The 69,418-nt window shown below is 35.9% G+C and overlaps 9 protein-coding genes and 2 pseudogenes across 13 annotated transcripts in view; 4 read left to right on the top strand and 7 right to left on the bottom strand.

Annotated features, from left to right (window-relative positions):
* LOC18013982 (serine/threonine-protein phosphatase PP1 isozyme 2) overlaps positions 1-1,184 on the bottom strand; it is a 1,990-nt gene extending 806 nt beyond the window's left edge. The window contains exons 1-2 of the mRNA XM_006418791.2: positions 785-1,184; positions 1-203 (exon numbers count right to left, since the gene is read on the bottom strand). The exon at positions 1-203 is cut by the window's left edge and continues 357 nt beyond it. Coding sequence (XP_006418854.1) covers positions 1-203; positions 785-992 — 411 coding nt within the window. The 5' untranslated portion in view covers positions 993-1,184. The remainder of the gene's footprint in view (positions 204-784) is intronic.
* A 1,810-nt stretch (positions 1,185-2,994) lies between these two features.
* LOC18013897 (ras-related protein RABA2c) lies at positions 2,995-5,222 on the bottom strand. Its single transcript, XM_006418790.2, has 3 exons — positions 4,979-5,222; positions 4,643-4,836; positions 2,995-3,722 (listed from the first exon to the last, which is right to left on the bottom strand). Exons 2-3 carry the CDS (start codon positions 4,805-4,807, stop codon positions 3,234-3,236), a joined length of 654 nt encoding a protein of 217 aa, XP_006418853.1. The 5' UTR covers positions 4,808-4,836; positions 4,979-5,222; the 3' UTR covers positions 2,995-3,233.
* Positions 5,223-8,771: 3,549 nt separating this feature from the next.
* On the top strand, positions 8,772-10,670 carry LOC112084433. The gene has a single exon (XM_024153568.1). The coding sequence runs from the start codon at positions 8,772-8,774 to the stop codon at positions 10,668-10,670; it is 1,899 nt and encodes a 632-aa protein (XP_024009336.1).
* Positions 10,671-26,165: 15,495 nt separating this feature from the next.
* Positions 26,166-32,461, top strand: LOC18013882 (kinesin-like protein KIN-12B). The gene is made up of 16 exons (XM_006418789.2): positions 26,166-26,573; positions 26,894-27,028; positions 27,124-27,207; positions 27,317-27,442; positions 27,526-27,585; positions 27,684-27,737; positions 27,824-27,916; positions 28,201-28,296; positions 28,453-28,598; positions 28,865-29,014; positions 29,101-29,230; positions 29,313-30,599; positions 30,680-30,778; positions 30,872-31,024; positions 31,107-31,910; positions 31,987-32,461. The coding sequence occupies exons 1-16, from the start codon at positions 26,283-26,285 to the stop codon at positions 32,305-32,307; spliced, it is 4,029 nt and encodes a 1,342-aa protein (XP_006418852.1). The 5' UTR covers positions 26,166-26,282; the 3' UTR covers positions 32,308-32,461.
* Positions 32,462-34,399: 1,938 nt separating this feature from the next.
* LOC18013881 (transcription factor bHLH77) lies at positions 34,400-36,932 on the bottom strand. The gene is made up of 7 exons (XM_006418788.2): positions 36,004-36,932; positions 35,629-35,817; positions 35,399-35,533; positions 35,252-35,323; positions 35,013-35,165; positions 34,841-34,922; positions 34,400-34,752 (listed from the first exon to the last, which is right to left on the bottom strand). Exons 1-7 carry the CDS (start codon positions 36,424-36,426, stop codon positions 34,715-34,717), a joined length of 1,092 nt encoding a protein of 363 aa, XP_006418851.1. The 5' UTR covers positions 36,427-36,932; the 3' UTR covers positions 34,400-34,714.
* Positions 36,933-37,478: 546 nt separating this feature from the next.
* Positions 37,479-39,887, bottom strand: LOC18013880 (30S ribosomal protein S1). The gene is made up of 10 exons (XM_006418787.2): positions 39,548-39,887; positions 39,282-39,441; positions 39,140-39,201; positions 38,909-39,068; positions 38,707-38,827; positions 38,543-38,624; positions 38,352-38,455; positions 38,038-38,116; positions 37,885-37,935; positions 37,479-37,783 (listed from the first exon to the last, which is right to left on the bottom strand). Exons 1-10 carry the CDS (start codon positions 39,869-39,871, stop codon positions 37,700-37,702), a joined length of 1,227 nt encoding a protein of 408 aa, XP_006418850.1. The 5' UTR covers positions 39,872-39,887; the 3' UTR covers positions 37,479-37,699.
* A 222-nt stretch (positions 39,888-40,109) lies between these two features.
* LOC18013885 (protein TIC 22-like, chloroplastic) lies at positions 40,110-42,356 on the top strand. Its single transcript, XM_006418786.2, has 7 exons — positions 40,110-40,687; positions 40,795-40,869; positions 41,358-41,414; positions 41,513-41,572; positions 41,667-41,747; positions 41,846-41,881; positions 41,989-42,356. Exons 1-7 carry the CDS (start codon positions 40,142-40,144, stop codon positions 42,064-42,066), a joined length of 933 nt encoding a protein of 310 aa, XP_006418849.1. The 5' UTR covers positions 40,110-40,141; the 3' UTR covers positions 42,067-42,356.
* Positions 42,357-42,493: 137 nt separating this feature from the next.
* Positions 42,494-44,008, bottom strand: LOC18013884 (annotated as a pseudogene).
* A 6,743-nt stretch (positions 44,009-50,751) lies between these two features.
* Positions 50,752-52,709, top strand: LOC18013883 (pentatricopeptide repeat-containing protein At3g22470, mitochondrial). 2 transcript variants are annotated; one of them, XM_024153457.1, is made up of 2 exons: positions 51,241-51,362; positions 51,454-52,709. In XM_024153457.1, exon 2 carries the CDS (start codon positions 51,455-51,457, stop codon positions 52,655-52,657), a length of 1,203 nt encoding a protein of 400 aa, XP_024009225.1. In that variant the 5' UTR covers positions 51,241-51,362; position 51,454; the 3' UTR covers positions 52,658-52,709. The 2 variants fall into 2 exon arrangements, with proteins under 2 accessions (XP_006418847.2, XP_024009225.1); XM_006418784.2 differs by having other exon boundaries at positions 50,752-52,709.
* A 10,168-nt stretch (positions 52,710-62,877) lies between these two features.
* On the bottom strand, positions 62,878-65,150 carry LOC18013891 (annotated as a pseudogene).
* A 426-nt stretch (positions 65,151-65,576) lies between these two features.
* On the bottom strand, positions 65,577-67,163 carry LOC18013890 (stress-response A/B barrel domain-containing protein UP3). 4 transcript variants are annotated; one of them, XM_024153941.1, is made up of 2 exons: positions 66,353-67,162; positions 65,577-65,641 (listed from the first exon to the last, which is right to left on the bottom strand). In XM_024153941.1, the coding sequence occupies exons 1-2, from the start codon at positions 67,097-67,099 to the stop codon at positions 65,633-65,635; spliced, it is 756 nt and encodes a 251-aa protein (XP_024009709.1). In that variant the 5' UTR covers positions 67,100-67,162; the 3' UTR covers positions 65,577-65,632. The 4 variants fall into 4 exon arrangements, with proteins under 4 accessions (XP_024009709.1, XP_024009707.1, XP_024009708.1 ...); XM_024153939.1 differs by lacking the exon at positions 65,577-65,641 and adding an exon at positions 65,766-65,911 and having other exon boundaries at positions 66,353-67,163; XM_024153940.1 differs by lacking the exon at positions 65,577-65,641 and adding an exon at positions 65,844-65,902.
* Between the last annotated feature and the right edge of the window lie 2,255 nt (positions 67,164-69,418).

The following is a 69,418-nucleotide window of genomic DNA, read 5'->3' as shown; positions in this document are numbered from 1 at the left end:
GATAGATGCACACTCGTGGTTTCCCCTTAAGAGGAAAAAGTTCTCAGGGTATTTGATCTTGTAGGCAAGCAGAAGACAGATAGTCTCCAAGCTCTGCTTCCCTCGGTCGACATAGTCTCCTAAGAATAAGTAGTTTGCTGCAGGAGGGAAACCTCCATACTCGAAAAGCCTCAATAAATCGGAGTATTGACCGTGAATATCACCTGAAACAACACATATGACAAAGAAAAAATGTTACACATCAACCTAGGAATCCACAGGAACCATTATCAACAATGCTAAAAGAATACAAAGAAAGCAGTACAGATATGGAGTTGCTAATTCGTAGAATATCAACTTGCTACTTCTCACATAACAGTACAAGCTTTATTACAATTAGGATCCTTTATGACTAGCAAGATTCTCTTGGGCAGATTCCAAGACTCCAAGAACAGGCTAACCCCAACAAAACTTATCAATCTTTTTAGCTACTTTACTTTCCTTTTTTCAACTCTCTCTTATCCATTCTACATTCCAACAAAAACTTCAATTATATCCATTTCTACCCAATAATCTTTCTCCTAAACCATTTACATTTCCACAAAATTAAACTCTCCTTCAAGAGAAAACGCTAGCAAGCTAAAAAATGCAAACTTTCTTTTAGCTAAAAACTAAAGAAGAGAAAGGCAAAAGGTAACATAATCATGAAGAATCTCAGATCCCAAAAGCAAGCAAACCCATGAATCAAACAGACAAAAAACGAAGCAGGAAGCTGAGAAATCGGAGGGAGAGAGATTATATATACCGCAGATCTTGACGGGGGCATCAAGCTCAAGGAGAGTGGGCTGTTGAAGGAATATCTCTTTGGAGACGACGCAAAGCAATCGGATCTCAGACTCGTTGAGCATCATAGCCTGCTTCGTCCCTGGCTTAGGGTTTTTGTAATCAAGCAAACGTCGAATGATGTCGTCGAGAGCTTCAGGTTCCATGCTTCCCTGCCCTTGTTGCGCCATTCAATTTCACTAACCTATACACCTCCCGTTTTATATATATCTTCTAAAAGTCTCAACCTTTTGGACAAGCTTGGATCGCCCAGAAAACATTTGTCAAAATCTGAAACAAAAAAGTTGTCGCCTTTCTCTGTTTCTCTTCCAGTTTTATTGAATTTGTTTTTCTCACAAGTAGTTTTCTCTGATTGATGGGTGCGTTTACCGAATATGATTTGCCAATTTGGCAATCTCCCTTGAGACAAAATAACCATTGCTTTATTTTCTTATTTCCTTGTCTCCTTCTGTTTTCGTCCCATTATCATAAAAAAGTTTTTTTTTATGATCTACTGTTACCTAAGCAAATTATTTTAATTTTAATTTTAAAATTATTTTAACTATTTAAAATTTTCTTTCATTGTCGACTGTAAAAGAAAAAATATTTTATTTTATTATTTTAAATCATAAAATCACGAAATGACTAAACAATCAAAAATGTATGTTATGTTATTCTGCAAATCATATTGTATTGCGTTTCTATGTAAAAAACTATTTAGAATTTTTTTTTTTGGTTTTAGCCCAAAGTTGAGAAAAAAAAAACAAACAAAAAAAACTCACACGTTGACTATGTAAAATTTTCATGATTATTTATTATGAACACACTCACTTTCGTGCATGCAATCGGGTATTTTTTGGCAAGTTGGCTGATATGACGTTTCTTTCTCCACCACTGCTTTTTTAGTTCTTAATGTATCGTCATTTTGAAGATGATAATATTCGAAAATCATTTTGGTCGGCTCTAGAATTTAGACTCGCCATTATTTCATCTGAACCTAAGTGGGGGTCCAAAACAACTCTTGCATTATTATTTGTGTTAATTGATCAACATTTTTCTGAGGTCCTCTCCTATAATGTTCGGAAAAATAACTTTAGAAGATTGCGTTGTTTTTAACTACGTTGCACGGAATCGTTGGAGAAGCTCCAATTCCGATAAAAAATTGCTTTGTTTTTAATTACGTTGCACGGAATCACTGGAGAAGTTCCGATTCCACATTGAAATCAGAATCAGAGTCAGAATCGCACGGAATCGATCAAATTGGAATTGTGATTCCGGAATTTTGATGTTTAGAAACGCCTAGGAATCGTACGATTCTAAGATGGAATCGTACGATTCTAAGATGGAATCGTGTTTCTTCATACTTGGAAGCGTGCTGCAAATTTGGTTGGTTTAAAGAAAAAGATGACGTGTCGTTGTTGTGTAACTTGTCTCACATTAATATTTGTTGGGTTTAATATTTTCAAGCCTAAATTATAGCACTCAATTTTTTAAAGAAAAATAATATAACTATTTGTTTATTTAAGAGAAAAAAATACTATAAGTCTAATTACCTTATCAATCCGTGATTTTAAGTTTTATTTTTAATTATCTTTAGTTAAATTACAATATTTATATTATGTATTATATTTTTTAATTTAAATTCAAAACATTTTTAAAATAATTTTATATTAGATGTTATATAAATATATATATGCTTTTAACACGTAATCGCTTTCTAATTTTTTTTTAAAACCCGCTTCTCCGCTTCCAAATGCTTCCGCGTACCCGCTTCTGATTTTATGCAGCTTAGGTTTTTAACATAGCAAGTAAAAACATTGCTTTTGTATTACGTATTTCGACATTCTTGGTTACCATAAATTTTTGAATCTTAATTTTTAGATGACGATTTTTAAAACTTCTAACAGTTCTCTTATTCGAATAAAATAATTATTTATTAGCTCAGTCTCAATGTGTAACATAAAGAAATGATTTTGGTAGTGGCTATATTAATCAGAAATGAACCAATGATTCGATTGAACCAAGCAAAGACAAACCGACCTAACCCGGAGATGGAAAAGAGGGAGGATATATTTTTCTTTTGTCGAGAGACTTTTTCTGTGTTTTTCGTAGAGAGAGGATACTTTATAAACCAGATATGATGAAAACACACCAACGCAAAGAAGAGATAAAAAAAAAAAAAGCAACAGCAGATTTTAAGTATACTAATAACAAGCTTTACTGACTAATGAATCTCACAAGCTTTAACTGAACACAAACCCGAATCGAAGAGCATAATAAAAACAGAGTGAATCGACAGTTGTATTCTACATAGTTTTGCTTAGTTATACGTTTCATCAGCCAAAACTTGAAAAAGAAGAGAAGCCAGTGAAAACAAAAGTTTGAATCTTTGAATAGTGAACAAGCGGAAAAAAAAACAGATTACCTTTAGTTTAAGTAGAGCAACATGCTCGTTTCGCGCCTCCAGATGTGTCATCAACGTTAATCGTAGTTCCTTGTCCCGGAATTGCGGAATTAGCGGCCGCTGCTTCTTGTGCAGCCAGTGCCTTTTTGCTTATGATATGGTAAATCTCTCCTAAGATGGTCTGAAATGCTTTCTCAACATTTGTTGCTTCAAGCGCAGATGTCTCCAGGAAAGAGAGACCTTCCTTCTCAGCCAAACTCTGACCATCTTCCTCAGCAACGGATCTCAAGTGGTTCAGGTCGGATTTGTTCCCAGCCATCATGATCACAATGTTGGAATCCGCATGGTCTCTCAGTTCGCGCAACCACCTCAAGACATTGTCAAAAGTCTGTCTCTTGGTGATGTCGTACACAAGAAGTGCACCAACTGCGCCTCTGTAATAAGCGCTGGTGATGGCCCTGTACCTCTCCTGTCCTGCAGTGTCCCAGATCTGAGCCTTGATCGTCTTTCCTTCCACCTGTGAATACAATCACAGAGATTGACAATAACAAACAGTTAGATCTCAAGAGGTGAAGCAGCCCTATATTAAGGACAAGATTGCTAATATTTCAACTTTCAAAAATCAAAAGTTAAGAGTCTATATCTATGCATTGACAAAATAGACTCCCGAGTTGTGAATATCATATTTGTAACATCGATAATCAAACATTTTCAATGAATCTCTCCATATCCAACTACACAAGTGTATAATCTATGTTTATTTGTAAAATAATTGGTTGACTTCAAGAGGGTTTAAAAGTGGACTAGGTCGTGCATGACAAATGAAAATAATAATCAGGAAATACAACGTATTATTGAAGACAAGGCGACAAGCTGTTAGAATCTTGTTCTTTCTTTTGTTTTCTCTTATATTGGCCCTCACGACCATCCAATCATAGTCTTAAATTGAGCAAAAGCATCGGTCATGATTTATGGCCAGCACATAAACAGTTGTGATAATTGTGTGACAGCACACAGTGTATTCATTAGACTGACCTAAACTCCAAAATCAACAGACTAAAGAGGATGCAACTTCAAGGAAACTAAACAGACTAAAGTTCAAGAGCCATCGCTTGAAATGAACTAAAAGATACCTGAAATTCTACACTAGAATAATGAGATCATGAAGCTGGACGTAAACCGAAAGGCATAATCGAAGAACAACGAGCAAATGCAGCTAGGAGTTGTATGTCAATAAGCTGACTGAATTTATAGGACTAAATCTGTGTATAGCAAAGAAAGCAGAAACTTCATGGATATAGCTTAAGATAAAAACAGAAACAGAAACAAGCAAATAAAAGAAATAAGCTCATAGGTCACAGCTTCTATTCTTTGTTCAACATTTCTCTGATTCTAACAGCAAAAGGTTCCGAATTTAAGAGAAAATTTTTGAATCACCTGAGTAGTTCTGGTGGCGAATTCGACACCGATAGTGGATTTGGATTCCAAACAAAACTCATTCCTGGTGAATCTCGACAAGATATTCGATTTCCCAACGCCGGAATCGCCGATCAACACGATCTTAAACAAATAATCGTATTCCTGATCAACCCTATGCGCCATTTTCACCTTTCTCCGATCTCGCAATCAACCTATATACACAAATGAGAAACGTCTCGGAATCAGAACCCTCGTCTCCATAATCAAACACACATCGTTGAAAAAAACTTCAACAGATCCAACGAAATTAAGACGAGACCAAGTAAAATCAGAAGACGAAAAACGATCGTGTACCCCTTTCGTTTGAGAAGAAAAAAAATGGCGGATGAATCGAGAAATCGATTTTTTGAAGGGTTTGCTTCAGATCTGAAAAGGAAGAAACTTCTACTGGGAGGAGAGATTTCGTTTCTTTTCAAACAATCTACGAATGTTTTTCTCTCCTAATCAATGGTGGAAAAATGGAAAATTCTGACGAACTGTTTTAATTTGTTTTGGGCTTCTTCTTCTTCGAGAGGAAGCAATAAAGTAAAGTATATATACCGTATATATACGCGTGGTAAACGTATCTATACAGGTGTTTGTGGCAGGGGAGAAAGAAAACGACGTCGTGGTTTCAAAAAAGACAAAGTCTCTAATTACGGTGGTGATGTGGCAAATAATGATTCGTAAGCAGGCTGGCAAAAAGTAAGAGCATGTTCCAAAGGGTATAATAGAAGTTTTCAATACTTATATGAGATTTATGCATAGATCAATCATTGTCTTTGTGGGTGTGGCTATGATGATGAGAAACCTTTTTTCTCATTTTTGTTAAAGGAGAAACTTTTTTTTCCTTCTCTTTTATATATAAGAATCTTTATATACAGTATATATATATAAGTAATCTTCATGACTGAGAACATTAGATATTTACCGAATTATTTTATGATCAGATTGATTTTATTATACTTAAATACAAAAACCAAAATCGAGATCAATAAAATCGACTTTAGTATATATATATATATATATATATATATATTTAGAGTCGTGCCCAGAGTTATAAAGATTTAAAGTGGTATAGAGAAAAAAATATTTATGTTAAAATAAGGATCATCGTTTTTCCAAATAAATGTATAACAACACTAAAAAATTAATGTAAGTTTTTGGCAAAAAAAAATTAGTGTAAATATAATGTTTTGTTGTCAAAAAGGTTCCAATATATTAATGATAAAATGATTATGACTATGATATGTACGAAGAAGATGAATGAATTAGTGATTTTATTTTTATTATATCTTGGTTTTTAATAATAATTTATAATTTGTTTTAAAGTCACTAAAAATTTAAGCATAATTTTTTTTTTCAAAACAAATGGTCCGTAGGCCAAATTTCTAATTTCTGTATATAGGCACGGCCCTGTATACATTGTAATTCTTAAGTAAAACTGAATCAAACAAATTTTTTTTTTAAATGAGTTATTTCAAAGAAGATGCATTAGTAGATTCGGTTGGGTTTTAACATTTAATCCCTATTTTTTTTGTTAAAAATTAAGTGTGAAACATGTCTCTTACCCTTAAACATTTAAACCATTAAATAAAGGGAATATAAATTGAATTTAGGAACGACATGATATATTTGACATAGATCAAAAGCCAAGTTACAAAATCAAGCCCTACTTTAACCAAGACGTAAAGAAATACAATTTACTATTATCTGTAATTATTAGTGTATCTATTACGGTGTTCTTCTTCTTTCCACACCATTACAAACTATATGCTTCTTCCTAGCTCGTCTTCTCTCAAAGTTTCCTTTTGATTTAACTTCTTTGGTTTATTTTTCTTTTCTATGTAGGCTAATAATTAAATGTGTAAGAAAATGGTCGTGAACCGTAAAAAAAATGTGGTGGAAGTTGCAGTCTAGTCGATCGAGAGTTATGAATCTAAAACAGTGGCTTAGATCTAGACTGCTATGGGAGTTGGGTTTGATGATAAATGGTTACATCTATTTTGAACAGATATAAATGGTTACATCTATTTTGTTAACTGTCAATAAGAAACGTTTAATTTGCTATTGTCTGTGTTATTTTTTTTTCTCAGCATAATTTGTTAAAAACTAGGAGAGAACTCGCGCATATGCACGGATTTTGATTTAATTTATATTTTCAATAATACATTTTTAGAATTTGTATTGAATTTTAAGTTTACTATCAATGTTTTTGCATTTAAAATATTTCTATTTTCTTCGATTTCTTCTTGATGATATATTATTTGTAATATCTTCTACACAGTTGTACCAAATAGTCTATTTTTTTCTCCCAAAATAATAAGGGACTAAAAATCTACTATTTTAATTTTTATATGAAAATGTAATAATTCACTTAAAAATATACGTTGAATATCAGAGGGTTCTTGCACATATGACCTCAAAATTGAAGTCAAATGCAAATCTAACCTTTTTTTCTCTCTCTCTTCAATATTAGCCAATTTCTCCTCACTTTCTCCCTAAAGCCACATATAATAACATAAATGCCATTATATTTATAATTATCGATTTTTTTAGGTAATTCGAAAAAGATATAACCATCCTAAGATATATCAAGTATTCACGAAAATGCCATCATCTTCAATTTCGCCAACTACCATTACCAACCAAAATGGAAGCTGTTAATGCTTGCCCATCTGCACTTGAAGCTCTAAATGCTTATTTGGCCGCTCAAACTTCATTCTATCTTCAAATTTCTATCTGGTTTCATCTAAAAATCTCTTTCTTGGTCGACATTGATATGTTGGAATTCGCAAATCATATATTTTGTGAGATTCTTGGATAACCGAGTTCTGGGCTGGTTTCCTTTTCGTGCATCTCTAAAATTGTGAACTTCTGTCAAAGTTAATCGAGTTCAAATTGGAAGGAGGTAAACATCTAAATCTTTTCTTTAACATTGGGCTATGTTTCGCGAAAGTAGACTTCTTTTACAGTCTGCTAGTGAACGTAAAAGGTTAGATTTGCAATTGACATTTTGGTATTTTTTTTGAAAGTAGACTTCTTTGTAAGTCTGCGAATTTTCATTTGAATGAAAAAAAAAACAACGTTTAGACTTCTATTTCAGGCTGCCGAAAAGCGAGAATAGTTTTGCATTTGACCGGAAAATATTATACTTTGACCTTTTCTGCAGACTTCGTGGAGACGTTTGAAAAAGATAAGTTTGACCTGAAAGGTTATTTTTTGCATTTGACCAAGATGTTGACCACCTTTGACTGTTCGAGCTATTAATTTAATTCAGAATTGGTCAAATGCAAAAATAACCTCTCAGCAGACTTATAAAGAAGTCTGCTACGAAAGTCAAACTTTGGTCAATTGCAGAAATAACCTGCAGCAGACTTTGTTTGTAGTGTAGACTTCTTCATCAGACTTCACATTAACAAAAAGTCTGCTGTAAAAGTCAAACGTTTGGTCAATTGCAGAAATAACTTTTTTCTTATGCAGACTTTATATAGAAGTCTACTACGAAAGTCAAACATTTGGTCAATTGCAAAAGTAACCCTGCCTTTTTGGCAGACTTCTTCGTGAAAGAAACCGGGTGGAGTTTTGCTGGAAGTCTGCTTTTTTTTTCGTTTTTAAAAAGCACTTTTTTTTAACTTTTGTGTGATGAATTTTTTTTTTAATTTTTATTCTTGTTTAGAAGGTATATTTCCTTTACTTGTATTAATTTTGTATGCTTATGTGTTATACATTGATAGTTATAATTTTTGTAGATTTGAACGGTAATTGGCACATATTAGCAGACTTCATAAGAAGTCTGCCACTGAAGTCTACCTGGCGAAGGAGAATAACAAAGCAGACAACATTTGAAGTCTGCCTAATTATTTTAACAAAAAATTCGTTTTCGAATTAATGGTATATGCTAAAATAAATATATTGTTCGGACATGTTGATCTGCCTTTTTTGGTTCCATATACGTGAGTTTCACGTTGATATGTATTATAATTAGAAAGTGATGATTTTTCTTGAATGTTTAGACTTTTAGCCGATTATAGCAGACTTTTTTAGAAGTCTGCTCTATGTTACTTGGAAAACACGGTTTATCTTATGTGGTTTACCTTTTTTGGAGATGGCGGCTCAGTTGCCTGTTGTATTTGGAGAATGGGTTATGGGTGCTCAGTCGTGGGATTTTGAGGTGAATAATCGCAAAGGAGGGAGGTTGTTCTTCTTGAATGATGGTTGTACACATGGAGAACTCGTAGCTATGGCTCTAGATGATTACATGCTGGATGGAAATACGGACATCGTGTCTATCACTTATGCATTGCCAGATTCAATGTTAGCACACATGGCTCCGGATACCCCTCCTATGCATATTACTAATGATAGACAAGTACAGAGCTTGATTGGGTTGAGTAAGACGCATGTTATACGTCTTTGTGTATCTAGTCGCAAGGACAATGATGGACGTACTGGTGGTGTTGATGCTGCTGATGGGTGTTCTGTTGAAGGTGGGAATCAAAGTACTGAGGAAGGTGAAGATGAAAATGTCGATGAGTATGATGATGATGAGATAAACGAGGACATCAAAAACGATTCAGTAAAGGAGGAAGACGGTACTGACTCTGAGGGTCAGGACTCTGAGGATCAGGACTACAGCCAATATGGGAAAGTGAAGGATGAGGATTCAAATTCTGATTCAGAGGGTGAGTGGATTGAAGAACCGGTGAAGGCTCCTCAAAGAGGATATGAAAGAAATTGGGTTAACAAAATAAAAGTAAACGGAAGTTTTGCTACAAAAGACGACCTGATTTCTGAGATCAGGTTGACGGCTGTTATGTTGAAGTTTGCATTCAGAGTTGATAAGTCATCGACACGTCTGTTTGTTGCTAAATGTGCTGTTAAAGGATGCCAATGGAGAGTTAGAGCAGCTGTAAAGAACGAAGCAAAGACGTTTTGGGTCACTAAATATGTCAAAACTCATACCTGTTCAGTTTCAGATCGGTTGGCTCACCGAAAGCATACGACTCCAAGATACATTGGAAAGTTATTTATAGAGCGTGTGGGAATAATTGATGGGATTACTGCAGAACACATCAAATATTCAATGCAGGCGATGTTTCAATTGAAAATAGACTACACAACTTCGTATAGAGCTTTGATGTATGCACAAGAATGTGTGAGGGGAACCCCTGAGGATGGATATAGTCGACTGCCTTCTTATTTGCGTCTGATCGCTGAAGCAAATCCGGGTACTATAACTGCCCTTGAACGCGACAGTCAGAATAGGTTCAAGTACCTATTCTTAGCCTTCAGAGCCTCCATAGCTGGTTTTCAATATTTCAGACGGGTCATTGTTGTCGATGGGTGTCATCTGACTGGAAAGTATGAAGGGAATCTGCTAGTGGCCACAGCACAAGATGGTAACTTACAGATATTTCCACTAGCTTTTGGAATAGTGGACTCTGAGAATGATCACGCATGGGAATGGTTTTTTAGAAAATTGCGGGAGTGTTTTACAGACGAGTATCCGTTGGTGATAGTTTCAGATCGGCATCATTCCATTAAGAAGGCATGTGAGACTGTATTACCATGGGTAACACGCGGTATATGCTATTATCATCTGCAACACAATATTGTCACTAAGTTTAAGGGGAAGCATCTTATGTACTTAGTCAAACGTGTTGCGTATGCATATACGGTACATGATTTTAACCGTTATATGGACGAGATAAGGCATATAAAACCTGACCTTGCAACGTACCTGGAGGAGGCAAGCATTCAGTTGTGGTCAAGAGTTCACTTTCCAGGTGATAGATACAATATAAAGACGAGCAACATCGCAGAGTCTATCAACTCTGCTCTCAAACGGGCACGGGGATTTCCCATAGTATTCCTGTTGGAGTACTTACGGGCGAAGCTAACAAAGTGGTTTTGTAAAAGGCGGGAATATGCTTTGAGTCTTCCAACCAACCATACTCGAGGAGTTGAATATTTGTTGGCAATTCGTTCACATTTGAAGGCATAGATGGTTGGCGATTCAATGTGAAAGGAGGATCACATAACTGTGTTGTTGATTTGGAACTTCGAAAGTGTGGGTGTGGCGTGTATGATATTGAGAAAATACCTTGCTCTCATGTTATAGCCGTTTCAGATGCAATGCATTTGCATCTGGCCACTCTTGTATGCACGACATACTCCAAAGATTACTTGTATGCAGCGTACTCGCATAATATATATCCTCCAAGCATTGCAATGAAAACCGATGAAACAACACAATGTCTACCTCCGGAGGTCCGACGTAAAAAAGGCAGGCAGAGGAAGTCAAGATGGTAAACTTGGCTGGAAATTTCGAGGCATAAGCAAAAGAAACCCCGTAAGATCCACAAGCAGTACAGTTGTTCGAAATGTCACCAACCTGGACATACTAGACCGGATTGTGTAAGTGTTATGTTACCTCATACTTTAAGGGTTACATTGGTCGAAGTTAATTTCCTCTGTTTTTTTTTTTCAGACGTTGAAGTCAAGATAAAACTCTAAAACTATAATAGCAGACTTACACTGAAGACTACTACTCGAAGTCTTCTCCCGTAGTCTGCACAAGAAGTCTGCTTCACCAGGTAAGGGAAACACTACGTATACTGAAATATGTCTGTTTCATGTCTATCTCTGTTTCATGTCTATGTACGATCATTCTTAATTATTGTCATAAACTATGCGATATAATAAGCTATAATCAGGGTAAACCTTAGAGAACGTGAATTATCACAAAAGCCACACTAGTCTATTACAAGCGTTTAGCCTCCAAAACATACAACCACACCATTGTTCTAAATATTACTAAACAAACCAAAATTTAGTTAGGAACATTACAGTTAAATAAGAGAACAACAATTCTGGCAGGTTAACCAAAAACTTCCAACCATACCACACCCAACGATAGTCCTTTCTCTTTCATTACAGAATATACATAGTTGGACATATCACTTACCTTCGTATACGTCCAGCCATGGATACTCATACTTCTCTGTGCCGGTTACTCCTGTCTCGTCAAATATCACAGCTGCCAGCTTGTCTCGGATGTTTTTAATATTTGCATCGCACAAGGTCTTCGGAAATGGCATCCCTAGAGCATGGCATTCAAGGTACTTCAAGCAGTAAACGCCACAGTCACCGCTTTGTTTGTTTTGTGGGATCAAATGCCCCTTGATTCGCTCCCACGTGAATGGATCATATGTCAGATTGATACGGTCTTCAGCAGGTGCACACTCACGGAGTATGTAGGGAACCAATACGGTAATCAGAGTCACAGCAGCCTCAATCTGAATATCCGTTGCATGAGTATTCGCATGGCTATCCCAAATGACAATATGCTTCATCGGAATCGAAATCCACATTGCCACCCAGTGATCATCAGTGATGTGTAACATCGAGTACAGGTCATCCACATCATACTGATAACACCGGATTTTGACCATTTTTATGGATCACTTTAATATCTTTTACAGGTGTTTTTACTCCATTTTCAAAGGTTTTCAAAGGATTCTATGTTTCCGGATTTTAAAAGACTTTTCAGGTAATTTGGGATAAAGAGGCACAAAATGGAACAAAAATACTCTTTTGGATAAATGCAGACCGTCAGAACTCTCATGGAGAGACGAAGACCTTCTCACCGTCTGATCACCCTCAAAATTGGACAACTTATAGAAGAATCAACCAGCTTTCAAATGCACTTAGTTTGGACACATTCCAACGGTTGGATCTCAAGATAAACCATTAGCCCCGAAGCCACGCGGAGTCGGCCAGCAGCTCACGCGACCGCGGCCAGCAACCTATTTGCCGCGGTCAGAAGCTTCCCGATCGCGGGAAACAAGCCAATCGCCGCGGTCACAGCACTCCCGACTGCGGCATTCAAGGTCCGACTTAAAGCCCACTTATCTGAAGCCCAAAGTCATTCCCAGCCTCAATTCCGGAACCCTAGAGACCATGAAGCATTGGAGACTATAAATACATGTCATTTAGGTCGTTTTTAGAGAGAGCTTTACACACTTTACAGAAACCCTTTTCCTTTAGCCGTTTTTATGAGATTTTTGTAGAAGATTGTTCAAGTCCGAGTTCTTCAATAGAGAAGCTTTCTTTATCTTTTTTCTTTACTGTTTTTCATTACTTTTATTAAAACCAATGATGATGTCGAACTCAGCCATGTCTGAGTAGATCCCGAGTTGGGCTTAGGGTTCCCGAAAGGGGCTCTTATAATCGATTAAGACATCTAGGTTTATAGATCTGGGATTTCGACCTGTTCTCTGTTTATTCTTGTTCTTATTGCATGTATGCTTGATTGATCACCTAGTATCTGATCTAGATAGTTAGTGTTGCGAAAGTTTTCATTAAGTATCAGCCCTAGAATGAAACAGGCGATTTTTCCGTAGGAGTGGAAACCTACCTGCGGCGAGATCGTGAGTATTGACGAGTCTTATGCAGCTCTTGCGTTCTCTCCCTTCCAGGGCCAGAGTGGAAACCTACTGGTCAGGGTTGCGAGAAACAGTTGGTTATGATCACGACAGTGACGTAGTCATACCGCCGTACTCTAGCTCTAGAACCCATATATTGTTATCCGTCAATTCCAATCTATCTACCCTAATGTTAAAACCGATTATGATCCCTTAGAGTTCCCGAAAGCTCAGCGTTTTTAGCCATAGTTTACAATTTCCATCGATTTTTACTTGCTTTCTTAGACCTGCATTTTAATTTCCTTAGTTAGTTATTTACTTGCTTTATTTACATTTCATGCGATATTTTACTTACCTTATCTTTGTTTAGTTCGATATTTTACTTGTTCTACTGCCTTTCATTCGATTTCTTTACTTGCTTGTTAGGATAGATTCATTTGCTTTATTTTCTTTTAGTTTACATTCGAGAAAAACAACCAATCTTTAAAACCAATTTAGTCTAGACATAAAGTTAAAAACCGTAGAAGAATACCAGGCACACAAATCTCTGTGGATTCGATCCCTAAATACTGCAACAGATGAGCTGTGCACTTGCGGCTTTCTTTTGTTTTGTTAAGGGTAAAACTTTTTCCCTAACGTAGTTGACACACTCAGCATAGTCACATCACATACCCCCACGTCTTGTTACTAACGCAGTAGGTTGGGGCTGCGCCAGTGTAGTACTCGAACGAGCCAGCTGGAAGGAGCTTGGCTGAACCATCCGGGTTGGCGTGAGAGTCCACGAAGTCCTTGTACTTGTACCTCCACATCGTTGCAAAGTAAGAGTCGAGGAATGTTATCCTGTCTGACCTAAACCACTCAGGATGCTTTGTAAATCGCAGCCTGAGTAGGTTAATCCCAGCTTCCATGTGCTGCATATTCAATGAAAACAATTATTTCAAGCAGAGAGTAATATGTTGTGTTTATATCATATATACAATCGCGTAACTTACAGTGTCTGCTAGCCATTGTTTTGGAACTCTTAGAATGAAGTACCAGTCCACGGATGTCCATTTTTCCCGTTTCGGATAGTTCCTGAAAACACCACCATTTTACAATATCATCCACTACTCTTACAATGGAAAGTCTGCTTTATGCTAACTCTAAAACAAAGACTTACGGATCTTTTTTTAGACAATCAGTTAGCACACCGATCTTTTGCTTCACGTGTTTCATATCAAACGAATCATATCCGCACCCTCGAACATTTTTGTTTGGGATTATTTCCTTCGCTGTGCTGTTGGGTTTGAAAGGGCTTTGTTGTGTAGGAGCCAACTTTCGCAGACGTTCACTCTTCGCACGAGCAACCAGTTGTGCCGCCTTCTTACCTTTCTCGTGTTGATCTTTCTGGACCTGATCGAAGTCGATGTCGCATTTTGCTGGATCCACCATAACGACGCTTGGCTCTGGAGTTCCCTGCTTACCATCGTTCACGCTCTCACTTGGGACATCAGTTTGTTCATTTTGCTTAGACATAAAATTACTCTGCAAATATAAAGATTTAAACACACATCAATGAAACGAAACCAAACATCAAACATTAAAGAGTACAAATAAAAACATTAAATATTTAGTGGTGACAACATTTTTTCGATTTCTAAGGTTTTAAAACAGATTGGTAAGGTTCGATGAAAAGTTTGAAAACAAATACGGAATTTTATTTTTTCCGAGGTTTCCTTCCTCTTTTCTTTGGAGCGGGTTTTGGACTAACCCCGATATTAGGATCGGCGTCCGCGTCCGTTTGATCGTCGCCATCAGGTTTTGCGCCCTCGGCGGCTGCTTCACCAGTCTGAGCCACATCCTCCTTTGTACCTCCGGTCCCAGCTTGGAGGATCACTGCCTCTAATTTCTGGTCCACCGTTCCCAACTTTGTGTTGAGTAGTTTGATCTGAGATTCACAACTACTCAACCCATCCATCATCTTGTTGAAGCAGTCGTCCATGTGGTCTTTCAGAATCGTGACCATTGACTCATCTTCCTCACCAAAGGCTGGGCAGAACCGCTTTCGACTTCCTTGATCACCAACTGATTCCGATCGCCTCTTCAGATCGACAGACCCTTCGGACTTGACATACTTGGTCACACCTGTTGGAGGCCAATGACTCTTTTCCCATGTCCATTGTTTAGGGCCAAAATGACCATACATCGCTTTGATGATGTTGTCAGTCCTCTCGTCTTCTTCATCATTGTCTTCAACTTCCCAGCGCGGAAACATGTCGAAGAATTCCTTAACAACGTAGTTGTTAATGCGTGTCTACATGAAAATCAAAACTGTGTTATATAAAGTATAATGTAGAAGTCTACCAACAAAGTCTGCATTAGAAATCTACTAAGGAAGTCTGCTGTATATTACAGACGTCTGCACTAGAAGTCTACTAAATAAGTCTGCCGATATAATAGTCAACCAAGTCTGAATTCAGACTACTTACCTGTCGGAGCATATTCTCTTTCATAAATTTCCTCCCCCTGGATCCCTTGTAAGCTATCAGCGGTACACTGGGGTCGTTTGGAAGTGGTTCACCAAATTTAGCAGCAAAGTCAGGAAGAGCAAAGTAAACCCAGACTTGTAGTACTTGAACAAACCCCTCAATGGTGTACGACGACTTTCAAATTTCTTTCTCCTTCACCCACCGCATCAGGTTTTTGAAGGCCACTCTTCCCCAAGGGTAGTTTTCAAACGCATCTAAATCCATCACAAGGCTTGCCAACCTAGCCCGAGTAGCTGAAGATGGCTTTCGTGCTTCAATGTAACTAGTATAAATGCTAAGGTATCCCAACCTCAACCGATCCTCGGAAGACCACGACCCGCATTCCTTACAGCTTCTATCAAATCTCAGTGCTCGGGCCCAAATCCTTATTGACTCCCAATCGCTCCCCAGAAATCTTGCATCTCTCAGTTATCTCAACCCACCGGATCCTCGAGGTTGTCCACGTACTCGCAATTCAAGCTAGTAATATGTTCGAACTCATTCAAAGAAAAGCGGATCGGGATTAGACCTACGAGGCTCCAAATCTCAATTTTTTCTTGCAAACTAGCTGCATGCCGAGAATGTAATGCACCAGTCTAGATGCCCAGCCGAAATCCAGCTGACTGAACTTCAAGAACACTCCCAGTTTAGAGTTCAATATCTCTTCCCACTCATCTTGTGTGAGTGCTTCCTCGAGTGCAGCCATCAGCTTCGTCTCACCGCTATAGTAACCGATGCTTTTCAGTGGAGACGGCTCAACGCCTTTCGAGAAGAGACGCGGGGGGAACTCTGGGTTTTCCATTGGCTGTTTTGACGTCTGCAAAACGAAGTCAAATATTCAAAAAGTCTACTTATGAAGACTTACGAAGAAGTCTGCACACGAAGTCAGCCAACTAAGTCTGCAATTGAAGTCTGTAGACTTAATAGTGTAATTAATAAAGTTTCAAAAAAACTAGCCGCCGACAAAGTTCTCTAAAAAAACACAACCCGTTTGGAACTCCGTTTTACGAGATAATACTTCCAAAATAGTTCGCCTAACACTATACAAGTCAGTTTAATAAATAAAAAAGTACAGATATCTGTAACACAGCAACTAGAAATTGGAAACGGGTATTCGATTTTTGTCCGACTTTGGAAATATCTACTCGGTGTTGTCCGATTTTTAGAAAAACCGATGTAGAAACCCAAACGACTGGGAACTTGGAACCCGTAAAGATATTTATTTACAAATTATAAGAAATTAGTACAGCCAAATACCTTTCCACGACCAACGGCGGAAATGAACAGACGGCGGAAATGAACAGTTACGGACGGTGGCGACACCAGATCTGGAATAGAAAGCGAATGAGATTAGGGTTCGTGAATTACACAGACGACTTCGATCCAAAAGAGAAGTCGGCATTAATTTCGACTTACCTTAAACGGTAAACGGATGTACAGTAACAACCGGCGACAAATTCCGAGAAAAATTTTCCAAACGACAGTAGTTTTTTTTTTTTACCGATATGTGTTAATACAGTGTTCGTAAAAACTCTTATATATGACCGTAGAAACCTATTTAACCGTCGTACCGGTTCAATAACCGTCGTACCAGTTCAATAACCGTCGTACCAGTTCAATAACCGTCGTACCAGTTCAATGTGGTTTATCGATTTTGTTATTTAAAACGCAATTGGTTTAGCCAATTATAGCTGGTTTGCAATATAATTTTAAAACTGTCTGGTTTAGTTTATTCGACGTATTAAGTCTGCATATTAAGTCTGCTTAAGAAGTCTGCCTAAGAAGTCTGCCTAAAAAGTCTGCATATTAAGTCTGGTTAAGAAGTCTGCCTAAGAAGTCTGCATATTAAGTCTGTTTAATAAGTCTCCAACGAAGTCTGCCTAAGGGCATCCTCAGTGCAGATACCCTCATGGGTCTCCAAATGTGTTTTTTATTAATATCATATGAAATGTAGTTTTAGAGATTGTATGTAGAGACCCTTAACTCACGGCCTGCATATGTACACAATACACATAGTGCACATAGATTCCCCAGTATACGAACAATGTATACGCAACAGTCAACACCAACATTAATCACCATAGAAGTCAAATACATATGTTTTATCCCACCTAGTCTACTTAAAGGTTACACAAGTCTATTGGTCCTCTATTCTACATCCCAACGCATGAAAACACAAGAGATTACTGCAAAAATAACTAAAAAAACACAAAGTAGGATATCAGAACCTCGATTAGCAAGTGCTTCTTTCACTCCAGCAATTTCACTCTGAATGAACCCTATGAACTCCTCGATCTCGCTAATGGTCTTCTCGGTTGCAGCAAGGCGATCCTCCAATGCATACAGCTGATTCTCATATGATTGCAGAAAGGGCTGTTCGGTTGTCACGGAACATGCTTTCAATCTGCTTGTCAATTCGTATTTGAAGAATGGTCAGCTGCTCTTCAATGGCTTCATCCCACCATTTGGAGATGTGACCCGGTTTATCCTACACATATGACAAACGAAAACTTCAGTTATACTCGATGAATAACATTAAAACTATACACATATTGAGAAAAACCTCATTAAAACTATACACATTCGCCTAATATTTCAGGGCAACTATAGAACTTCCTGCCAAACGTCTCTGGAGCTGTAGACTCTTCCAATCTACATCGAAGGCCGCAATAGCATCGTTCAGGTATCCCAAAGTCTCCATCAGCTTTGGCACACCCGCTGTCATAGCTTGCTTTGGAAGATGAGTTGTTGGTGTAGCTTATCGGCATTACTCTGTAGAGATCAAGCAAACAAACTTGGCAGTTAACAAACAAAAAACTAAAACATTTACGACCACATAATAACTTTGCAGCTAAAAACAAAACAACAAAAAAAAGTTTTCCAAACAAATATTTCTTACTCGCTAAACAACAAAATAACAAAAAAGGTAAATCTTGAAATAAAGAAAAAATCGAAATATTTTTACTTACTTGCTCACGGAATCTGTGAAAAAAGTATTTTTACTTAGATCTGTAAAAAAAACAGTAAAGCAAAAGGACAAAAGAACAAAAGAACAATTTTAAAGGACAAACCAGTAAACAATAAGATACGGACTAAACAGAGAATGTAATGGCGAATAACTCACAGATCTGGAGAGATAACTAAGAACGATGAAGACGCCGGCTGAGATCTGCAGCAACAATATATGTAGTGATATATATGAAACAACATATGCATCAGAAACAGAAAAGAAGAGATGGGGAGCGCCGGGAAAGGCTTACTGCGAGAGAGAGTCGCGGCGAGAGAGACCAGAGTGCAGCGCCGTTTTACAGTGATCTAGGTTTTTTTATTTATGGTAACGACTGGTAAGTTTCTTTATATACTATGTTAAAAATTCCGGTTAGGTTAATTATTCTGGTTTGACTAGACTTCGATCCGTAGTCTGCTGAGCAGACTGATAAAGAAGCCTGCAGCCCTAGTGTAAAATTTTTCACTTTTTATGTTTATCCTAGATGGTTAAAAATGATTCATATTTATTAAATTATAATTTTTATAGATCATATTTGTTGACATTTTATTTATAGAAACAAACTTCAGTTTACATTATTTTTATATAATTTTAAAATTTAAAATAAGATTTAACAATATAGCAGACTTCTTTATCAGTCTGCTCAGCAGACTGATAAATAAGTCTGCAGCCCTAGTTTAAAACTTTTCACTTTTTATGTTTAACTTAGATGGTTAAAAATGATTCATATTTATTAAATTATAATTTTAGATCATACTAGTTGACATTTGATTTATGGAAACAAACTTCAGTTTACATTATTTTTATATAATTTTTAAATTTAAAAATAATATTTAATATTATAATAGACTTCTTTATCAGTCTGCTGAGCAGACTTCATTCGTATTTGCAGACTTCGGAGGGTTATAATCGTAATTGAGACATCCGTTTTATTGTTTACTCATGTAGGAGATAATGGTAATTTCTCTACCCCTCTAACCTATTTTTGCAATAGATTGAATTTGGGTATACTTTTGCATTTGGAATCAAATTGTGGCCTATTTTTAGCAATTCCCCCTATTTATAATTACGAAAATGAAAAAAATATACTTTTATAATCTAAAAATTTTTGGAAAAATATGAAAAGGGAAGACAAAGAAATTTCATAACATCTTTTTGCCAAAAAAAAAATTTAAAACAACTTTTTACAAATGTTCTATGAATCTATAAATTTATAGAATAAACTATCTACTATTTCATTAGTTTATTACTAAATATATAGAATTAGTTATCTACAGTTCTTATGTGTTCTACAAAGTTATGAAATTGTATTCTACAATCTTTTCATTGTTCTACAGTTTAGTATAATTATCTTTCTATATTTACCTCTTTGTTCTACATCTTAGAAGAATTGCATTTATACGGAAACTCTTTGTTCTATAATTGTAGAATACTTATTCTACAATTCGGTTAACTAAATCTCCGAAAATCTAAGATCAGATCTAGATAATATATTTCTTTCCTTTTCGAATTATTTAATTCCCTAATTATTTTTTATAATTTTTTATTTCTTTCCTAATCAGATCTAGAGAATATATTTCTTTCCTTTTCGAATATATTTTTTCTTTTTCGAGTAAGTTTTATATCATTAAATTTAATTAATATGGATAAATTCGAATTAGAAGAATAGAAAATGATAAATTATTAGTAGAAGTATTAAAGGGACAAAATTTACTACATAAGTAATAAAAGAATAATAGTTAGGTTTATTTGTCCTATATTTTTAATTCTTTCTAAAAAAACTTAATCCCTTATGACATAGATATGAGTGTTGTGAAAACTTAGAAACTTTATTAATCACTGGAATGTATATATAGAGTACATAGGGAATCTAGGTTAAGTACAATGCCCTGATGGGCCTAATGGGCCGGTATAAGAGTCCATATATGATATGTGTTATAACACTCCCCCTTGGACGAGTGAACCGGGCCAGCTACTCAATCGGGATCTCGATAATGCGCTGGGGAATGTTGCCTCATTAAAACCTTACCAGGAAAAACCCAGTGGGACAAAACCATGGTGAAGGAAAAAGAGTACAACACGCATTACTCCCCCTGATTGTAGCATCACTGCAGATCTCTAAGTCTATACATTCCTATCTGTTTGACGAGCTTCCGGTGTGTTGAAGTAGGCAATGATTTGGTGAAGAGGTCAGCTGAATTCTCACTGGATCGGACCTGCTGAACGCTGAGAGTGCCGTCCTTCTGCCAGTCTGAGGTTGAGAAGCACTTCGGTAGAATGTGCTTCGTCCGATCTCCTTTGATATATCCTTCCTTGAGCTGAGCTATGCATGCCGCGTTGTCTTCATACATCACCGTGGGCTGTGTGTCTTCGTCCATACCACAATCTCTGCGGATGTGCTGAGTCATGAAGCGCAGCCAGACGCATTCCCTACTAGCCTCATGAATGGCTAGGATTTCAGCATGGTTTGATGAAGTGGCAGTGAGTGTCTGCTTCATTGATCTCCAAGAGATGGCTGTTCCTCCATGCATAAAAACGTAGCCAGTTTGAGACTTGGCAGTGTGCGGATCTGATAGATATCCTGCATCGGCGAAGCCGACTAACCCATCTTTATTTTGGTTAGTATAGAAGAGTCCTAAGTCTTGAGTACCTCGAAGGTATCTTAGGAGATGTTTTATACCGTTCCAGTGCCTCTGAGTTGGAGATGAACTATATCGAGCGAGGAGGTTCACGGCGAAACATATGTCTGGTCTAGTGTGACTAGCCAGGTACATTAACGCTCCTACAGCACTGAGGTATGGATTTTCAGGACCAAGGATTTCTTCATCATCCTTTTTGGGACCAAGAGGGTCATCACTTAAGCTTCTAACTACCATTGGGCTGGTCAATGGGTGAGCTTGGTCCATATTAAATCGCTTGAGTACCTTTTCGATATAAGCCGATTGATGCACAAGGATTCCTCCTTTGATGTACTCAAGTTGTAATCCCAAACAGTATTTTGTTTTGCCTAGGTCTTTCATTTCGAATTCTGCTTTTAAGCAGTCGACTGTTTGGGAGATCTCACCAGATGTTCCGAGGATGTTTAGATCATCCACGTATACTGCTATGATTACAAATCCTTTGTTTGAGTACTTCTTGATGAAGATGCATGGACTGATGGGGTCATTTTTGTAGCCTTCTTTGATGAGGTAATCGCTGAGGCGGTTGTACCACATACGCCCACTTTGTTTCAGTCCATACAAGGATTTGTTCAGCCTGATGCAGTATTGATCTCGAGATGCATTTTTGTCTTTTAGTTCAATGCCATCTGGGAGTCTCATATATATTTCGTTGTCCAGGGGCCCATAGAGATATGCGGTTACAACATCCATTAACCGCAGATCAAGATTTTCTCTTATGGCCAGACTTATGAGGAATCGGAATGTTGTTGCATCCACCACTGGAGAATAAGTCTCCTCATAATCGATTCCGGGTCTCTGTGAGAATCCTTGTGCTACAAGCCGTGCTTTGTATCGAACGACTTCACCGAGTTCGTTCCTTTTGCGCACAAAGACCCATTTGTGGCCCACTGGCTTGATGTGTGATGGGGTCTGGATGATCGGACCGAACACGTTTCTGAGTTTGAGACTCTTTAACTCCACGTTTATGGCTTCTTTCCATTTTAGCCAATCTGTTCGATGTGTACACTGTGTTATTGACGTGGGTTCTAGATCCTCTTGCGTGAGCGCAACATCAAGTGCTACTTTGTATGCAAAGAGTGCATTTAAGTCGACTTCTTTTCGATTCCATTGTATTCCGGACATATTGTAATTGATGGAGATCTCATTGTTATCTTCTGAACCTGGAGATTCGGCGTCCCGAACTTCCATTGAGGGTTCATTAGATTGAGTCTCAGCCGCGGCTATGTCTGATATTGCAGGAATCCCGGTTTCGGTTATTGCACCTTTCTTTGATTTCCGGGGATTCTTATCTTTGGAACCGAGAGGTCTGCCCCGTTTGAGACGTGGTGCAGACTCTGTAGCAACTTGAGTCTGTCCCGTTGGGACAGCTATTCGTACTGGTGCATTACAAGCTGGGATGTACGATTTGGTTACTTTGGTCGGGTCAGCAAAGGAATCTGGCAATTGATTAGCTAGCTTTTGATAATGAATAATCTTTTGGATCTCTGAATCACATTCTAGAGTCCGAGGATCTTGCCAATTTAATGATGTTTGATTCCATGAAAGATCTTTGACCAGCTTGTTTGTCTCACCACCTAAAGAGGGATATACCGATTCATCGAATTGGCAATCCGCATATCTGGCCTTGAAGAGATCTCCAGTGGTTGGCTCGAGATATCTTATGATGGTGGGAGAGTCAAAACCAACATATATTCCCATCCTTCTTTGAGGTCCCATTTTGGTTCGATGTGGTGGAGCAATGGGTACATATACTGAACACCCAAATGTTTTGAGATGGGAGATGTCTGGCTCATGACCCGAGAGTAGTTGGGATGGGGAATATTTGTGTTCACTAGATGGCCGGATGCGTATGAGTTCAGCAGCATGTAATACTGCATGTCCCCATGCTGAGGCCGGGAGCTTTGCTCTCATGAGTAATGGTCGGGCTATCCATTGAATGCGTTTAATGAATGATTCAGCCAATCCATTTTGAGTATGGACATGTGCTACAGGATGTTCCACGGTTACCCCCATGACCATACAGTAGTCATTAAACGCTTGTGAGGTAAATTCACCAGCATTGTCAAGGCGGATAGTCTTTAGTGGGAAGTCAGGGAAATGGGCCCGCAATTTTATGATTTGGGCCAAGAACCTATCGAAGGCTTGGTTCCGAGAGGACAAGAGACAAACATATGACCAACGGGTCGATGCGTCTATAAGGACCATGAAGTACCGGAATGGTCCGGAAGATGGATGTATAGGTCCACAGATATCGCCCTGGATTCTTTCTAGGAAATGAAGTGTTTGTTTAGAGATTTTAACTGGTGAAGGCCGAGTGATCAATTTGCCTTGAGAACAAGCTGTGCACATGAGGTGTTGAGGATAAGCTCGGTTTTCTTTGAGGGTATGCCCTTGAGAGTTTTGAATTAGTTTACGCATCATATTTGCACCGGGATGACCGAGCCGGTCGTGCCAAATAGTATAATCAGTAAACCGGGCTTTGAGAGTGGTATTAGCTTCAATCATACTGACTTTAGCATGGTAAAGTCCAGTAGAGAGCGCGGGTATGGTTTCGAGGATTTGTTTATGGCCGTCTACGGTTTTAGTGACTAGGAGGGATTCTTTGTTCCCTTGACCTTGGGTTTCTATGTGGAAACCATTCTGTCTTATATCCTTGAAGCTCAGAAGATTTCTCTTCGAACTAGGAGAATATAGAGCATCTGGTATTTCAAGTTGTGTGCCATTTGATAGCAACACATAGGCATGGCCATATCCTTCGATAAGGTTTGAGGGACCCGCGATGGTGCTAATATTTGCGGTTTGATAGGTTAGGTTTATGAAATAACTTTTGTTTCTTAAGATAGTGTGGCTGGATCCACTATCTACGACTATGGTTTCCATTTGCTGGTGTGCTTTTCCACCTTTGGATTTCTGACAGGCTAATGAAACTGGGAGCTAATAGACCTCAGTTAGCCGCTACAAATTCCAAGGATTGATCACCAAAACTGGAGAAGCTGCTGGTTGAAGAAGAAAAAACTCGGATCTGGTTTTTTTTCGGTTGATCGTCGTGTACTGTAAGTGTGCGTGAGGGCGCGTCCGACGTTGGATCGACAAACGGTTTTCACCAGTAGATTCGTCTCGTCGAGGGCTTCGATTTGATATGTAGATCGTCTTCTGGTTCCTCACGGTTTGGAAGATATGCGTCTTTTAAGTTTCGACTTGCTTTTAGGGTTTTGGTGGTGGCCGGATTTATTAGGGTTTTTCGCTCAGAGAGTCTTATCGTGCTGATAACGTGTTGTGAAAACTTAGAAACTTTATTAATCACTGTAATGTATATATAGAGTACATAGGGAATCTAGGTTAAGTACAATGCCCTGATGGGCCTAATGGGCCGGTATAAGAGTCCATATATGATATGTGTTATAACAATGAGGTCATTTTTAATTAATCCTAGAGTTGTACAAAGACGAACGAGATTCCTATCTAGCCACCGTGTTGCATCAAATCCCTCCTATGCGAAAAAATATGATTTTTTTTTCTACATAAAACACTATCATAAACATTTTAAATGTAACGAGAAATATTGTATAAATAAATAACAATAATAATACAGTAGAAAAACAATAAATTAATACTCGATAAATTAATAAATTCTATAAATTAATAAATTCTATAAATTAATAATTTTTTTCGGTTCTATGTTGGGCCGGTTCAAAATTTAATACAAATCGATAAGATAATAAAATAATAATTTTAACAAAATTCTTACGTAAATATAGTTCCATTAATATTATAAATTGATAATTATTATAAATAAATTAATATAAATATATAAGTGAGATAATCTACTAAAATATGAGTTTAGTAAAACTTTTTTATTTATTTAAAATTTAAATTTTTTTGTAGATCATCTTTAATTTAAGAAAAAATGTTTTAATGAATAAATTTAAAAAAATATATTTTTTTAAATTAATAAAAAATAAAATAAATATTTTTATTAGAAATTTATAAATTAATAACTCTATAAATTAATAAAATATCAAAATCCCAACATTATTAATTTAAAGAGTTTTTACTATATAAACAATCAGTAATATATATTTTTTTTCTCCAGATAAGACTTTCACACGAACAAATAATCATACATATTAGGGGAAAGTCTTATCCGTCATCCTTCCTGGTCTAATTTCTTGACGGTCATCTTTGTGTCTAAATGCCAATAATCTCATAAAAAAAATATTTGATTACGATTTATCTATTTCATTGCAATATAACCCAAACACCTTCCATTTTTTTTAAGATTCTTCCAATTTTACTACTACGAGACTTTATTTCTTCAACTAGTCTACTCTTTTTTTCTCCAATTCTGATGATACCCACATCCAATACCCAAATTACATCTCCGAACTTAAAAAATGAGAGGAAAGAAATTTGAGAAAACATGAATTTGAATAGGAAAATTTCATAAAATTAAACAAAATTTAATTAAATATAATTTTTTTAAAATTCATCAAATATTCTCTATATAGATAACGAGAAATAGCTTGCAAAATCTCAGTGAAAAGCCCAATAATTAATCAAATCAGTTCAAAGGAACTTCCCTAATCATACATACCGTTTGAATTTCGTTGGTCTGTGTAATTAATCGATATTCAGTTGGGCTTTTATTTTTAAGCCCAACCCAACCTAATCTAAAAACACACGTGCCACGTTGGATTGAAATATCATAAGAAAAAAAAATTCAAACGGTCGAACAAACAAAACATGGGCCCTTATTTTTTCTCAACCGTTGGATTCATCTCGCGGTCACGATAGATAGATGAGAATATACACACATGTGATGTTTGTGAAAACAAGTGCTTCGATCTAGAAAATTCAAATTCTCGCCATTAACGGCTCTCTCTCTTTCTCTCCTTCTCTCTCCTTCCCTTCTTCCTCGTTGCTTTGCCCGAACAGAAGCAGATTTTCGCTCTTCCTCTCTTCTTCTCTAGAGATTCGAATTGATTTCAGAGAGAGATGAAGCACTTCATGATGCCAAGAAACGCTATCTTGCGGGAAATCGGAGAGCCGCAATCGCCGAACCCTAGCCTGACTAAATCAAAGTCCCAAAGAAAGCTGAGATCCGCGAAAGAGAATGCTCCACCTCCGGATCTGAACTCGCTGATGCCTGATTCTAGGTCATCTCCGGCGAAACTGAAGAGTCCACTGCCTCCGCGTCCGCCGTCGTCTAATCCTCTTAAACGGAAGCTCATCGCGGACGCTGCGTCGGAAAATGGAATCGCTGGGGTTTCAGACTCTGGTGTAAAGGTATTTTGAGCTTTCGATGTTTTTTTTTGTTGTTAATTGCTCAGAAATTGGAGATTGTCTAGGAAAATCCGTATTTTTAGAAGGTTTTAGTTTCATGTGATGTGAGGGAGACCTGAAATGTCACTTACAATTAGTTCGATTTCTCACAAGTGAAATGAAGGAGAAATGCAAGAGATTAACTAGCTGAATAACAAATGATTTTTGATAAATGGGACATTGTAGTGTTCAAGCTAATCTCGAAGTCGTTGCTGCTGCATATTCAACGATATTAATGTCACCTCACAAGATACTCAACTTGAGCCCTTGTCTCGTTTTTGTAGGTTATAGTCAGAATGAAGCCTCCAAGCAAAGGTGAGGAAGAGGAGATGATAGTAAAGAAGATTTCCAGCGATGCCCTCACAATTAATGAACATACTTTCACGTTTGATTCAATTGCTGACCCGGAGTCAACTCAGGTAAGAGTTTAGTGTCAATGGTTGAGGTGTCATTATACTATAGCATCACACGATTTAGATAGGCTAATTCCTTATCTTTCTTGTATTCTTTGCAGGATGAAATCTTTCAGCTTGTGGGAGCCCCTCTTGTAGAAAACTGTCTGGCTGGATTTAACAGTTCTGTTTTTGCCTATGGACAGGTTCTTATCATTTCTTCAAAGTGTTGCTTTAGGCTTGAATAGCAGTTTCTTAACCAGATGATTGTGATTTTAACTTCTGAACTTTTATCATGAAAACACTTTTCATCAGACTGGTAGTGGGAAAACGTATACCATGTGGGGTCCTGCAAACGGATTGTTGGAAGAGCACCTTAGTGGTGACCAAAGAGGTTTGACACCACGTGTCTTCGAGTTGCTCTTCGCTCGTATCAGTGAGGTGATGTTTGGTGTTTTTCTACTTTCAGTCCGTTTCATCTTGTTAAAGAGGCAGCATATTTAAAGGTTGTCTTTTGCTTGCAGGAGCAAGTGAAGCACGCTGAAAGGCAGCTCACTTACCAGTGCCGATGTTCTTTTCTTGAGGTTCGATGAGTAGATGCTACTTTAGTTTGTCGATGTGGTTGATGTTTTCATTTCTCAAAGCTTGATATTTGTGGTTCTCTTTTCCATCTTCCATTCAGATATACAACGAGCAAATAACAGATCTTTTGGATCCGAGCCAAAAGAACCTGATGGTAAAAAGAGCTTACAACTTTAACTTGATTTACATTTTAAGGAAAGAGAATATGTGTTCAATCTTTTTTAATTTATATTGTACCAGATTAGAGAAGATGTCAAGTCCGGTGTTTATGTTGAAAATCTGACTGAGGGCTATGTTAAAAACTTGAAGGATTTGTCACAACTTCTGATTAAGGTTTGTTACACCATTTCCTATCATGTTCCTCTTTGGAAAATAATCCCGTTCTATTCTTGATAGATTTCTGAAGTGATTGCTCAAACGTACATGTACACTTGGGTTTCAGCTTTGTTACCGATGCTATGCAAACTGAAATTTCAGAAATAACATGACTACAAAAGATCTTTATATAGCATGTCAACGTCTTGCACTGTTGACAGTCTGAGCTATTTTGTTGCTTTGAAATGAGTATCTTCAGTAGTAATGCTTGCATCTGAAACTGGCATCTGAAACTGGTGCAGGGCTTGGCTAACAGAAGGACTGGTGCAACAAGTGTAAATGCAGAGAGCTCAAGGTCACACTGTGTATTTACTTGTGTTGTTGAGTCCCACTGCAAGGTTGGCTGTTATCCTTTAATAAATTGTTAATGTTTATTGGCAACTGTAAGGTTTTTGAGAATAGGCTATGAGGCTTACTAGTCTAGCAATTATTTAGTTCATTGTTTATTATAATGTTATGGGGAATCGATATCTAATAGCATTTTCATGTAATAGAGTGCTGCAGATGGTCTAAGCAGCTTCAAAACAAGTAGAATAAATCTTGTTGATTTGGCTGGCTCCGAAAGACAAAAATCGACTGGTGCCGCAGGAGAACGTTTGAAGGAAGCTGGGAATATCAATCGATCACTTTCTCAACTTGGGTAAGATCAGAATAATTTTGTTGATCTGGCTGCTTGTTGATTGTTCTTTTCCAGTCAATAATGCATTTTGTTTATCGAGGGAATTTGAATTTTGATAACAAGGACCAAAACTAAGGGGAAAAGGAACAAAATTTGAAAAAATTGGTCGTAAACTTTTGACTTCTATGCCATATTTTTTTTTTATTGACATTTTACAGATGTGATTCTACGGAGTTTAAAACTGAGAAGAGTAGCTAAATGTTAACTGTACGAGTTTTTACCTGCAGGAATTTGATCAACATTCTCGCAGAAATTTCACAAACAGGGAAGCAAAGGCATATACCCTACAGAGATTCCAGGCTGACATTTCTATTACAGGAATCTCTTGGTGGGAATGCAAAGTTAGCTATGGTTTGTGCAGTTTCTCCCTCGCAAAGGTATTTAAATGGAGAACCTTTACCTTTCTACAAAATAATTTTACCCTCAACTTTTCTGCAAAATAAAATTGCATCCTAAACTGCAGTTGTAGAAGTGAAACCTTCAGCACCTTGAGATTTGCTCAGCGTGCAAAGTCGATACAGAACAAGGCTGTTGTCAATGAAGTAATGCAGGATGATGTAAATTTCTTGCGGGAAGTGATACGCCAGCTGAGGGTATGCATTCTTTTAGTTACCCTATTGATTATAAATACAATTATACAGATGTGAATGTAACTTCTAATGTAAAACTGTGCAGGAGGAACTGCAAAGGGTGAAGAATAATGGAAACAGCCCAACCAACCCAAACACAGCTTATACCACTTCCTGGAATGCGCGTAGAAGTATGAGTTTGTTAAGAAGCTTTGGCCTGAGTCATCCAAAGTCATTAGCCCATGGAGATGATGATGGGGATACTGAGATGGAAATTGATGAGGAGGCTGTTGAAAGGCTTTGCGCTCAGATAGGCTTGCAGTCATCTCCAACTGTCGAGGAGAACAATCAGGAGATGTGCAAAGTAGAGAGAATAAATTCATCCTTACAAACTGTGGCCCTGAAGGATGAAAATTACAGAAACTCCCACCTTAAATCATCTGATGGCCAATCTACAGGAAATCAGTTTCCGGAAGACACAGATGTTAATATGGAGGATGCAAGTTGCCAAACTGAGAATCATGAGACAGCGACTACTGATAATGTATTAACTGTGGCAGAAAGCGGCATCATCACAGATCAGATCAAAGCAACTGAGCAAACCATGGATCATAGTTCAACTGTAGAGCCTGCTTCAACAACCAACTCTCTTCATTCTTGTATTAGCGGCTCAAACCATGGCGATGCACCAAGCACGGCGGAGAATGTTCCATCATGTCAAGACTTAGTTCCTGACGCTCTTGTTTCTGCAATTGCATCAGTACCTGATACTTCAAATGATACAGAACACTTCTCAGTAAATCCTGTGTCACCTTGCCTCAGTATAGATCCAGTAAGTGCTTCTCCTGTACTAACCACTCCCACTGAGAGCGTCTCTCCTAAGATTAGAAGTAGTAGGAAAAGCTTGAGGACATCATCAATGTCCACCGCATCACAAAAAGATATTGACAGAGAGAACCAATCAACTACAGAAGTTTTGAAACCTTCTCCGGCTATGTCCAGTGAGGTGTTCAACCTATATAGTGCTTTGTCTACACATAAAAGTGAAGCTTGTCCTGTGCCTACTAAGCAATTGGCGGCTAGCCTCCACAGAGGCATGAAACTTCTTGACTCTTATCGCCAAAGTACCGCTCAAAGACGATCCACATTCGGGTTTTCCTACAAAGCTCTAGATTGCAAGCCTTCAACAGTTTTAAGTAAGGCTGATATAGGTGTGCAAACGTATCTCGAAGCAGATATAATAGCGGAAGAGAACCCAAAAGAAGTACTGTGCACTAAATGCAAATGCATAGCAGAATGCGATGCCCCAGAAACAAGTGACATTTCAAATCTCCAGTTAGTGCCGGTTGACAACTCAGAAGTTACAGAGAAGTCCAATTTCCAAGTTCCTAAAGTAAGCACTTCAATTATATTTTGCGTTGCGTTCTGCATTTGTAAAGTGTAACGATATGATGGAGTTTTCTTAACTTACAGGCAGTGGAAAAGGTTTTAGCAGGGTCTATCAGAAGAGAAATGGCCCTGGAAGAGTTCTGCACTAAGCAGGCTTCTGAAATATCACAGCTTAATCGGCTGGTATGTTCCTAGCTTATGTTTTGGTTTTGAAAGCTTTCTCTAGTTTCCACAAAGCAAGAGAACCTTTTTAACTGTCTCTAACAAATTAAACAGGTGCAACAGTACAAACATGAGAGAGAGTGCAATGCAATCATAGGACAAACAAGGGAGGACAAGATCGTTCGCCTTGAAAGCCTCATGGACGGAGTGTTATCTAAAGATGATTTCCTGGATGAAGAATTTGCATCTCTCATGCATGAGCATAAGGTAAATTTTTTTTGGTTTGCGTTGTTTAGAAGATTCTTGAATCGATGCAGAAAAGTTTCCTAACATACGTATAATGCTGCAGCTACTGAAGGACATGTATGAGAACCACCCTGAAGTATTGCAGACGAGGATTGAATTGAAAAGAGCGCAAGAAGAGCTCGAAAGTTCCAAAAACTTCTATGGTGATATGGGAGAAAGGGAAGTCTTATTGGAAGAGATTCAAGATTTAAAGGCGCATCTACATTGTTACACTGACACTTCTCTTACATCATCTCGGAAAAGAGCTTCACTGCTTAAGCTGACATACACCTGTGACCCTAATCAGGCTCCACCACTTAATACCATCCCTGAGTCAATGGACGAAAGTCCTGAGAAGACACTAGAGCAGGAAAGAGTTCGCTGGACTGAAGCGGAGAGCAACTGGATCTCTCTAGCTGAGGAATTAAGAAATGAGCTTGATACCAACAGGAAGCTAATGGAGAAGCAGAAGCGTGAGCTGGACACTGAGAAAAGATGCACAGAAGAGTTAACCGAAGCAATCCAGATGGCGATGCAAGGGCATGCACGGATGATTGAACAATACGCAGACCTGGAAGAGAAGCATATACAATTGCTCGCAAGACACAGGAGGATCCGAGAAGGAATCGACGATGTTAAGAAAGCAGCAGCTAAAGCAGGAGTCAAGGGAGCAGAGTCAAGATTCATAAACGCGCTTGCAGCAGAAATCTCAGCTTTAAAGGTGCAAAGAGAGAAGGAGGCACAATACTTCAGAGATGAGAACAAGAGTCTCCAGTCACAACTGAGAGACACAGCAGAAGCTGTTGAAGCAGCAGGGGAGTTACTTGTTCGACTTAAGGAAGCTGAAGAAGGATTGAAATTTGCACAGGTACATTTCTAAACATTTAAAGATCAAAACTATCATATGACTCTTAATTAAATCTCTCTGGCTTGTGTATTCGCAGAAACGGGCAATGGATGCAGAGTATGAAGCGTCAGAAGCATATAAACAGATTGATAAATTGAAGAGGAAAGACGAAACCGGAATCAGCACTCTTAACCAAGAAAATCACATTGCAGAGTCACACAATCCCATAGAGTCTTTGCAAGCTTCTATTAATGGCGATGCTATGGCTAAATATGATGAGCCAGTGGAACCATCATCAGCAAGTTCTGGTGATCAGCAATGGAGAGAAGAGTTCGAGCCATTTTACAAGAAAGACTCAGAGTTGTCAAAGCTCGTCGAGCCTTCTTGGTTCTCGGGATATGACCGGTGCAACATATAATTTCGTTTTGACAAACATTTTTTTCTGTAATGTGTATAGAAAAAAAAAACAAGACATTGTTTGAGGTCTGATCTGATTCTGTGAGATAGAGAACTAAAGTTTGCAAACCTCTCATTGTATTTCTTATATCCTACAAAATCAATTTACAATTTTACAATTATTGTATTCATCCATGTTTCATCTGAAAGATGTCTTTGTTAGATTCCCTTGTAAGAGAAATTGATTTATCAAATTAATAGATAAAAGCTCAGTGGAAACAAAAATATTGCAATGGGAAAATATAATAGATTTGAAGGCGGTTTCTGAAGGTAAGCTTCTCAGATCATTTCACGAACATAAATAAATCAGTATATAGATTTGCTATTTTACTTCAAAATTTTGTGATTAATTAGAGAAACCTTTTTTTCAAATTTCATATTTTTTCCTATGTATCTTCTTCGGAGTCAACTAACTCCTCACATCTACATTCCCAACTTTATATATATCCTTTTTTATACTCCCTCTGTATTTTTTTAAGTGTCGTTTTGGAGTTATGCACACAGATTAAGAAAACATTAATTGTATTAGTTTTTCAATATAAAAACATCATTAATTATCTATTTAAACACAATTCAACCAATAATAAAACAAATTACATAATAAAAATAATTGTAAAAAATAAAAAACTAATAAATATTGTATTGAAAACTGAAAACGACAACTAATTTAAAACAAACAGAATTTTCTAAAACGACAATTAATAAAAAACGGAGAGAATAGTAAATACGGATTTGTCAAGAGTTAACTTGTATTCGTTTTTGGGGTGCTTGTGACAAGTGATTACTGTGACTACTCCATTTACGGAAAATCTTTCGTCTCTGGGTCTTGTATTAATGTTTGGTTGTAAAAATAATACATCGTAATTTTTTCTATCTAGACACGTTTAAGTTTTTATTTTAACAACGGAGCAAACGAGTTACCAAAAGAAATGCTAGCTTCAGCATTTGCCCTAGATTTTAACAACAATCCGAATTTTAGAGGAACTAAAACGTGACGCGTGGAAATCTATTTCCTAAAGAAATTTGCAAGAAAATGTATTTCATGTACGCAAAAAGTTCAAATAATAATAAATATCCTTTTTTTTTTTTTGCATATGTTGTATGCATGTGCATTGCCTTAGCTATATATAAACGAATCAGATTGATGAAGCATTTTATATCTATCTAAAAAGTGAATACATCTATTATCTATAGAACACTCTCTACTCTCTTTCCTCAGCTTGAGAGAATAGTCGTCACTCCATTTAGACATTTACACTCTTCATGTAAGAAGATAGAAGAACATATTCTTAATTTATGTCGTAAATATTTGTTTTTATATAGAAATCGGAACCCCTTTCACTAGAGATTCACACAGTCATGAGGCCTAAACTGACACACATGAATACATACATGATCATGTTGTTAGTCTGAAATGGATGGTAGTCTGAAGTCTGATTGTTATGCCAGTTTTGTAATATGTTTGAAATAAGTAATAAAAACTTGATATGTTTTACCTGTCTTTCTGCAGATTTCAGGCTACGAGAAAAATATGGGATATAGAAGATGAACAAGAGAATGAAGAGTGGGGAGGTTCTGATAGTACAGTACGGTAACAACAAATCATGTTGGTGTCGTCTTGTATTAGCATGCATGAGGAATCTGTGAGGAATGTCTAAAGTGTGGAATGACCTGTGTGATTGACGATTGCAAAAGAGTGTATATAGAAAGGCTTGTGTGACCAGAAAGTATTTATGATAAATCATTTTGTTTTGAAATTCTATCAATATGTTATACTTTTTTAGAATACTAAAACAAATCTGCAGAAATAACCAAAATAAAAGTGAACTCAAAGCAAAACATAAGTGAATTATAAGCAAAAAAAAATGTAAGAAAACATAAATTACTCTAAACTGTAAATTTAGAAAATGATAGTTCTATTCTATGTGTGTAAACTATAAATTACGATTGATATGTTTAGTTGAGAATATAATAGATTTTTACACACAGAAAAGTGTCCAATGAGTTGAGTGTCTATAGTGTAATTTTAGTTTAGGAAAGTGTCTATAGGTGTAATTGTTTCATATATATATATAAGAAGTGAACAAATTTATTCTCGTTTCTTACAAGTTGAGCAAATAATACATAACAATTGTAAATAATACAGAGATGGTACAGAAAACGTTCTTGTCAGATTTTTTACATATTATGAAACGTTTTTTTTTTTTGTTTTTGTTCTGGGCTTCAGAAGAAATCAACAGAGGCACAAGCAAAGAAGAAGAACTGATAGTAAAACATTCATTCCCACATGTTTCACTCCGTACTCATCACTACTTGGTTTCTGTATGTACAGAGATATAATCATAACAAACACCTTTTTAATCAGAGCTTTATGGCTCAAGCTTCATCTGAAGTGTTGGCTCAGAACCTGAAAACATAAAAGATTAAAAGAAATTAGCATGAGAGACTGATTCTAAAAAATTTCACAATGGGACGATGGTTCTAATTTTTCTTACAGTTGTTGTTGCTCTGTTGCTGTATATCTCCAAAACCCATCTGAACAATGCTTTGCAGGTCATTTTCCCAGAATCCTGGTGTCTGAAATCAATCAGAAACACAAACGGATTAGAGAAAAGTTATACACCAAAAACGCAGTTTCTAGAATCTGACATTTAGCTAGTAAACTACCTCAGGTTGAACAAATCCATCACTCGAGTGGAATTGTGCGTCTGAGAATCTTGGCATATTCTTGCCAAGAGAATAGTATCCTGATGGAAGTCTTTGCTCTGAGCATGCTATTGCGTAAAGAGACTGCGTTAAAGACTCTCCCTGTTGAATCATCTACACATACAGATGCTCACATTATTGATACAGAACATTTCGATAAGAGCAACATTGAATCAAAGCTTGAAAAACAGAATATTTACCTCTGTGGATAAAGCAGCATTAGCATTGAACTCCATCCTTGGATTTATAGTAGCCAGCTTCATAGATAAGAACTGAAAGAAAACCGACCGCGAGTTTAAGATTTAAGAAATACTCAGCTCCAATTTCAAGAACATTTCGGATTTTACCTCGACTTGTCTCTGCAAGGACTGCACATAGTTTATAATTTCATCAAGCATGACAGCTTTCCCTGTAATCCGGTTGCAACCAGGGACCAGATCCTGAAGCAACGTCATTCTCTCGCTGATCTTTTCTCTTCTAGCCTAATACCAAACACACAGCAAAAAACATCAACAATTGTAAAATTTGAACTGAAACATCGACAACAAAACAGATCGGTTCTCAAAGGTGTTCGTACTCTTTCAGCGAGGCTGTGGCTATCCGTTGCTTGACCCCTTCTAGCTCTAACATGAATATAATCTTTGAGCGGCTCAGGAGGCTTAGCATCGTCCTTGTTCTCGCACTTCTCTATTCCGCTTTTACTGCTCCCAGCTTCATCCTGCTTGCTTCTCTTCCCAGCTTTGGATCCAACATTCTCTCCTGAAATCTGATCACAAATCCCAAATCAACCCGTTTCTCATCAGAGTTTTAAACATCCTCAAGAACATCAAGAACACACTAAAGGTCATGTTATAGATATAGTCTCCACAAAATACATAATGAATCAAGAAAGCTAGAGTTTCCTATAATAGTCTACACACAAAGCGTGTAAGAGAGGTGTTTGAATCAAGACCTTGGAATTGGAAGCTGTAAGAGACGATGAAGCTGGAGATTCCTTGCCATTTCCAGTGGGGATCGATTTTCTCTTCCTGGAGTTTGATTTCGTGGTTTGAGCAGCGGAAACCGAATCTGGATCCAACAACGAGCTATTGTTGCTCTCCTGCGTCGTTGGCTGCAACCCGAGAGCCCCGAATTCACGATCGGATCCGAATTGTCCTGGATACGGAGGGAATCGGATTCCTCCAGAGATCGGGAAATTCTCTGAGATCTGGGAATTGAGGGAGAAGGATTGTAGAGTCAATGGTGAAATCTCTTGAGGGTTGCAGAATCTTCCGAGGAAATCTCCGATGGTTCCTTCATTGCCATTGCCAAAGGGATCGCTCTGACCCAAAGGTAGGTAATTTAGGGTTTGTTCCGTTTGCTTGTCCATGTTCATCTAATAGAGCAGAGACTCACTATTTGTGACTACAAAATTGAGTGGAAATTTCAATAACTTCTCTGGGGAACTCTGAAGAAAGACTGAAACTTTCGCTGAAGCAAAAAAAGGGGAAAAGAGAAAGCTGCTTCTACATGGGAAATTGAGAGATTTTCCTGGAGAAAAATGAGATTTTTTGAAACACAACCAAATCGAGAAGTAGAAAAAAGACCAAACTTTTTGTTGTTTCTGTGTGATTCTTCGCAGACTCTAAACAAGTGACAGTGTTTTGCTTATACCCAGAAGAGAAAGAGACTGGATTTCCCAGGAAAATGTAAGCAAAACAAGCTATAACCAATTTTGGGTTTTTTAGTTTTCGTTAAAGCGGAAATGAGTCAGGATTTGCAGAAGCAGGAGAAAGAGAAAGAAAGAGGTTAGCAATTTAGAAACGAAGAAGAATGATTGATCAATCAAAGTGAGAAAGAGGAAAGAGAAGGCGGTGACTTTTTTACTGAACAAAGAGAGGGAAAGAAGCAGAAGTAGAAGAAGAAGGAGGTTAAGAGAAAATGACAAAAGAGAAAAGAAAGAGGGAAAGTAATGATAAGATATTTTTTAATTTTAATTAAAGAAAAATAAAAAAGAAAGAGTGAATTTTACAGTTCAAAAGGAGAAGAATCTTACGTGGGTTTATGTTAATGTGGGAACATTAGATGGTGAAAGTGGGTAGGCTGCTTAGGCTGGCCTCTGTAATCATTGGAGTGAGAGAAGAGAGAGAGAGCATGTGCATGGCAGAGACAGGAAAGTTGTGGGAGGGAGAAACAAACAAAAGGATAAAAAAGATTTTTATTATCATGTTTAATTATTCTTGGTTAAGAGACTAATTTAAAAAAAAAAAAGAAATAAGGAAGATACTTACCAAAACATGGAAATGTTGTCAGCTGTTTGTTTAATTTCAAAAAGTCAATAATTGACTTGAAGAAGGTTAGATCCTGAGTATGATGATGACTTATTTGTTGTTATTAATGATCTTGAATGTTTTGTATTCTGAGTTGTATGTAAATTTGTTTATAATGTGAACCAAAACAATTGAGTATAAACATATATTTTCATAGGTAGTTTGTGACATACAACATACAAATGAATTGCATTGCCTTTTTAGCTTTCTGAAGGACTAGTAGATCCCACTTGAAGTACATTTGCCTGTGCTGATAAAGAATCAAAGTACAGTGACCAAATGTTGAAAGAGATGCATAGAGCTAATTTTGTGGCCAAGAAGCAAATCTCTTAGGGGTTCTCATGGGACGCGTTCTAGTACTCGCTGAAGCGCTTTCTTGATTCCTTGTTGATCCAGAGACGTAGTCAAGTGTATCTCTTGCACCTGAATTATTGAATTAACAACGTTTTACATCAAATCAAACCAAGAACCAATCTGTAATATAAGCCACAAACGCATGAAAATAAGATTCAAGGGATAGCTACCTGTCTTCCAGCACGTGCAAGAAGAACAAACTTCCCTTCAGAAGGTGGTGTCTGCGAGAAATAGAGATGCAACGGATGAGAAAAATTTTTCACAACGTAGACAAAAAACAATAGTATATGCTTATTGGAATATCATGAAAAAACACAACTCACATTTGAGAGCCAAAGTTGAAGATCTTGTGAAACCACTCTTTTCTCAAATCCTTGCCGGTTGATTCTCACTGCTTCTATTCTGCAATGTTAGAGATAATTCATAGGAAATGAATATAAGGATTGATCAAAGATGTAGCTTTACACATTGAAACCAGTATGTTCTTTAATTTTTTAGATGGTTCTGCCTAAAACATAGAATCTAAACTAATGCAATCAACAATCTCCATCTAGTCAGGATTCACTTATTATTTGAGAAGATGCAATGCAGAGAGACTCATTAAGACTGAAATGGTAACTCCTAATCTTGTCTTTACCCGTCTTCCTGTAATAGCTCTTCAAGAATTGATTCCAGACCTGCAAGAGGTTCAATTGTATCGCCATTGTTAGAGCTTAGCGAAGGAGATCCCGCAGAGCTGTCCTGTAATAATATTCAGAATCTATTATACATCACACTAAGAACCAAACAAGAGAACAACAAAAAAACACATTTACAACATTGTTTTACCTTCAGAATCACTTTGTCCAATGTTTCAAGAAGAGGATCATCTTCTAGTTGTTTGATGGATAGTGTAATCCTTGATTTCTCTCTGCAATGAAACAACTCTTGAATTAAAAGATATGTATCATGTATGCATGACTAGTAAAAATGACCAAAATGAAGAAACTCACTTGTCAACATTCGTGACTATGACCCGAACTTCATCACCATCGCGTAGTACGTCTCTAACATCTTGAACATAATCCCACGATACTTCAGAGACATGCACTAGTCCGGTTAGATGATAAAGACCTATAATACCATCAATGTAACAAGTTCAGAAGAAGAAGAAGAAAGCAATCAAATGAAACTTTGGTTAATGCAAATACATACCATCATCGAAGCGCAAGTGGATAAAAGCACCATAGTCCTCAACAGAAGCTACTCTTCCGGTAAACACATCCCCAACGTTAACGTTTTGTGAATACTTTGGCCATAGTGCTAACTTCTCAGATAATATCAACTTTCTATTCTCCTCATCAGCTTGAACAACCTATACATATATATAGATTTTTTAACCTCAAAGCCAAATCGGTTTGTGTTTACAAAAGAAGAGAATTTTACCTTTACAGGAAGTTTTGAACCGACCAAAGTCTTAGCTATCTCATGAATGCTTTTCTGAGGCTCTTCAATGTAAGAAAACACAAACCGGTCAATGACACTTCTTCCAAAGAAATATTCTTGAAAAGAAGAGAGCTTTAGTTACCTTTACAAGAACGTGAAGGGCTTAATTGTGGATAAGGAAGAAAACCCACAAGAGAATGAAAACGAACAAGCAAGCCTCCACCATTAAAGCCTTCGACTTCACCTTCAAATGTCTCACCACTCTTACAATAAGCCTTTGCCGTTTTCCAATCGCTAGACATCTACTTCATTCGTCAATTACATCAAAAAAAAGTTACAACCTTTCTCACCATAAAATTCAGAAGTCGAAGGATTCAGAAGCAAAACAGAGAAGCATGAAAAACGCACCCGAGTGGATCCGGCATCGTCGGAGGTATCCCGGAGAAGAGAATTGGAGGCGGAAAGGACGGAGGATTGATCGGAATTCGTATCGGTATCGGCGGTGACGGAGCCTGAGAAGGATTTGACGACGCAGAGGAGAGAATTTCTATTTGAAGAAGAAGAAGAAGAAGAGGAGAGGAGTCTAAGAGGGCAAGAGAGAAAACAAGACTGTTGGTCGAATAGATGAGAGGAGAAAGAAACAGAGCCCAAATTAGCGCCGCCGAAAACCGCCATTGTTGCGCGGCAGAGCAAAAGCCGCGAAGAAGAAGATGGAGGTTGATAAGCGTTCATGGTAACGGATTTGGATAAGGAGAGAGAGAGGGAAAGTGAGAGACTAGAGATGAAGGTGACGTGGCACTTGTCAGCTCACAGAGAAGAGAGAAGTAAAGAGAAGAAGAGTCAAAGTACACACACGTGGTGGAGTCTAAGTGGTTGGTGTTGATAACAGTAAATGTGTCTAGAAACAGAGGATCATTATAGTTTTCGTTATTCTCAATCAAAAGGATCAATCTTTTTCGCAAAACCCTTCACTACTCTGGTTTAGCAATTTTCCCGAGAAAGATGAATTCAAACATTTTCCAGCAAAAGCAGCTAAATTTACAAGAATCCTTCTCTAATATTCATACCCAATGCTCCAATTTACTCAAGAACGTTTCGCAAACACTTAATCCTCTCTTCAATCACAAAACTGAGCATGAGCATCATCCCAACATCTTCTCTGCTCTCGATTCCTTGCGAGAACAAGCTAAACAAGCCCTTGATTCCGGATTCTCTCGCTTCACCTCCGTTTCCGGCTCTAAAAACGCACCCGTCTGGGCTAGAATCTCTGACGACGGCGCGAAGACCCATGTGGCGACGGCGGCTCCGATTCGGGGTGCGGGATTATCCGCCGAAGATATGGAGGAGAGATTGGCGGGAGTTCCTGTTTACGCGCTGAGCAATCCGAATGAGGAGTTTGTGTTGGTTTCAGGCACTTCCACTGGGAAATCTCTGGGTTTATTGTTCTGTAGAGAGGAAGATGCGGAGGCGCTTCTTAAACAGATGAAGATGATGGACCCTCGGATGAGGAAAGAAGGTTCCAAGGTTGTAGCTCTTGCTCTTAGCAAGGTAAAGCAATTCGATTTCCAAAATCAATTAGCTTTCTTTTTCTCGTACTTAGTTCACTGGTTTTTTTGCTTTTGTTGATTTTCGTGTGTTGTTGTTGTTTGTTGCAGGCGTTCCAGTTAAAAGTTAATGGTGTGGCATTTAGGTTGATCCCGGAGTCTACTCAAGTTAAAAATGCCCTCAAGGTATAGTTGATTTTCCATTAGAACATATCTTCTTGGATACTCAAAAAGCTTAGCCGCTTGTCACCATAGAGGGTACAGTTTCTGCACATTACTGAGAAACCTTGCTGTTAGTTTAGTAAGCAATTTAACTATACTAGGTGGTTTGTAATGGGTTTGAGGTCTGTTGATAGCTCAGCAACTATAGTTGAGTCGGTTAACTAGAGAGCTAACAGAAGGAGAGTGCATTATGGCTTGGTCTAGGGTTGGCTTGGGCTTATGAGAGTTTTGGGGTGCTGTAGAATTCACCCTAGGGTTCTATCTTTGGTTCTTTGATTCGGTTTTGTAGGGTTTTTGTTTGCAGCATGTAGGTTTTAAGGAAGTAATCTTGGTAGACCTTGTGTAATGAGATTGTGAAGTACCATTAATTATCTGAGAACAAGACTTGGCCTATAAGTCTTCCCTTCAGCATTTGGTTAGGCACAGTGCTTACATTATGAGTATATATACAGGAAAGGAAAACAGCTGGTTTCACTGATGACGACTTCCATGGTGTTCCAATTTTCCAGGTAATGTCCAAAAGAAAGAAACCAATGCTTTCAAAACTTATGACTTGGCTGTTTTTTTTTTTTTTTTTAAGTCGATCTATCTGACTGTTTCGCTTTAGTCAAAGAGCTTGATTCTACGGAGTGATAACAAGACTTTTCGCCCTGTTTTCTTCAGAAAGGTTGGTTATAACTTTCACGACCACGACATGTTCTTGTGTAGTTATCACTTTTGTCCATACATTAGTTACATTTAGCTGTAATGAGCTCTAACAGGAGGACTTGGAAAAATCCCTAATACGAGCTGCACGCCAACAGAACCGGCTTAACCCTGCTCTGAAACCGGGAGATATTCAGGTTTTTATTGTTATCTCATTTTATTCTCCCTATTGCTTGTTCAATCCATAATTTTCTCATCTCATATTGATGAAATGCATGAATTTTATATTCCAAAGGTTGCAGTTTTCGAAGAAATTGTCAAGGGGATGAAGGTAAGCAATCAAAGAGTATATATACCATAAAAGTTCTGTTGTGCATTTTTCATTTCTAGGTCCTATAAGAAATGACCTAGGAATCTGATTTTGAATCAAAATTGCAGGAAAGCGCGTCAAACTGGGACGACATTGTGTTTATACCGCCAGGTTTTGAGGTTTCAACTGAGCAAACCCAAGAGTAGGTGATATCCTTGGAGCATCGTAAAACCCTAAACCCCAGCTTTTGGGGTGCTCGTTGCTTCTCCATTTCTCCTGTTTTGCAGCTCTGTTTTTTTTTGTAGAACTCTGTTTTTCAGTTTCCTTATAACTCAGGTTGACGCTAGGTTGCAATATAGGCTGATTAAAGCCACTGAAGCCTCTAATCCCAAGTTCTTGTTCTCTTTTGTAAATTAGCCTCTCTTTTTTTCTTTCTTTTCTTGTTCATGTCTATTGTTAAATCTGAGCATACCAAGAAGGCAAGAACATTCATCTTATAGCCTTTAAGATAATATTTAGCACCTTGCCTACAAGTGCAGTTAGAAATTCAAAGCATGTGCTTCAAGATGAGTCTTGTTGTAACATGTTTAATGCACAACAATTTAACCTTGTTGAAGTGAATAAGCCCTTGAATCAGTTCTTGCATTCTCTGCATTTTGTTTCCTTTAGATTCTCCTTTAGCTCGCACTTAAACTTTCCTTTTGAATGAAAACCAACAAACCATCAATCTTCTTTTAACAGTGAGCTATATCTTATACCTTCTTGAACTGTGCATCTTTGAGCTAGACAAAATATAATTCTCTTTATAAGCAAAGCCATTCTCAGGTTCACATCATCACCATCGGATTAGTTTTTTTTTTCGATTTAAAACAAAATCAAAACTACATATACATCACTAAGAAGAAAGGAATGATAAAGATCAAATCATTAAATTAATCAAACAACCTTGTCTACAAAATAAAAACGAATAAAAAAAAGAGCTGGAAGAAACCACTAGCCTTATTGGATTGGAACCAAACTTGGAACATAATAAAAAATAAATGGCCAATGATAAATTGAATTTGAGAAGAATTCATATCTTGGAACAGGGGCTTCTGTGTAATACTTACCATCTTTTCCAATAACGTATACTTTGTAGCCACCACTAACCTTACAAAACAAAGCCACTCTCTTCTCCTCGTCGATTAAAAGACCCGTGCAAACAATAACATCATTGCAGGCAGTATGGTGTAAGTCCACTACAAAGGATTTGCTCCATGAAAAGTCTGTTTCTGTATCATCTTTCTTGGTCACCCAAATCCCCACCTCTGATGAATTATTGCTTTTGATTAGCACCGAGAGCTCTTCTTCCCTAACAACTGATAAAGCCCTATAGTCGCTATGATCAAGAGTCTGAGGAAGACTAAAACGTCTAAATCTCTTTATAGTAAAATCAAAACTGAGTACGAAGTAGTTGCCTATGTCATCACATGCAAGCCAGTAAGTATTCCCCTTCAAAGACACGCCACGGCTTCTTATTTTGAAGCTGTTATCACTGGGAGCATTGAGAGCCCTCCATGAATTAGAGGCAAACTCATAGATATCAAAACCAGAAACTCGGTTGTCTGTTCAGTCACATACCCAAATCCAACGCCTCATCAAGATTTTGTAACTACGGCAAGTTTGTTTGCTTTCGTATCCTAGAGCAAACCTAGAGTATGAAGGGGAATACCTAGTGGATTGTATCTTGTGATCACCAGTTTCGACTTGGATCCACCTGGTTTGCCCTAAACATGGATTACAAATACAAAGCAAGGGTTTATTGTCTGTGGTGGTGCATAACAACAAACCGTCGCAGTGACAAACATCAACTAAATTAACTTGTTTTGAATAAGGACGAGAATACTTTAGGTCAAGTGTGCTTTTGAAATTTATAGACGGAGGAACAACATTGAGATCGATGTTCATTGCATAAATCTTAGCTGCCTTCAACATGAGAACATGAGACTGCTTTGGAGCTTTAAGAAAGTGCTTCTCGGCGAATCTTCTGTCTTTGAATAAAGCGTTCCATCGTTTGCATGTAGTTCGTAGTCGTTTTAGAGATGTGGCCGGAACCCTATAGAGGATTTCCTCTACCAAATCCGATGGAAGATCAGACATCTTCATTGTTTCTCTCTTTGTGATCTGGTCACCCGAGGAAGAGGAAAGCGACTCGAGGGAGATCTCTTAAAGTAGAAGTTAGGGTTTTGATGATTGCCCCTCAACCGATCTTCCTACTTATGTTTTTTTTTTTTATAGTTTTCCCTTATGTGTTCTCTTTCCTTTTCCTCTGTACATGGATTCCGTTTATTTATTTTACTTCCAATTTTGTTTTCTTTCCAATTTACTTTTTTTTCTTAAAACAAAATGGAATTGGTTAGCTTACCATACATTCACAAAAACAACCAAAATTTGTTTAAATGTATAATAAAATAAAAGATAAATATACAATAATTAACATATATTGAAATCCGAATAAATGACAGTAAATAAAATGACAGAAACGTAGAGACGGCAACAACGTTTTCACACCATGTAAATGACAAGAGAGTAATGGCTACCCAACTCTATTTGACAAGAGAGTGAGAGACACTTGAAGTCCAGTGCTACCCAACAAGTTAACTGCAATGGTCACACTCACAGTAATGCCTATCCAACTCTATTTGGCTTGGGGAATTTTGACTTCAAATAGGGTTGGTAAAATATCTCATGCTCTGTGACTTGGTATTACAATGCTGTGTTTTAAGCTCTTCTAAAAATTGATTATTAATTGATTAAAAATAGCTTTTTCCATTATTGCATATATGCATTTGCATTTATTTCAGGAGCTACTTATGAAATTACTACATTCAGCTATATGATATGTCGAGCTATGTATTTTCAATCTCAATTATTTCACACGAAATTATTTGTTTTCCAGAACATTTACAGAAAATGAACTCTGATATTCTACACAAATTTGTAGCGTAAATGACAAGTCACGTCAAACAGGGAAATAAAGAGGGACACCTTCTTGCACACGCTTCCTGCGAAACCCGATTGTTAGAAAATAGATTGCCAATACAATTGCATAACATAGCTCGTTTAGAGACAAGAGCTTTGCAGAAATATCAGATCTGATTCGAATCTTTCCTAGACAAGAGCTTTGCAGAAATTCAAAAATTTCTTAGAAATCGTGAAAGTAGTCTACAAAGAGAAGAAGAGAGGAAAAAACACTTGAAAAATATTGTGATATTTTTATATAAAAAGAAGAAGAAACTATTTATTTGTTCAACTTAAACCACAAAAGAAAAATAAAGATACCAAAACAATTTGAATCCTTCATAATTCACTTGTCTTAAAGAAGATACAACACCAAAAAACTAGACTCATTTGATTAAACAAAATCCAAAATATCGACATAAAAAATTAAGAACAATCAGAAAATTAAGCTTTTCAAACTAAACAAAAACAAATATACCAAAAAGAAAGAGTTAAGCAATACATGAAACATCATTTAAGTTTTTTTAAAAGAATTTATAGTCACATTTCCCAAATTTTGAGGTCGTATTTATGTAACTTAAAAAAAATTAGATCATAGCTTAAGTTCAAATCAAAAAACTAAAAAAAAAAAACAAACGAACAACAAAGTAGATGAACCAATGCATATATGTGTATATAATACATACACACATATTGAATTTTTTAACCTAAACTTCCTAATACCATGAAATTAAAATATAACTTGCAATGGAAGCTATACAACATAATCATATATGTTCATAACGTAACCGACTTTGCGTCTCATACATCCTTGTTCTTTAAAGCTAGAAAAATTTTTTACATGTATATACATATTATCTAAAAAACTATTAGGAAAAAAATAAAGTTAGAGAAAAAAAATATAGACAAACTAATAATTAAGAGTTTTAAGGTAATACCTCAACTTCTGTCTTTCACTAAGAACCCATAAAAAACATGTAAAGAAAAGAATTCGGCTAAACCCTAGAACAAAAACTGAAAAACGAAAAACTAATATACGTAATAAATATGAAAGGGATCTGAAAGTCCTCACCAAATTATATTTTGCTTCTAAACGGCTGCTCTTTCTTTTATTTGTTTCATCCACATACCATAAAAATCAAAAATCAAAATATTAGTTCATACTAATTAAATACAATTAAAACAAAAAAAATAATAACAAAGAAATCAAGATCAATCTTATTGAAATAAGAAATAACAACAAAGCTAGATATTTATCGTATTGTAATAAGAAAAGAAAATATTAATAAACTAAACTAAACCGAAACGATGAAAAGAAAACTCAGTTAAACCTTAAAACATAAACAAAAATGAAAAGAGAACACGTAACAAATGTGAGAGTAGACACAAACAATATATATATATATATATATATATATATATGAATAGTTTTTTAGGCTTTAGAATTTTTTTATTATGATAAATATTGATATAACCAAATATTTTTTTGATTAACTGAATTTTTTTTCTCGATTTGTAAAAACAGATTTGGTAATATCCTTCTATTTAGTAAAGATTTTTCTATTTACAATGAGAAAACTTTTAGAAAACTTCCATTTTCAATAAAGACAAATAGAAAAGTAATATTTCTGTTTTCTAATCATGATGAAAAAACTTTTTTAAAACCTAGATTAATTAAATTAGAGAATTCTAAAAAAAATTGAAGCCGGAAAATCGAACCTGCCACAAAAGATAAAAAAAACTGTATATATAACCAATAGATTGACCTTTTTTTTTGGTTAACCAATCAATTTTTAGATATAGACTAGATTTTGTGTCCACGCTACGTGTGGATATTTTGTTGATAAAAATTATATACAATCAATTATATCTATGATGATATAAATTTTATATATTAGTGTTTTGATAATATATTAAAAATATATGATGTTCATATAATAATTTTAATGTAAATTGTGATGTTTTAACGGTTTTGTTTTTAATCTATATATGTCGTATTTCAAAAATGTGTTATTTTATCAAACACTTATAAGTTAATATATATACTCAAACTACCTAAAAAATTTACAAATTAATTAAATGCTACTTTTTAAACATAGTATTAACATGATGATAAAATATTATACATTTACTTCTTTCAATCAAGAATAAAAAATTGTTTTTTTCATCATTTTCAATTTTATTTCAATTATATTTGTGTTATTTAAAAAAATTAAATTAAATTTTAATCTTTTCTGCTCTTTTTTAACCAATACAAAATTTTATTTTGATTTATTAATTTAAAAAATAACGAATAAATAAAATATTTACTTTGAGATTAATAACTGCTTTAGTTTTGGAAACCAAAATAATAGTTGAATATGATATGAATTAAATCACACAAAATATGTGAATTAAATATATTTTTGTCAATTGGTTGGGTTAAATTTTAAATAATTTTTCAATGATTATACATCATCTCTTCTAATAAGAATGAAATTTTGTTTTCATCATGTTCATTTTTATTCTTGTTATATATGTCTTTTTCAATCTTATTTATATATTTTAATGATTTTTGTATGATTATATTAAGTTTCATTATATTCATTCTCACTTTTTATAATTTTAACTAAGGAGGCAAAACCGGTACAATTTAATACATACAAATATAGAAAAATTAATAACAAATTGAAAAACTAAAAACTAAGAATTTCTATTAATCTATTGAAATTCCAAATCGAATATACAAAATATAATTTTTCGATTATTTTCGCATAATATATTACATGAGGTTATGTGAAAATATGTTTTGCATATGTAACAAAAGTTTAGATGAATATAAATCATAGTTATTAGTTATTTAAAATTTTACGCGAAAAGCTTTAAAATCAAGTAACTTAATCTTGTATAAGTAGGATATATTTTTATCATAGATAACAAATTAAATTTATATCTTAAACAGTGATATTGAAGATTTTAATATCATGTTGTTTTTTGTTAATAGAAATTTCTTTAGTTTTTAATTTATTTTATTAACAATAATATTAGAATTATGAAACTTTTTTTTAATTTACAATTTTGCTATATACGAATAAAATTGAATTTTTAAATATTGATGTGGATGCTTTGAAAATAATATAGCTTTAACTGTTATTAATAATAGAAAAATTTGTTAACAATATTATTTTAATTTTTTTCTATAAATATATTATACAATATAATTTTAAAATTTGGAATTTTTTTAATTTTAAATATTGATGTAGACCAAGAAAATTGAACTTTTAAATCCTATGTTGACACTTTTAGAGACATATAACTTTAACTTTTATTAGTAATAGATTCAGAAATCAAAGCTGGAAGATCCCACACGAAGCCCGTTGCGGAAGTGATTTTGGTCTCTCTTCCTTGTTTTAAAACATACCAAATGTATTCGGATATTGCTTAGTCAGCTAATTGTTAATTTGTGGTTTAGGTTGAGTTGTTAAAACCACGTTAGATGCCATGTTATTCCAAAAATCTTTTTCGGATATCTCAGTCTCCTTCACCTTAATGACGGAACCTCTTACTCTATTTTCAGTGCTTCATTTTTTAAAAGTGTCGAGTATCAATCACTTGACATGTTTCTCAGATTTCTTGGAATTTATCATTCTTCTCAAATTCGATGGTCAAACTTTAGAGATTTTATAGTCTCTTTTTCAATATTAAAGCAGCTTTTAGTGGCTTTGTTTATATCTCCTTTCATCATATTCTTTGTAATTTAGTTAATATTTAAACAGATAGTTTAGTCAAATTTGTTCTTTTACGTTGTAATAACTCATTCTTTAGTAAAACCTAACTTTATATATTTTTTTTAATTGAAATGGTTGCACACAAATAAAAAAAAACTTAAAATTTATTATAGTATATGACAAAATTTTGATTGCTAATGTAAGAGCCCCTAAATATGTGTGCATACATCTAATTTAAATTCAAGATTTTCCTATTTTCCTACTTTAATATTGAAAATAATATAGCTTTAACTGTTATTAAGAATTTTAATTTACAAATTTTCTTATATTTTTTGTATTTAAAATGTAATTTTATAGTTATTGATGTAAACTAATAAAATTGACCTTTTAAATTTTATGTGGATGTCATTAGATGCATATAGCTTCAACTTTTATTTTTTAATATATAATTTTTGTTAACAATAGAATTTGAAATAAAAAAATAATTTTAAATATTGATGTGGATCAATAAAATTAAACTTTTAAATCTTATGTGAGTATTCTTAGAGGCATATAGCTTTAACTTTTCTTAGTAATAGGATTTAGAAGCCTCCTTGTTTTGAGGCTTACCGAATGTATTCGGATGCTGCTTGATCAGCTAATTGTTATCTTTGTGGTTAAAGATATGTTGTTAAAACCCCATGAGATGCCATGTTATTTCAAAAATCTTCCTTGGATACCTCAATCTCTTTCGTCTTAATAATGAAACTTCTTTCTCTATTTTATGTGCTTCGTTTTTCAAAAGTGTCAAGTATCAATCACTTGACATGTTTCTCAGATTACCTGGAATTTATTATTCTTCTCAAATTTGGTGGCCAAGCTTTGAATATTTTACGGTCTTTTTTTCAATATTAAAGCGTCTTGTAGTGGTTTTGTTTATATTTCCTATCATTATATTTTTTATAATTTAGCTAACAGTTAAACATATAGTTTAATCAAGTTGGTTCTTTTATGCAGTAATGACTCATTTTTATTGAAACTTAACTCTATTTTTTTTTTTTTTTGATATGGTTGCACACACAGAAATTTTTTTTTTTAAATTGTTATATATGACAAAAAATTGGATGCTAATGTAAGAGTCTCTAAATGTGTATACATTTAATTTAAATATAAAATTTTCCTATTTTAATATTATTTATTTAAGTTTTTATTATTAATATAAATTATATATAATTTTTTACCTTTAATAATTTTTAGAAAACAATAATAGAATTTGTAAACTTTTTAATTTTCAATGTTTATGTGGACCAATAAAAAAATTCTACAGAATTTCTTTATTTAGCAATAATATTAGAATTTGTAAACTTTCTTAATTTCTTTATTCAACAATAATATTAGAATTTGTAAAATTTCCTTAATTTTGAATTTTGAATGTTGATGTGGACCAATGGAATTTCTCTTTTAAATCCTATGTGGACGCCTTGAGAAGCCTATAGCTTCAACTTTTATATAAGATTATATTGTAGATTAAAAAATCGGGACTGAACCATTTCTTTTTCAAACATGGGCTCTAATTTATCTTTTGGTTTTGATTACAAATATTTTTTTAACACAGATTTATTAAAATATTAATTGAATAAAACAGACTATTCAAATAATGTTATTCTCAGAGTAATTTACCACTCTCACCCAAAACTAACACAAAAATATACTCCCTCCGTTTTATATTAGTTGTCGTTTTAGAGAATTTATTTGTTATAAATTAGTTGTCGTTTTCAGTTTTCAATGAAAAATTTATTAGTTTTTTATTTTTTATAATCATTTTATCATATAATTTATTTTATTATTGGTTGAATTATATTTAAAGAGATAATTATTAATATTTTTATATTGAAAAATTAATATAATTAATGTTTTTTTAATCTGTGTGCATAACTTTAAAACGACAACTAAAAAAATCCGTAGAGAGTATGAGTTTTGAACTACAACTTAAATCATTTCCTAAATAATTGTATTTATTTGGTTCCATAGTTTTCATTTCTTCTACTAATATTTTACTTTTGGGTTTGCAACATAAATTGGGGGTAAATTGTCACCAAGAAAAAAAAATCGAACCGGTTTAAGATTATGATTATCAAACCGGGTTTACTTTACTCTCTTCCCCAAAGCACAAATCTAAACGGAGATCTCTATTTCGTACCCTAAGAAAGGGAACGATTAATCTGAAAAAGAAGAAATGAGATTGATGATACGGAGATGGATTCCTCTGAATCGGAAAGCTCGTATTCTTGAGACAGGTACTCTGAGATTATTGTATATATGCGAACGAAGCTACTCTGGTTTTAGCGATGGGAAAGTTTCTTTCAGAGTGAGATTGAAGAGTGAGACTGTCGATATTAAGGCGAATGATGCTGTTGAGCTCTTCGGATCCATGATTCGATCTCGTCCTTTACCTTCTCTCGCTGAATTCAACAAATTGTTTAGTGCCGTAGCTAGAACCAAACAGTATGACCTCGTGCTAGCTTTCTGCAAGCAAATGGAATCGAAAGGGATTGCGCATGACTTCTACACTCTCAACATCATGATCAATTGCTTTTGTCGAAAGAGTAAACTTGATTCTGCGTTTTCGGTTCTTGGGAAAGCTCTGAAACTTGGGCATGAGCCTAACACGGTCACGTTTTCGACTTTGGTTAACGGGTTCTGTCTCCAAGGTAGAGTTTCCGAAGCTGTGTCGCTTGTTGATCGAATGGTGGCGATGAAACATAGTCCGAATCTCATAACTCTCAACACACTGATCAATGGACTTTGTCTCAAAGGTAAAGTGTTTGAAGCAATGGATTTAATCGATAGAATGTTTGAGAATGGATGTGAACCTAATGAAGTTACCTATGGACCGATTTTGAACAGAATGTGTAAGTCAGAGAACACTGGCTTGGCCTTGGATTTGCTAGAAAAGATGGAGAAAAGAAATGTCAAGGCCGGTTTGTTCCAGTATAATGTTGTCATCGATGGTCTTTGCAAAGATGGGAACTTTGACGATGCACTCAAACTTTTCAATGAGATGGAGAGTAAAGGGATCAAAGCAGATGTTATCACTTATAACTCTCTCGTTGGAGGGCTTTGTAACGACGGTAGATGGAATGATGGTGCGCAGATGTTGAAAGATATGACCAGAAAGAACATCACCCCAAACATCATCACGTTCACTGCTTTGATTGATGTTTTTGTGAAAGAGGGAAAGCTTATAGAGGCTAAAGAGCTTTACGATGAGATGATCACAAGAGGTATAGAGCCTGATACCATTACATATAGTTCCTTGATAGATGGGTTTTGCAAGGAGAATCGCTTAGATGAGGCGAATCAGTTGCTGGATCTGATGGTTAGCAAGGGATGCGATCCTGATATCGTTACTTACAGCATACTTATAAATAGCTACTGCAAGGCTAATCGGGTTGATGATGGTATGAAACTTTTCCGTGAGATTTCTCGGAGAGGACTGGTTGCAGATACAGTCACTTACAACACTCTTGTCCAAGGGTTTTGTCACTCGGGAAATGTTAAAGCTGCACAAGAACTCTTCCAGGAAATGGTATCTCGTGGCGTGCCACCCAGTGTTATAACCTACGGTATATTGTTGGAAGGATTGTGTAACTATGGGAAACTAGAAAAAGCATTGGAAGTATTTGAATTGATGCAAAAGAGCAAGATTACTCTTGGTATTTGTATCTATAACATCATCATTCACGGTATGTGCAATGCTGGTAAGGTCGATGATGCTTGGGGTTTATTCTGCAGTCTCCCTCTCAAAGAAGTGAAACCTGATGGCATAACATACAATGTGATGATTGGGGGACTATGTAAGAAAGGCTCGCTGTCTGAAGCGGAGTTGCTGTTTAGAAAAATGAAGGATGATGGGCTTCCTCCAGATCATTGTACATACAATATACTCATCAGGGCAAATCTCAGAGGTAGTAGCATAATCACTTCAGTTGAACTCATCGAAGAAATGAAGAAGCTTAGGTTCTCCGCAGATACTTCCACCATGAAGATGGTTATGGATATGTTATCAGATGGTAGATTGGACAAAAGCTTTTTGGATATGCTTTCTTGAATACCTGGTCTTATATCTACCAAGAGATAAACCCAAAAAATATTCTTGGTTAGTGCTTCTTGATCTGGTGGTTCTAATGAATGTTCTTGTGTTGCTACGAGTATTTTGTTTTCCAGGCATCAACTAGGCTATAAGACCTATACATCCATGAAAGAATGTAAATATTAAATTGAAAGAAAAAGGAGAAATTCAAACGGAAGATATCATTGATTTCAATAAAGCTCTTCTAGCTAAGAGCGTTATTTAAAAGAAGCGTGAAAATATATAAGGGTTCCCAATATATAAACCATTATGGCAAGTATCCATGATTTGCTCCATGAAAACTTTGCTTCAGTATCAATTTTCTTGGTCACCCAAATCTCCACCTCTGATGAACTAAATCTCTTATAAATCAACACTGAGAGATCTTCTTCCCTAACAATTGATAGACCCCAATAGTCTCTAATGATTAGGAGATTGAGGAAGACTAAAACGTCTAAATCTCTCTCTTGTAAAATCAAAACTGAGTACCAAGTAGTAACTGAGTACCAAGCACTACAAGAAAAGTTGTATATTGCAAGAATTTTGCCACAATCATTTCGTGGTAAATGTATTTTACCACAGATTTATAACAAAATTACCACAAAAACTTTTTTTTACAAATTTTGTTAAATTTTATGGCAAATTTGTGTTAAATTTGCCACAGTAACACATGTCGTGGCATTTTGTTACAAAAATTACCACATATTATCACACAATAATTTTGTGTCAATATTTGCCACGTATTATTAGAAAAAATGTTCTATCAAATTTGCCATAACACGAATACCGTTGAAATTTAATACAATTGCCACAAAATTATTTCTTTACAAATTTGTATCAAAATTTCGACTGAAATGTCCAATCAAATTATGTACTTGCAAAGATATTTAATCAGTTTGCCACGAATTACCAAAATTTGCCTCTAATTTGCCACAAAATTATTTGTGGCAATGGTCTGTGCTCTGCAAAAAAGTGTTACGTCGTTTCATTTCAGATAGCAGAGAATATATTCTTTAATACTACAAAACTATTTGTGGCAATTTGTGGCAAAAAAGATTATAAATAGACATGTTTGTCACATTTGGTTTTCATTTTCATTATGGACATGTTTCTCTCATGAGTTTTATTATTTTAGAGAAACACAAATGTCTGAGTTTTATTTTTTGAGAGAATGGATGTATTCTCGTTTAGACATAGATCAACGAAAGGTGTCAGATAAATTTGTTGAAGGAATACAAACATTTTTGTCTTTCGTTCGTAATCAACCATCTTATAAAGACCGGGGAAATTTATTGTGTCCGTGTTTGAAGTGTAAAACCAAAAATGTCGTGATGCAGATACCGTTGAAAAACACCTGTATTTGAAGGGATTTACGCCGAATTACTACTTTTGGACACATCATGGAAAAATTTGCTACAACGATGGTGGAGCATCTACAAGTCATGGCGGGGTGAACAAGAAACTTGGATTCATAGTCCAAATGTTCAAATGCCCGTCGATCAAAATGATAATGCAGAAGAAGATGTACACATGCCCGATGATTCCGAAATTCACCATGAGACACAACAAGAAATAAGGTATCCAACGTAAATTATCAAGTCTTAAAAATAATGATATGCTTTTATAAATATAGAAATATTTTGTACATATTAATATTTAAACTTACTAAATGTGTTTCAAGTTAAACTAAACCTAATTGAAAAGGGCTTAAGAACATACTGTATAAATTGGTAATTAAAAATTTATTGTCATAATTTTGATTGTTAGAAATTAATTTTTAGATAAACATTAAAAATAAGGAATATTAACTACCTTATTTTTTGTAGTGCAAATTGCCATGATAACATTTTTCAAACATCTGAAGTGGCAAATCAACCTCTTTACGAAGGATGTCCTAAAGGGATTTCTCCATTGTACATTGCATCAAAAATAATGAATTGGAAGACCAATTTCAATCTATCTGAAGAATGCTTAGACGAAATATCTCAGACATTTAAAAATGTCATTCCGTCGCCAAATAAAGCTCCAGAATCATACTACCAGACGAAAAAGTTGACTCGATCACTTGGTTTGCCTTGTCATAAGATTGATGTGTGCGAAGATAACTGTATGCTTTTTTGGAAGGGAGAGGATCGAGAGTTGTTGCAATGTCGATTTTGCAAGAAAGACCGGTTTAAACCGCATAATGGAACCGGTAAAAGAATACCCAAACAGAGAATGTTTTACCTGCCGATTGCAGATCGTTTGAAGCGATTGTACCAATCTGAGACGACATCATCACAGATGAGATGGCACGCTGAGCATGTGACTCCTGAAGGAGAGATGCATCACCCATCAGATGGAAAAGCATGGAAGCATTTTCAGGAGGTATATCCTGAATTTGCTTCTGAAAGCCGTAATATTTATTTAGGTTTATCTACAGATGGATTTAATCCAATTGGTATGAACGGTCAGGCACATTCTGTTTGGCCAGTCATATTAACACCATACAATTTTCCTCCTGGGATGTGCATGAAAAGGGAATATTTCTTTCTAGCTATATTAGTTCCAGGGCCAAAACATCCGAAGAAGAGCCTAGATGTTTTTTTGCAGCCGTTGATTGAAGAATTACAGTTTTTGTGGAGTGACGGTGTGGATGCTTATGATATTTCAAAGAAGAAAAATTTCAAGATGCGTGTTGCGCTGATGTGGACAATAAGTGATTTTCCGGCATACGGTATGCTATCAGGCTGGACGACGCATGGAAGATTGGCTTGTCCGTATTGTCTTGATGAGACAAAATCATTTTGGTTGCCAAATGGAAGAAAACATAGTTGGTTTGATTGTCATAGAGTATTCTTACCGATAGAGCATCCTTATAGGCGAAATCTAAGAGCTTTCCGAAAGGGTAAATGCAAGATGATCCTCCGACATGGTTAACAGGAGAGGAAATTTTTCATGAGAGGATAAAAAACATAGAAGGATTGTGCAGAACTGTGGAATGTGGAGGAAATGGTCACAACAACCCTTCTCGAACTATTGATGGGTATGGTGTTGATCATAATTGGGTTAAGCAGGGTATTTTTTGGGATTTACCACATTGGGGAGAGTTACTTCTTCGACACAATCTTGATTTTATGCATATCGAGAAAATTTTTTTTGACAATCTCATCAAAACATTGTTGAATGTTCCGGGGAAGACAAAAGATAATATCAAATCTAGAATGGACCTTCCTTCAATTTGCAGAAGACCAGATTTAGAGCTAACTCCAGATGGAAAAGCACCAGTCCCAATATTCAGATTGTCAAAAGATGGCAAACAAAATTTTTAACGTGGCTGAAGAACAAAATAAAATTTCCAGATGGTTATGCTTCAAAGTTTTCACGTTGTGTTGATGTTGACTCTTGGACACTATCAGGCCTTAAAAGTCATGATTGTCATGTGATCATGCAACGACTTCTCCCAATCGCGTTTACAGAATTGCTGCCACAAAATGTTCACAAAGCAATTTCAGGTATTATAGATTTTTGTGTGCTAAATATGGTTTTTGGGGACCATGGTGGAATTACTCGATTGTTCCCCAAGAGAAGAAAGACATGTGGTGGGCTAGTTTTGTGGTATGTTATCTAGTTGCTTTGTAGTTCCACTATGTTGAAGTCGCTTGTAATATGGTGTGTTGAAGTTTTTGTTGCTTGTTTGATTCTGTGTCTTGAGTTTAACTATTGAATTTTGCAGCAACTGTATTATTGGGACAAAGAACAAGATGATGCAGTATTTGCGGCCTGGGAAACCCATTGCAAGGGCTCTATATCAAGTCGTGTGAGCCAGAAGAAGTTAGCAGGGTTGAAGCCTGATTTCATAAGCCAAGATGATTGGGATCTCATGCTCAAGATGTGGGAGACTCCAAAACTCTCCAATAGGTGCAAAACCAACTCAAAGAACCGCAAGTCTAATCCACATAACCACACTGCCGGTGCTAAAAATGTTGGAACCCAATATTAATAAGCATTTGGACTTGTAATATTGAGTTTGTGTGTGAATAAGAAATGAAGTTTAATAAGCAAATGGGCCTTATAAATTCATTTGAGATTTGGGTTTAAGCCTATGGAAATGAAATGTTTCTATTGGCTATAACTAAAAGTGGAAGTTTAGTGGAAGTGTATTTGTCCCATATTGCTCACCAAGGAGAAAAATCTCTAGTATATATATGGCCTTCTCACAATAAGGGTCAACAGCATTGTGGAAGTAAAAGGGCGTTATGCAAAAACACCTACGCGCGCCGCCGCCGCCGCCGTCGCCGGTGTCGGTGCCGGGCTCGGGCTCGGGCTCGTGCTCGTTACATTTTTTAGTTGGCTCTTAGGGCTCTATATAGCTGGGTGTGGGTCGTGGGCTTCTTAGTTCCTGCGAAATATTTTTTGCATATTGAAAGGATAAATCTTAGGAAATAAAAGATTGCGTCCAGATAATAACGGAAGATTTCCGAATCCTTTTACTTGCGGAAAAAAGGAGAATATTTCGTGAATATTCCTTTTTCGCCAAAGCTTATTCCTTGCGGATCAAGCTGAACCTTCCAGTATAAATAGACACCCTCTTCTCTCACTCTAAATCATCGAATTCTCGAATACACCAAACACACAACAAATAATTCTTTCCAGCAAATCCCTCTCGTCTTAATATCGTAAGTGTCTCGAGAGCTATAGCGTAGTATAATTTCAGTTCTCAGATTCTATTACGGGTGTTGCGCATTAGTCTCATCACGGTTGTATCCTGGGATTCAAAAATCGCAAACAAACCGTCACACATTACGGGCGATTTATTGAGTTAAGGAAAGAGATCATATCTCGACTCCGTGTTTTTGTCTGTTTTCAATCGGTTTTCTAACTCTCGTTTTAATCTCTTATAACATATCGTTTATAAAATTGCTATTTTCTATTCGCGATTTCAATCGGATTTTCGCGGTCCTACAAAAAAAAACAGCTAGAATCGAACATGAGATGGTAAATGTTGTTTAAGTTTTATTCACTTTACATTTTGTTTGAAAACTAAAACTTCTGAGTCTTCCATTTCCTTTATTAGACGATCGCAGCTGGTGGTGTTCGACCATCAATTCCTGAGCTTGTCCGGAAGACCCATACTCGAAAAGATGGGACCTTTGTTGATAAACGTGCAGAGTCGTTAATCAAAGAGGCTGAGACTTTGGCTGCACAGAGGGCTGCTGCTGATTCTGGTGAAATAGAAACCGCCGTTGAACCGTCGCCAGAGCTGCTCACCGCTGCATACTTGGAGGTAAGTAATGAACATATAATTTTGGTGTTTAAAGTGAGTAGTGATCTTTTATTGAAAAGAAATGAGGTTTTTTGTTGCTAGTGATATCAATGATTTTATAAAGTACATCGGGTCTTCAAACTTGAGAATGTCTCTATCTTTTTTTTTATGGCTGCTCATGCTTTTTCACTTCTAAATGATGATGATTATTCTTTGGAAAGCTTTGTTGACATATTTGCTTTTGTTCTAAGTCAAAACTTTCTATTTTTATTTCCAGAAAGCTACCACTAAGAATGGCCACATCTATGGCCTTGGATCATCACAATTCATTAACGTTGATCCTAAAGTGTCTCCTGCCACTGCTTTTGCTCGGAACATTGCCTTAGAAGAGAGGATTACTAGTATTGAGGCAAGTGTCAAAGAGAATTTCAGCAACATGAAGAAGTCTATAGAGGACAACAAGGACAGCCATGATGTTTCAAGAAGAGCCTTAAACGTGTTGTTGCAGATTAATGGTATTGATCCTGTTACACTTATGCCACTAACTCCTACTTCACGTTCAAATGGATCTTCATCTACCGGAGCTCTTCACACTTCACACAGTCCTGTCAACTTTGGAGATCTACCAAACCATAACCTTCCTGGCATATTTGAAGAATGTTGTTTAATTTTAGTCTTTTGGAATATTAGTTAATTAAGAATGTTCTGCACTAACTTTGCTTTGTTGTTGTTGATGGGTAATGGAATTTTAAATTTGATTGCTGGACTTGTATAGTCTATTTCTTTTATGTTCAGTTCCAGAACATTTACAGAAAATCATTTTTGTTATTTTACAGAAATTCGTTCTGTAACAGACAAGTCACTGGAAACAGAGAAATAAAAAGAGACACCTTCTTGCACACCTATTGCTGAAAAATAGAGATTGTGATCGTCAATACATAGCTAGTTTGAAGACATGGTTGTCTCTGTTGATTTTCAGAATGATTCTTCTCTAAATGCCCAATGCTGCTTAATCATTTGCAACGTCCTTGAATGCTAACCACTTGTTAAAAAAGCAAAAATCCAAGTTATGTATCGTGAACAAAGCTAACATCGCCGGTGTCGCTGCTCACTGATTTGTAACGTCACTACAAGAAAACATGGGTGTTTCCTACAGAAAATATCGTCAGTTAATCGTAGGAAATTGCTGTTTACTACGGAATTCTGACCAAAATTAGTCGTAGGTTATCGGCCGTCGGAATAAGAAAAGGAAGGAATTTCGTCGGAAATTTCCTACGAGAAACGTGGTAGGAAAAATTCGTCGGATCTTTTGGTAGAAAAACCGTAAACAAACACCAACCAATTTACCACCGTAAACCTTCGCATTATTTCCTTCCTAATCATGACGAAAATGTATCTACAATTTTCCTACGATTTTCGCCTTTCATTTTCCGAGCACAAACTTTCCGACGAAAAACTTACGAATTTTTTCCTTCTATTTTCCAACCAATTTATCCTACGATTTTAAAGATTTCCGACGACATGATATTTCCTACCAATTTAATAAATTTTCAAAATGCATTTTAATTTGAAAATTATATAAGAAATACAAGATGTATTATATAAAATAGAAGATACCATAATTAGATTAAGTATCTAAGTTGTTTTACAAAACACCAACGTCTGATACAATCCTACAGATATCTTACGATAATCCTACAAAAACGTCTGATACAATCCTACAGATATCTTACGATAATCTTACAAAAACGTTTTCGTCAGAAACGCGTAGGAGAATTCCAACGAAAAACTGACAAATCTAAAAGTCATAACCTAACCTACGACATAGCTACCATAATCCGACCTGCTTTCCTACGAAGTTGAGTTTGATAGGTTATCGGAAGGAAGTTTCCTACCAGTTTTTTGACGATTTTTATTCGTAGGTAATTTCCTACAAATTTCCTTTAACCTCTCTTTTTCGTCGTATTTGCGTAGGAATATGGTGAAAAAAATGTTCTACCAAATTTTTCATAGGAAATTTTGTAGGATACAAACATGTTTTTTTGTAGTGCGTCAAGTAAAAAGTTTGGCGGTTTTATAAATAAGCTCAAACCAAAACTATACAACACAAATTAAGAAGTAAAAGAGTCATAAAGTAAGACGTGACTCATGTCCCAAAAGTATCATCCAAACAAAAAACGAAAACAGAAACAAAAAATTAAGACGAGCTGCAAGCAACCACATGCTTATTTTGATTGGATTTGAACCAAACTTGGAACATAATTGAAAATACATGGCCAACAACATGGTTCTTTTATATAAGAGATCAATTTCTGTGTAGTATTCATCGTTCTCGCCAATAGTGTATACCACCTCTTCGCTGTCGCAAGTATTTAAATCACCACACAACACAAGGCCACTTTCTTCTCTTCGTCCATTAAAAGACTCGTTAAAACAGTTAAACCATAGTTTCAGTAAAATGAATTCCTATTTGAAGAGTGCATAACCGCATGGATAGGTTAAGCACTTCTCGATCTATTTACATTACAAGAAAACATGTCGAAAACCTACGGAAAATATCATGAGAAAAACGTAGGAAACGACCATTTCTTATCAAATTCCTACGAAAATTTGTCATAAGAAATCGGCCGTCGGAAATTGTAAAATGTAAGAAAATGGTAGGAAATTTCCTACGAAAATGTTGATAAGATAGTTTTCCTACGGAAATTTTAGTAGAACTTTCCTATCAAATTACTACAATTTTCTATCGATTAGTGTTCATTCTAATTTCCTACGAAACATCACTTATCTATTTCCTATGATTTTTTTACTAATTTTTTACTACTAATTTCTTACCAATTTCCTACCAATATAATTTTATAAAAATCAAAAATTAAATTAATATCAGAAATTGAATTTAAATTAAAATATAAATTAATTATAAATTTGATTAATGAAATATATAAAAAAAAACAAAATAAATTCTCTAATTACTATGAGTTTAAAATTTGACTAAGTAATTATTAATTAGAGAGAGAAGGTGAAGACTCTTATTTATAAAGCAACTTCTTCACCTAAATTAACTTAGATTGTCGATGTGGGACAAATAAAAAAAACATAAGTTTCCTACGAAATTCCTACGATTTTTTCTACAAACGATATTTCTTAGGAACTCCGTAGAAAATTTTAATTTTGCTCTTTTCATAGTGCAGTTTCTTCATCTAAATGCTTAACTTTTCGATGTGGGACAAACAAAAAAACATATTTTCCTACAAAATTCCTATAATTTTTCTACAAACAATATTTCGTAGGAAATCCGTAGGACAATTTTCTACGAAATTTCCACCAATGTAACAGTCAATTGGATGTTATTGGTTGGATATATTCTACCACTTTTTGAGATTTTCTTTTCGTAGGAAATTTCTTATTTATTTCCTACCACTTTTATTTTTCGTCATAAAAAATTGGTGAAAAATATTCCTACCAAATACATTCGTAGGAATTTTCGTAGGAATTTCTTGTAGTGTTATAAGACTCTGAAAGGGTCCGGTTGGAGGAAAGAAAGCTCTCGTATCCACAGCAAATGATTTGCTCCATGACAAGTCTGCTTCAGTATCAATTTTGTTGGTCACCCAAATCTCCACCTCTGATGAACCAATGCTCTTAATTAGCAGCGAAAAAGTTCTTCTTCTCGAACAACTAATAGAGCCATATAGTCTCTACAATTAGGAGATACGGGAAGACTAAAACGTCTAAATCTCTCTCTTGTGAAATAGAGTAAGTAGTTGTATTTAAACTTAAACTTTCTTTTGAATGGACTTACCAACAAATCATCATCTTCTTTAGCAATGAGCTATATTATATCTCTTGAATTGTGCATCTTTGAGATCTTTCAAAGCAATTCTCAGGTTCACATCATCATCCGATCTAATTTTTTTTTTTTTTGGGATTTAAAACCAACTCAAAAGTATATAACATAAAGAAGAAAGTATTCATCAAATATCAAATCATTAAATATTCGAACGATATTGTCTACAAAACAAAAATGAAGAAAATAAAAAAGAGCTGGAAGAAACCACTTGCATATTCTTACTGACTAATTTTCACTCTTTTATTTTGCCTAGACCTTAGTGGATTGGAACTAAACTTGGAACGTAATTGAAAATAAATGGCCAATTATAAAATGATTTTGAATAATAACGGAATACGTTATATTGTGGAACAGGGGCTTCTGTGTAATACTTACCATCCTTTCCAATAACTTATACTCTGTAGCCACCACTTACCTTACAACACAAAGTCAATTTCTTCTCCTCGTCCATTAAAGGACTCGTGTCAACACAAACATCACCGCAGGGAGCATGGCGTAAGTCCACTGCAAAGGATTTGCTCCATGAAAACTTTGCTTCAGTATCAATTTACCCCTCAATCAATCTTCTTACTTATGCTTTTTGTGTTTTTCCTTTCATGTCTTCTTTGCTTTTCCTACGTGGATTCTTTTTATTAATTTTACTTTTTGTTTTTTTTTTAGTTTCTAATTTTTTTTTGGGGGACAAAAATCGAATTGGTTAGAATTTGAAAGCCTACGACCATGCTTATGTAGATAGACATATACCAAGCAGCAGCTATGCAGAATAAAGTCCAAGAGACAGTTAGTTATGAATGTTCTGCTGTAACTTTCATGTGTTGTTATGGAATTTTAAATTTGATTGCTGGACTTGTATAGTCTGTTTCTTTTATGTTCCATTCCAGAACATTTACAGAAAATCATTTTTGAAAATTTTACAGAAATTTGTTGCGTAACATACAAGTCACTGGAAACAAAGAAATAATAAAGAAACACCTTCTTGCTCACGCTTCCTTCCAAACCCTATTGCTGAAAAATAGAGATTGTGGTCGTCAATACATCTAGTTTGAAGACATGGTTGTCTCTGTTGATTTTCAGAATGATTCTTCTCTAAATGCCCAATGCTGCTTAACCATTTGCAACGTCCGTGAATGCTAACCAAACTCCGGTATTTCCACTTGCTGGCTCAATCAAAACACCAAGAACAAAACAAAAATCCAAGTTCATAAAGTCTGGTTTTGAAGAAGTGAAGTACAAGTTTTTGAAAAACAGAAGCTCGAAAGCAGAAACAAACAGAGCTGTGGACTTTAACGGAAACATTACTCGAACAAGATCTGGTTTAAAGCAGAGAGTCGTTGAAGCTAACTTCAGTGACATCTTTAGCCATTCGAGGAGTCTCTGAGACTGAGGCCATATTTCAAAACTCACTGCATAATTTGACAAAAGAGAAATTCCAAATAGTTTTTTCTCAATTTCCCCTGATTTTCACTTTCTTGGATCATTAATAAAACAGCATCCAAAAAAAAAAACGGAGGAGGAAAAGAAACGTATGTATAGTTCAATTTTGTTTTCTTGACTATCAAATCATTATCCTAGACTGGATCCTGAGTTCTTCTCACGCTTTGAAAATCTCCGATGCTGCTTGAAAGCTTGCTCTCTGTTTTTTTTTTAAAAAATCTTTTGTTAAATCTGAGCATACCAAGAACCTTCATCTTATAGTTTCCTTTGAGATAGTATTCTGAGAAGATTCCTCCAGACTGATCCTAACCATAACCCCCACTAGTAGTTGACTACAAATGCATTCAGTTAGAATTCCAAGCATCTGCTTCCTTTATAGGATTTTCAAGATGAGTCTTGTTGTAACATGTTAATTGCACAAAACTTTTAACCTTGTTGAAGTGAATAAGCCCTTGAATCAGTTCGTGCATTCTCTGCGTTTGTTTCTTTTAGATTCTCCTTTAGCTCGCACTTAATTTCAGAAACCTAGAACTTCCCTTTTAATTAACTTACCAACAACCCTATCAATCTTTTTTAACAAAGAGCTTTATTATATCTCTTTACATGTGCATCTTTGAGCTAACAAAAACTAATTCACTTTATAATCAAAGCAATTCTCAGGTTCATATCATCATCAGATCAAACTTTTTTTTTGGAGTTAAAAGAAAATTAAAACTATCTATAACCCAAAGAAGAAAAGATTCATAAATAACAAATCATTAAATAATTCAAACGACCTCGTCTACAAAACAAAAACGAAGAAAAAGAAAAATATCTGCAAGAACTCACTTGCTTATTCTTAGTTATCGCTCTTTTCCTTTGCCTCTTAACTTATTGGATTGGAACCAAACTTGGAACATAATCAAAAATCAATGGGCAACACAAATATGAAAGTAGTTTGTTTTTATATTCTTGAACAGGGGTTTCTGTGTAAAACTCACCATCCTTTCCAAAAACGTATACTTTGTTGCCACCACGAAAACTACAACACAAAGCCACTTTCTTCTCCTCGTCGATTAAAAGACTCGTGTCAACAGAAATATAACTGCTGGGATTTGCTCCATGAAAACTCTGCTTCAGTATCAATTTTTTTGGTCACCCAAATCTCCACCTCTGGATAATAATGGTGCTTACTCAACACTGAAAGCTCTTCTTCCCTAACAACTGATAGCTTCAGACAACCACGATGAAGACTCAGAGGTGATGGAATATTCAGACTTCTAAAACTCTCACTTGTAAAATCAAAACTGAGTAAGAACATGTGGTTTATGTCATCACCAGCAAGCCAGTAAGTATTCCCCTTCAAAGACACACCAGGGCATGTTATTTTGAAGCTAACGTTGGGAGCATTAAGAACTCTCCATGAGTCAGAGGTAAAGTAATAGATATCAAACCCAAAATCTCGGTCGTTTGTTTCGTAACATACCCAATGCCTCAAGATTTTGTAACTACGGCAAGTTGTTTTGTTTGTGTATCCTAGAGCAAACGTAGAGTGTATCATGTCACCAATTTCGAGTTTGATCCACCTGGTTTCCCCTAAACACGGATTAAAAACCATGGGTTTATTGTCCAAGGTGGTGCACAACAACAAACCGTCACAGTGAAAAACTTCAAGTAAATCAACTTGTTCTGAATTAGAATGAGAATCTTTTAGGTCAAGTGCGCCTTTGAACTTTATAGACGGAGGAACGTTATCGAGATCGATGTTCAGTGAACAAATCTTATTTTCCTTAAGCATGAGAACACAAGACTGCTTTGGAGCTTTACCAAAGTGTTTCTTTCTGAATCTTCCATCTTTGAATAGAGCGTTTTAACCTTTGCAAGTAGATCGTAATCGTTTCAGAAGTGGCTAGAACCCTAGAGAGTATTTCCTCTACCAAATCCGCTGGAAAATCATACGTCATCATTTGTTTCTCTCTTTGTGATCTGATCTCCCAAGGAACAAGAAAGCTACTCGATAGGGCTCTCTTAAGAAAAGATTAGGGTTTGTTTTCACGTAATTGCCCTCAAACTATTACTTATGTACTAAATCTAATCAAACTTACAACAAAAACTCAAAGATATTACGACAAACAAATAAAAACAAAATAAACTCAAAGAAATTATTTTTTTTTTTGGAAAGCTTATATAATATATATATTTTATATTACAGGTTTATGGATTTTTGGTATTTTAATTACTTTGACATCTTTGGATACTTTTGGATACTAACCAAAAAACTCCAAAGTTATAAACAATCAATGCAAAGTTATTAAAAATCAATGCCAATATAATGGAAAATCAACCGACAAAACATCATCAGATTTTCGATTGATAAATCATCTGGTAGTATTACAAAACAGTCAAACGTTGTCAAATTCCTCATTCACGCTTACTTTCCCCTGGTTTAAGAATTCTATATGAATAAACAAAAACCAGAGTAAACAAAAGGGTCCCAAAATAAAATTACAATTACAGAGTAAACGTACAAAATCACACACAATCTGAAAAACCTCATGAAAGTTAATGATTTGATATTACCGGAATCGATCAATCGGTTTTGTTCCTGGTATTTAAGGGATATCTTGTAGTATATAGGGATCGAGAAAGATGGTGAGAAAGATGGTGTTGGAAACACATTTATAGGATCTTAGGTTCCTGATAGTACATAACTTTCCTGCTTCTCCTAAAACCAGAAACATAGTTGCAGCAAGACAAGCAGAGATTGCACTAACAGTAGATAATATATACAGATTCTATTGCAATCACATACGATGGATCTGACTACTCATCAATGATTAAAGATTTGAAATCTCGTTTTAACTAATTTCTAGTTTTAAATTTCTGAGCTTCTTCCTAATATAATCGGAACCGACTTGCGTCAACACAAATGCAGCAGATACATAGCACAAGCAAAACCCTTCTCAATAAACAAAGACAATTCATTTCTAAAAATCTTCAAAGAATAACAAAGAAGGTAACACAAGAGATTGTAAAAACTGAGACTTTTATTTAAAACTGAGACTTTAGACTCATTTGTTTCGTCTTCTACAATCTACAATCCAGAAACCAAGCAAGCAGGCACCACGAACTCAACAACAATGGTGGAATCGAGATAATCACGAACCTTTTCTTTCTGCGAATTCACCAACTCAGTCTGAGAATCCACAGATTCCAATTCAGCTAGATCCTTAAAATACGCAATCGATGCAATCGAGAAACCTTTCGCTCTCGCCGGAGAGAAGTTTTCCCCAACAGTGATCTGACCAATCCCTGGAAACTTCTCGTCAAGCCCCTTGATCAAATCCAGAATCTCCGATTTCGCCTCGTCGGAGAGATTCTCTTTAACTTTGAGGAAAGTGATTTTGGCGACGGAGCCAGGAGGCGGAGCTAGGGTTCCGGGGACTTGATGTGCGATCCAATCAACAGCCATGACGTCATCGCAGATCGGTAACACAAATTCCTTGACGACGCGGACGTGATCGGGATGCGCGGCGTAGTCGGCGAGATCTTCCTTGGATCCGTAACGGCTGTGGAGGACGTGAGTGAAGGCGGAGACGGAGGATCTGACACGGTGGAGAGGAGCGGCGGAGATGTGAAGAACCCGCGGGAGGGAGACGAGATTGTTGAGGCCGTTCATCATTGAGCTGATTTTGGAGGAGTCTGTGTCTTCTTTGACTTTGAAAAGGACGATGTGTTCGACGATCTGATTCTGAGGAGGCGAAGAAGAAGACATTGCGACGGCGGAGAAGAGACGGCGTGGTGAGGAGGAGGAGAGAGGGATACGGCGGAGATGAATTGGGGGCTGTTTGGTTGATGAGATAGCGAGAGAAAACGGCGAGGAAAATAGCGGTCGAGCTCTAACGCAAATCATCTCTTATCGTTTTGATTTTTTTCGGCGTTTTGTGGAGTGAAACTCTCTTGAGGGAGAGCGACTGTGAGTTTAAAACAGTTTACTGAACTTGGTGATGTTTTAGACGTGTCAAATTTTTATTGGTAGAAAGTTGAAAAGTTGGTGGAGATTATTTTAAGAGATCAAGAAAATAAAAGTTCATGTCACGTTAAAAGCATTTGATGTCTAACAACAACACAGTTAGTGATTATTTTATCATAATTAATTGTAATGGATAAACCAAAAATCTTAAACTAATCCTATGTAAAACCTTAGCAATTTTTTTCTTAATTCGTACAACAAAATGAAAAAAATATGTTTGTTCCAAAAATAAACTACCGATTTTTTTTATGTTGTTGACTTAATAACACATTTCTTTTCATATCTTATTTTTCACTAATTTATATCATAAAGATCTATTTTAAATATAAGTTGAGTATATATATTCTGTCACATAAATTACTGAAGCTTGGGTTCAAAAAGATGCTATAACAGCCCAAGCCATAATAGAGACACCTAGAGTGGAGAAGGCAACAGAGTATTTCCAACCTGAAGGAATAGAGCAGACAGAGCAATGGACAACGATGGCACCATCAAAAGTGGGTCGAAACCCTTCTAAGGCAAAAGCAAATGAAGAGAACTCTTTCCAAGTAATTACATCTTTTTTTTTTGTAGCAACTCCAAGTAACTACATCTAAATACCATGTATTGAGTGAATTGGTTGAAAAATGTGAGATTGCAGAATTGGAAGAGACCACTGAAAACAGTGAAACAGAGAGAGTTGAACTAGAAACCACTCAATCCAGTGCTAGCTCTGAGACAGTGATTTTACCTCAATGAGAGAATCAACCAGAAGTTGTAGATGGAGGAATAGTGAGACAATCACTCTCTCGACACTCAAAGAACAAACAAAAATTCTTGTCAGAGACTTTGATCGCAGCAGCTAAGGATCTTCCAGGCACTGCAGTCAAAAAAGTTGCTCGCAAAAACACATAAATGTTGAGCTTCTTCTGAAATGTGCGCGGATTTAACAAATCAATAAAACATTATGCGATAAGAAGATAGTTGGTGGAGTCAGATATGGAGTTTGGTTGTTTGTTGGAGACTAGAGTCAAAGAAACTAAAGTCAAAAGAATAGTTACTTCAGTGTTCAAAGACTGGTCTTTTATGGCTAACTATGAGTACAATAATTTGGGTCGAATATGGGTGCTTTGGAGGCCATCGGTTCGCTTAACGCTGGTCTTCAAAAATAACCAAATGATAACCTGCTCGGTGAAAATGGAAGGAGCAGAGGAAGAATTTTTTTGCAGTTTTGGTTATGCATTAAACACTGCAGAGGAAAGGAAAGACCTGTGAGAAGGCATTTTGATTCACCAATGTTCTCAAACAAGCCTTGGATGATAATGGGAGATTTTAATGAAATTTTAGAGAGTGATGAACACTCAAATCACTGTGTCACACCAGTTATACCCCCCGGGAATGCAGGATTTTCAGGAGACTGTTAGTCATTGTTCGCTGTCAGACTTGGGGTACCATGGTCCATTATTTACATGGACAAACAAGCCTTGGATGATAATGAGGGATTTTAATGAAATTTTAGAGAGTGAGGAATACTCAAATCACTTTCTCACACCAGTTATACCACCGGGAATGCAGGATTTTCAAGAGACTGTTAGTCATTGTTCGCTGTCAGACTTGGGGTACCATGGTCCATTATTTACATGGACAAACAAGAGGGAAGAATGAGTAATATTTAAAAAGCTGGACAGAGTTCTCATGAATGATGTTTGGCTGCATAGATACTCTCAAGCTTATTGTGTGTTTGAGGCTAGAGGATGGTCTGACCATCTTAGATATTGAATTCTTCTTGATGTGGACGATGTTGCAAAGAAAATCAAATGCATTTTTAAGTTTGTGAATGCTATTGGAAAAATGCCAGAATTTTTGCCAATGGTTGGAGAATATTGGTCACGCACCGAGAATTTATTTTGCTCTACTTCAGATTTATTTCGGTTCTAAAAAAAGTTGAAGGCATTAAAGCCTATTATTCAAAAGTTAGACAATGAGAAGTTCAGAGATTTGCACAGTAAAGCAAAACTGCCTTATCAAAGTCTGTGTGAAAAGCAGTAAGAGAATTACTGCAGCCGTCTTCGGAGAAGATCAAAGATGAGACAGATGCATTCGAAAAGTGGCAAGCTGTTGCGAGTTTAGAGGAGGAGTTTACCAAGCAGAGGTCTAAGTTATACTGGTTGCAGGTGGGAGACCAGAAATCCAGAATAACAAGACTTTTTATACTGTAGT

The sequence above is a fragment of the Eutrema salsugineum genome, unplaced genomic scaffold (genome assembly GCF_000478725.1).
Source record: "Eutrema salsugineum unplaced genomic scaffold, Eutsalg1_0 scaffold_4, whole genome shotgun sequence".
In the NCBI taxonomy this organism is placed as follows: Eukaryota; Viridiplantae; Streptophyta; class Magnoliopsida; order Brassicales; family Brassicaceae; genus Eutrema; species Eutrema salsugineum.
This window is presented reverse-complemented; position numbering and strand designations above follow the sequence as displayed.

What these genes read in the sequence shown, in the direction of transcription:
- LOC18013897 (XM_006418790.2), bottom strand. Translation starts at nt 4,807, where the DNA reads ATGGCGCATAGGGTTGATCAGGAATACGATTATTTGTTTAAGATCGTG. An exon ending in TCGCCACCAGAACTACTCAG is followed by an intron (nt 3,723 to 4,642) that starts GTGATTCAAAAA and finishes TTGTATTCACAG; the next exon opens with GTGGAAGGAAAGACGATCAA.
- LOC112084433 (XM_024153568.1), top strand. Translation starts at nt 8,772, where the DNA reads ATGGCGGCTCAGTTGCCTGTTGTATTTGGAGAATGGGTTATGGGTGCT.
- LOC18013882 (XM_006418789.2), top strand. Translation starts at nt 26,283, where the DNA reads ATGAAGCACTTCATGATGCCAAGAAACGCTATCTTGCGGGAAATCGGA. An exon ending in AAGTGATACGCCAGCTGAGG is followed by an intron (nt 29,231 to 29,312) that starts GTATGCATTCTT and finishes AAAACTGTGCAG; the next exon opens with GAGGAACTGCAAAGGGTGAA. An exon ending in CTCTCATGCATGAGCATAAG is followed by an intron (nt 31,025 to 31,106) that starts GTAAATTTTTTT and finishes ATAATGCTGCAG; the next exon opens with CTACTGAAGGACATGTATGA.
- LOC18013881 (XM_006418788.2), bottom strand. Translation starts at nt 36,426, where the DNA reads ATGAACATGGACAAGCAAACGGAACAAACCCTAAATTACCTACCTTTG. An exon ending in CCTTGCAGAGACAAGTCGAG is followed by an intron (nt 35,324 to 35,398) that starts GTAAAATCCGAA and finishes GTTTTCTTTCAG; the next exon opens with TTCTTATCTATGAAGCTGGC. An exon ending in ATGGATTTGTTCAACCTGAG is followed by an intron (nt 34,923 to 35,012) that starts GTAGTTTACTAG and finishes GATTGATTTCAG; the next exon opens with ACACCAGGATTCTGGGAAAA.
- LOC18013880 (XM_006418787.2), bottom strand. Translation starts at nt 39,871, where the DNA reads ATGAACGCTTATCAACCTCCATCTTCTTCTTCGCGGCTTTTGCTCTGC. An exon ending in ACGATGCCGGATCCACTCGG is followed by an intron (nt 39,442 to 39,547) that starts GTGCGTTTTTCA and finishes CGAATGAAGTAG; the next exon opens with ATGTCTAGCGATTGGAAAAC. An exon ending in ATAGTCACGAATGTTGACAA is followed by an intron (nt 38,625 to 38,706) that starts GTGAGTTTCTTC and finishes GTTTCATTGCAG; the next exon opens with AGAGAAATCAAGGATTACAC.
- LOC18013885 (XM_006418786.2), top strand. Translation starts at nt 40,142, where the DNA reads ATGAATTCAAACATTTTCCAGCAAAAGCAGCTAAATTTACAAGAATCC. An exon ending in AAGTTAAAAATGCCCTCAAG is followed by an intron (nt 40,870 to 41,357) that starts GTATAGTTGATT and finishes GTATATATACAG; the next exon opens with GAAAGGAAAACAGCTGGTTT. An exon ending in GCCCTGTTTTCTTCAGAAAG is followed by an intron (nt 41,573 to 41,666) that starts GTTGGTTATAAC and finishes GAGCTCTAACAG; the next exon opens with GAGGACTTGGAAAAATCCCT.
- LOC18013883 (XM_006418784.2), top strand. Translation starts at nt 50,783, where the DNA reads ATGAGATTGATGATACGGAGATGGATTCCTCTGAATCGGAAAGCTCGT.
- LOC18013890 (XM_006418782.2), bottom strand. Translation starts at nt 67,099, where the DNA reads ATGATTTGCGTTAGAGCTCGACCGCTATTTTCCTCGCCGTTTTCTCTC.